At 44.7% G+C, this 72089-nt stretch overlaps 1 long non-coding RNA gene across 1 annotated transcript; it reads right to left on the bottom strand.

Annotated features, from left to right (window-relative positions):
* Window positions 1-24537: 24537 nt before the first annotated feature.
* On the bottom strand, window positions 24538-39375 carry LOC138672238 (uncharacterized). Its single transcript, XR_011319664.1, has 4 exons — window positions 39189-39375; window positions 38917-39087; window positions 25508-25652; window positions 24538-25423 (listed from the first exon to the last, which is right to left on the bottom strand). It is a non-coding gene; the product is annotated as an uncharacterized lncRNA (long non-coding RNA).
* Between the last annotated feature and the right edge of the window lie 32714 nt (window positions 39376-72089).

Here is a 72089-nt window from a genome sequence, read left to right as displayed (position 1 = left end):
AATGTGTAAGTGCAGCGGCCGGAAAGCACAGCGGTGACGTCACCGCTGTGCTCTGCTTTCCGGACGGCGCTCAGTGCAGAGAAGCACAGTGTTTTTTTTACATTTACGCTGGTAACAAGGGTAAACATCGGCTCTCAAGTGACCACACAGCGACGCTGCAGCGATCAGGATCGTTGTCTGGATCGCTGCAGCGTCGCTTAACCCTGCTGTTCTGTTCGGTCTGGGGAGACCTATTTTGAACTTTGGTATTTTTTGGGGTGTTCAAGATGCGGTTCTGAAACTTGTGGTTGATTGACTTAAATGAGGATGGGTCGGTCGGCCACGGGTTTCAGAGCCGCATCTTGAATATTTTAAAGAATATTGAAGTTCAAAGTCGGTCATTTTTGACCAACAGAACAGCAGGGTTAATGTGAAGGTACCTTTAGGATCTCCAAGGTCATTGATGTATGCACTGCTTGGTGTGCTTCGGGTAGAAGTTCCTCAACTCTGCAACATCCTTAATGTCGCCTTTTCTACACATTGGCACCACTTGCATGCTGTATCTCTGCGTAATATGTACACGTTTTTTGTATTTATTGCTGATAGCTCTTCTTCAATGTGCATCTTTGTTAGTATACCTCATCTGACCACAATCACTGCAGGCTATTTTGATGCTCTTTGATGTTTCATTTTTGCCTTACGTAGGCACCCCTTTTATCAAGACCTGCGTTAACGTTGTCCTTGGTTGCGCTCGCGTGGACGACTTATGGCTGCACTTTATGGCAATTCTTGGGCAGTGGTTTCTGCCCCAGACAATTTTAAAGCTCCTCTCTTTATCTGTGCTAATTTTTAATCCATGATGTTGGCATACTATTATTTTATTATTTTTTGTTAGATATATAGCCATACCAGGGGATCGCTCGTACATATTTGCATGGTGCACTTGTTTCTGCTGTGTTTGTGACTTTCATTTAATATAGCATATATATTCTGTTAGGTACATAGTTCTCTGTTTAACTAGGATCCTTGCCCTCTTTGGTCTGTGTAAGGGTTATCGCAGCATGGTTTGCAAATAACACCCATTGAAGTTTTTCTGGGTAGATTTTTCTTAAGTGTACAGGCTATTTAAAATGTCCTTGCGATACCTGACATGCGCATGCGTCATCTGTACCTCCATGGTCTCTACAATGGCGTTTGCACATTGCATGAACATAACACCATCTTGCTTCACTTGTATGGCATGTGCGCATGCGTGGTGTTCAGGTTTCAGCCGCCTTGGCACACCCAAGCAAAGTCTCTTCTCACTCATCATATTTCCGGCGTTTGTAACGCCGGAGCTTGTACTCGCTGCCATGACATGCCGTTTCCCACAGCTGATGTTAGTTCTGCTTAAATGGGTATGTAATTCTCTTTGTTATATAGATATTTAGGGTCAGCCTTGTTAGCTGCATCTGCCCCTGACGAAGCCACTTCTTGTGGCGATACATGTTGGGTTACACATGCCCCTGGACCTCTTGTTTGCTTGAACACATGGTGGTCATGTTCATTAAGTTATGTTATTGTTATTTTGTTTTCTTATGGCTGTTTGTGGCTTTTCATATTGAGCTGGGTTATCCCTTAACGCCGAGGGGGTCTGGCCTAGCTTCTTTAGTCCACACCATCATCTTAGTTGCTTAGGGAGCATTTCGGTAGCGTTTCAGTTACATGCTTATAAGGTAATGTGCATACTCAGAGATTAGTGTAAATGCCTATATACCTTTTTGTTTATTTTGTATCTTCTTTATTTGTTTAATGGTCTTCTATTGGGAGGCATTTGTATTTTGTGTTTAGGCATTTCCTTACTTCTGAGTATAGGTATTAAGTGCACTACTGTATACCAATGCTCTTAGCTGAACCCCATTAATAGAGCTCTTTTGAATCTATATACACCTTTTTTGACTCTTTAAGATCTTGAGCATGCTGAGATACCACTTCTCATGCCACAATTTCTATTATAGTGGGCCATAAGGATTATTAGGAAATTTATGCCGCTGTTCAGATTGTTTGCCAACCTTTCATGCATTATTTAGCACTATATGCACTTTATTGATGTATCTTGGTGCTGCCATGTCCAGGGGGTAGATCAGGGTTGTCAACCTGCATTCCTCGAGGGCCGCAAACCATGCGTGTTTTCAAGATTTCCTTAGCATTGCACAAGGTGCTGTAATCATTATGTGTGTAGGTAATTAAATTATCACCTGTGCAGTACAAGGAAATCCTGAAAACATGACCTGTTTGCAGCCCTTGAAGAATGCAGTTTGACACCCCTGGGGTAGATGACATGTGTTTGGTTTTAATTGTTTTTATGTAACTTTTGCGGTGTAGTGTTTGGTTGACTTTTAGAAATAAAATTTACTTGTTTTATAGATCAGTGGTGGTCCCTGTGTATAGCATGTTTCTTCTTGTTGTTTTTCTCCAGTGTCTCATGTATTCATGCTTCAGGTAGATCCCCTTTGTCTTTACTGATACTGGTTGATAGTGCCCTCCATTTTCTTTTGTTTGTGATTTTTTCCCGATTTCCAGTACATGATATGTTAAATGGTGTTGTTCAAAAGTACATCTCGTCCTGCAAAAAACAAGCCCTCACATGGCCATTTTGACCAAAAAATAAAAAAGTTATGGCTCTAGTAAGAAGGTAAGAAAAAAATGAAAATGCAAAACCAAAAATACCTCTGGTTGTTAAGAGGTTTACTACATTATATGGATCTATCTTCCCAGTTATTCACGTTTCTTTTTTTTGTTTGATAAACAACTTAATCTCATCAGTAGTTAATAATGTCCAGTGTTTTCAAAAGACCGTTTAATAACTTTTCAAAAAAGCAGAGCTATCATTACCAAATTTGATGCATCCTCATGAAAACTTTAGTAATAGAGATGAGCGGTGTTCAAGTTGAACTGTTCGCCACTTTCAAATTCGAGCTGTTTTGGGCGGTGTTCGAGTCGTTCAACGAACCCTAACAATTTGCTTAAAATTCGGCTGTTCGAGTTTCTGTTCGATAAATGTTCATTCACCAAAAGCCTAGCTTGATTTGCACATTAAAACTGTTTATCATTGTTAATAGACTGTTTCAGTGTATAGTGTGTGTGGGGGGGGGGATAGATCTGTGCTGAAATAACACCGATCTCCATTTTTTTTCTTTCCCGCATTTACAGTGGGGCGCTGCAGTCTCTCAGCCTATCAGCAGTGCACACACACAGCAATATGCATATGATGCACACAAGCAAGGGCATGTGTCATTGGCTGTGTATGTCACATGTTCTTGCCCTATAAGAACCAGCCATTTGCCCCATCGCCACCATTTCCTCACTGCTGCAGCTTAGTGTTAGATGGCACCGCTGCTGCTTTGGGCGCTATACAGACTAATAGTGTTTTTTTGGAGTGAAATGTCAGAGAGATGGGTTTAGGGAGTTGGGAGGAGTCGGGACTAGTTGTAATATCAGCCCTTTTCAGCAGTTCATAGCACTGATTGCCAGGCAGGTCTGTGCCAGTGCTGTGCAAGTGTTTGTCACAGCATTTGGTGTAATCTAGCTCATCCAATCCTTTTGGGCTAGTAGCATTGTCATCTGAGTTGCCCGCCTGTGAAGCTAGCTACACCGCCTGTGTATCTCTATTTTCACTGCATCTAATCCAGTTCATAGTTTAGGGCCTAGGAGCAGTGTCTGCACGTCAGCAGAGTAGCCTGCCTGTGAAACAAACTATACTGCCTGTGTATCTCAATTTTCACTGCATCTAATCCAGTTGATAGTTTAGGGCCTAGGATCAGTGTCTGCACTTCAGCAGAGTAGCCTGCCTGTGAAACAAACTATACCGGCTGTGTATCTCAATTTTCACTGCATCTAATCCAGTTGATAGTTTAGGGCCTAGGAACAGTGTCTGCATGTCAGCAGAGTAGCCTGCCTGTGAGGCAAACTATACCGCCTGTGTATCTCAATTTTCACTGCATCTAATCCAGTTGATAGTTTAGGGCCTAGGAGCAGTGTCGCACATCAGCAGAGTAGCCTGCCTGTGAAACAAACTATACCGCCAGAGTATCTCAATTTTCACTGCATGTAATCCAGTTGATAGTTTAGGGCCTAGTACCACAGTTTGGCCAGTCAGTTCTGCTCGGTTTTCATCCATCGGTTGTTGTGCCAACAACTACAGATACAGAGTTGCCAATTAGTTAAGCACTAAAATGAGTAGTAAAAGGCCTGCTGCTGGAGGAAAGGGGAATAGGCGTGTTGGAAAGGTAAAAAAAAGGTTGTGTCCGTGGGTTAGGTGGTCAAGCAACAGTAACATCTGCAGAAGAAAGACCATCTTCCAGCTAAAGTAAAATGTCTACTTCTTTTCGTGGACAATCTGATATGATCCCTTTCTTACGACCATCGCTACAAGCATCGCCAAAAATTCCAGATGAGGCACAAAAACAGCAAGTGCTTGAACGGATATTAAGTGCTCGTTCAAGTGGGCTCTCCTCCATGTCAACTTCAACATCACAACTACTCCAATCCTCAGAGTTGTCACCCCAATCGCACTTGCTTCCTCACAGCTCACAAGTCTCCAGCTGCCCGTCTGAGCATGGGGTAACAGACATGGTTGAGTCTGTAGAGCTGTTTGCGCATACTATAGCCTGGGAATCAGAGGTCTTCTCCAGAGCTTCTGTGAATCCAGACGAGGAAATGATCTGCACTGATGCCCAGAATCTTTGTGAGTTAGATCCAGGCCCAGATGAAGAAGGTTCTGAGCATAATGTAGACCCCCGTTCCCAAACTGTAACTCCTGTTGGTGGAGACAGTGAGGAAGATGATGATGAGATTGAGATACCTGATTGGGCAGCACGGTGGCTCAGTGGTTAGCACCGCAGCCTTGCATCGCTGGAGTCCTGGGTTCAAACCCCAACAAGGACAACATCTGCAAAGAGTTTGTATGTTCTCTCCGTGTTTGCGTTGGTTTCCTCCGGGCACTCCGGTTTCCTCACACATTCCAAAGACATACTGATAAGGAATTTCGATTGTGAGCCCCATCGGGGACAGTGATGATAATGTGTGCAAAATGTAAAGCGCTGCGGAATATGTTAGCGCTATATAAAAATAAAGATTATTATTATTATTGGAACGAAAACTTGCCTTTTCGGTTGGGGCAGGAAGAGGTTGGCTCTGAGGACGACGAGGGGCGTGAGAACACACAGGATGATGATGACGAGTTTGTAGACCCTACTTACTGTCAACCCCCAGTCCGCCAGTCCATGAGGTCAGGAGAGGAGGTGGAGGAGGATGCTAGTGACGAGTCTGATGATGAGGTAACAGTGCGCCTTCCTGGACAGAGACGGAGTACTGGAAGCACGTCAACAACTGCATCCTCAACGCCAACTGTGCCTCAGACCAGAAGTCGTGGTGGCTCTTCAGGTCGTACGGGCTCTAAGCCTTGCATAGCCTGGGCATTTTTTGACATCGCAAAGGATGACCCAACTCATGTTGTCTGTAAGATTTGTCAACAAAATCTCAGTGGAGGCCAAAAAAATCAGTGGGACGCTCACTGGTCAACCACCGTCTGCCCCATCAAGTGCATCCGCATCCTCTTCATCCTCTGTGACTGTGGGGAAAGCAGTCGCACATGGTTTTGGATGCAGACCTTCTACCTATTTACCCGCAACAGCCAGTGTGATTGGCAGGTCATCAGGACATTTGCACATGGAAACACCTGCTGGTGTTGAGCGCTCTCCGGCATCGACACCACATTTTGATCATGGCAACATAACATCTCCGCCTGCACCTTCCTCACAGACCAGCAGTTTGCCGGGGACACCCTACTCAACTCAGTGTAAGCAAGGCAGCCAGCCCTCAGTCCCTCAGATGTAGACAAGTAGAAGACCATTTCCTCCTAGCCATGACAAAGCTAAGAGGTTGACTTTCTCCATCTGCAAGCTGTTGGCTACAGAAATGCTGCCTTTCCGCCTGGTGGACACAGAGGATTTTCGAGACCTTATGTCCGTCGCAGTGCCCCAGTACCAGATGCCCAGTCGCCACTACTTCTCAAAGAAAGCTGTGCCTGTGCTACACCAGCATGTCGCACACAACATCACCGCTTACTTGAGAAACTCTGTGTGTGACAGGGTGCATTTCACCACAGACACTTGGACGAGTAGACATGGGGCATTACTGTTGGTGACTGGGCACTGGGTAACTACGGCGACATCAGGATAAGGGGCTGCTGTCCGAGTCTTGCCGTCCCCATGAGTTGCTCGTCGATCCTCTGTATCTAGAAGTTCCTCCACTGCTTCTGCCTCCTCAACCTCCTCTCAGTCCTCCACCTGCACCCAAAGCCTGTCTGGTAATGCCACCCACGTTGTAACTGGGCAGAAGGAATCCTGCACACCTCCTCACTATGCTGTCACCAGGGCTCAACGGCATCAGACAGTGTTTACATGGAAATGTCTGGGAAATGTGAGTCACACAGCTGAGGAGTTGTGGTCAGCTCTGGAGACAGAGTTCCATCAATGGTTGTCTCCACTCAACCTGCAGCCAGGGAAGGCTGTGTGTGACAATGCTGCAAACCTGGGTGCAGCCCTTCTCCGGGGCAATGTCACACACGTGCCTTGTATGGCTCACATTTTGAACCTGGTTGTCCAGCAATTTTTATCCCACTATCCTGGACTAGATTGGATTCTGCAGAGGGCACGGTCGCTGTGTGCTCACTTCTGCCATTCGCATCCCGCAGCTCGACGACTTGCATCTCTACAGAAGTCGTGGGGCCTGTCAGTTCACCGGCTGAAATGCGATGTGCCCACACGGTGGAATACAACTCTGCACATGTTGCAGTGACTGTGGCAGCACCGACGAGCCCTGATGCAATACATTATGATGTATAGCCTGGGCCAATGAGATCAAGAGGTAGGGAAAATCATGCTGCAGGAGTGGTCTCAGATCAGGGACCTACAGTGGGGCAAAAAAGTATTTAGTCAGTCAGCAATAGTGCAAGTTCCACCACTTAAAAAGATGAGAGGCGTCTGTAATTTACATCATAGGTAGACCTCAACTATGGGAGACAAACTGAGAAAAAAAAATCCCAAAATCACATTGTCTGTTTTTTTTATCATTTTATTTGCATATTATGGTGGAAAATAAGTATTTGGTCAGAAACAAACAATCAAGATTTCTGGCTCTCCCAGACCTGTAACTTCTTCTTTAAGAGTCTCCTCTTTCCTCCACTCATTACCTGTAGTAATGGCACCTGTTTAAACTTGTTATCAGTATAAAAAGACACATGTGCACACCCTCAAACAGTCTGACTCCAAACTCCACTATGGTGAAGACCAAAGAGCTGTCAAAGGACACCAGAAACAAAATTGTAGCCCTGCACCAGGCTGGGAAGACTGAATCTGCAATAGCCAACCAGCTTGGAGTGAAGAAATCAACAGTGGGAGCAATAATTAGAAAATGGAAGACATACAAGACCACTGATAATCTCCCTCGATCTGGGGCTCCACGCAAAATTCCACCCTGTGGGTCAGAATGATCACAAGAACGGTGAGCAAAAATCCCAGAACCACGCGGGGGGACCTAGTGAATGAACTGCAGAGAGCTGGGACCAATGTAACAAGGCCTACCATAAGTAACACACTACGCCACCATGGACTCAGATCCTGCAGTGCCAGACGTGTCCCACTGCTTAAGCCAGTACATGTCCGGGCCCATCTGAAGTTTGCTAGAGAGCATTTGGATGATCCAGAGGAGTTTTGGGAGAATGTCCTATGGTCTGATGAAACCAAACTGGAACTGTTTGGTAGAAACACAACTTGTCGTGTTTGGAGGAAAAAGAATACTGAGTTGCATCCATCAAACACCATACCTACTGTAAAGCATGGTGGTGGAAACATCATGCTTTGGGGCTGTTTATCTGCAAAGGGGCCAGGATGACTGATCCGGGTACATGAAAGAATGAATGGGGCCATGTATCGTGAGATTTTGAGTGCAAACCTCCTTCCATCAGCAAGGGCATTGAACATGAAACGTGGCTGGGTCTTTCAACATGACAATGATCCAAAGCACACCGCCAGGGCAACGAAGGAGTGGCTTCGTAAGAAGCATTTCAAGGTCCTGGAGTGGCCTAGCCAGTCTCCAGATCTCAACCCTATAGAAAACCTTTGGAGGGAGTTGAAAGTCCGTGTTGCCAAGCGAAAAGCCAAAAACATCACTGCTCTAGAGGAGATCTGCATAGAGGAATGGGCCAACATACCAACAACAGTGTGTGGCAACCTTGTGAAGACTTACAGAAAACGTTTGACCTCTGTCATTGCCAACAAAGGTTATATTACAAATTATTGAGATGAAATTTTGTTTCTGACCAAATACTTATTTTCCACCATAATATGCAAATAAAATGTTAAAAAAACAGACAATGTGATTTTCTGGATTTTTTTTCTCAGTTTGTCTCCCATAGTTGAGGTCTACCTATGATGTAAATTACAGACGCCTCTCATCTTTTTAAGTGGTGGAACTTGCACTATTGCTGACTGACTAAATACTTTTTTGCCCCACTGTATGCACCCTTCTGCACAGTTTTGAAATAGCAACGAAGATGTTTAGTGCTGGCGATGCCATTATCAGCATGACCATTCTGGTGATTTACATGCTGGAGCACACCTTACACAGTGTTCAGATTCAGGTGGTGGAACAAGATGTGGAGGAGGAACAGGAGGAGTTGTTTGCGGAAGGGATCATATCTCCAAGGTCAAGAAGGTTGGCAGCACCAAGGCGGCTGGCATTGGAGGTTGGGGGAGAGGGATTACCGAGGGCGCATGGTAACAGCAAAACTTTTGAGGAAGGTGCAGGAGGTGAGGAAGAAGTGGAGGATGAACTGGCGCAGGGCATGGAAGACTCATCAGATGAGGGAGACCTTGATCAAGTTTCTGTTGTGCGAGGTTGGGGGGAGAGGGCAGATGAAGGAAGCATGATTCTCACCTCGCCACCACTAAAACAACAAGGAAGGAAAAAATGCTTTGAAAAAGAACCTAGTGTTCGAAACGCGTAGCATGCTGCTATCTCCTCTCCTGTGAACCATGTTTTTGGACCTTGGATTTTAACTTTAATAAATTGGATATTTTTGGAAGCTGGATTTTCTCTTCTATTTTGTTCTAAAACAACAAGGACTTGGTCCTCCTGGATGCGCAAGACACATGAGTGCCTTCTTGCTGCACTACCTGCAACATGACCCTCGGATTGTCAGAATCCGAAGTAATGCCGATGTAACGGGGTCTACTGTGCTGTAGTACCTCTTTCAGCACCCCCCTGTCTTTCAGGAGGTCCATTCTGCTTTTGCTGGATTCTGAATGAAGGACGCTGGCTAGGATTTCTTGATTACATGGGAGCATATAAAAGCTGACTGCTACTCCAGGTATTTCCAGTCTAAAAGAACACCCTTTATTTACAGCACACAGAATATATAACACAGAGACACAGGGCAGGCCAATAGAAAAAACAGGCCAGACATACATTACAATAGCTGCAGGGGGCCGTAGCCTGCTGGTATTTACTGGGGAAATTACAAAGGTGGGGGAGGACAGAAGGGGGATATCTTGTCCTCTCTGCCCAGGGATGCAGCCTGTGGACTGATGCATTTCACATGGAACCTATTATACATAATATATATATAGCATAACATATTCTTGGTGCTGGGGGTTCTGTAACAGCCGACTACTGGGTTGCCACACTCTTAGATCCCCGGTACAAAAGCAAATTTGGCGAAATAATTCCTGCCATAGAAAGGGATTCACGCATGCAGGAGTATCAGCAGAGACTGTTACAGAATCTAACATCTGCTTTTCACTAAACACCAGTGTTGCACGAAGTGAATCTCTGAGTTCTAACTTCGAGTCATCACTAAAACCGTAACAGTAGCATTGTATCTGGTGGTAGCAGCATTTTTTTCCAATCGTTTCAAGATTTTTTTTAGACCATCCTTTGCAAGGCCATAGGAGACAAGAAGTCTGACGCACAGCCAACGCCTAGAGAGGATCGTACAAGAGTATCTCCAAGTTAACATCGATGCCATGACTGTGGAACTGGACCCTTGCTCATTTTGGGCCTCCAATCTTGAAAAATGGTCTGAGCTCGCCACTCACGCCTTGGAGATCTTGTCATGCCCCGCAGCCAGTGTTCTCTCTGAAGGTGTGTTCAGCGCTGCTGGTGGTGTGCTGACAGATAAGCGCACGCGGCTGTCCAGTGACAATATAGACAGACTAACGTTCATCAAGATGAACAAATCCTGGATCCGCAAGGACTTTTCTATCCCTGTGTCATCTTGGGGAGACTAAAAGCTTGATGATTTTTGAAAATCACCTCACCAACTGTTTTAAAAAACACTGGCGAAATTGATGCCGCTTAAGTGGTGTCTGTGGCCGAATTTTTGGAAAAATGGAGACTCTTTATTTAGTCCCCTTGCTGAGTTTTACATGACGTTGCCATCGTCAATTCCAGGTGGGTGGGGTCGTCTGCAGAGTTGTTTACTCATACTATGTCCTGGGATTCAGAGGTCTGCTCCAAAGCTTCAGTGTCTGCTAGTCAGCAGAGTAGCCCAGCCACCCACCGCCTGTTTACCTAAGCACTATTTTTAATGGCATCTGGCCCAAGAAATCCTTTTGGGCCTAGTAGAATTTAGTGCTACTCAGCAGCGTACCCCACCCATGAAGCAAGCTACACCGCCAGTTTACCTAACTACTATTTTGTAATGGCATCTAGCCCAGGAAATCCTTTTGTGCCTTGTAGAATTTGGTGCTACTCAGCAGCGTACCCCACCCATGAATCAAGCTACACCGCCTGTTTACCTAAGTACTATTTTGTAATGGCATCTAGCCCAGGAAATCCATTTGGGCCTAGTAGAATTTGGTGCAACTCAGCAGCGTACCCCACCCATGAAGCAAGCTACACCGCCTGTTTACCTAACTACTATTTTGTAACGGGATCTAGCCCAGGAAATCCTTTTTGGCCTTGTAGAATTTGGTGCTACTCAGCAGTGTACCCCACCCATGAAGCAAGCTACACTGCCTGTTTACCTAAGTACTATTTTTTAACGGCATCTAGCCCAGGAAATCTTTTGGCCCTAGTAGAATTTGGTGCAACTCAGCAGTGTACCCCACCCATGAAGCAAGCTACACCGCCTGTTTACCTAAGTACTATTTTGTAATGGCATCTAGCCCAGGAAATCCATTTGGGCCTAGTAGAATTTGGTGCAACTCAGCAGCGTACCCCACCCATGAAGCAAGCTACACCGCCTGTTTACCTAACTACTATTTTGTAATGGCATCTAGCCCAGGAAATCCATTTGGGCCTAGTAGAATTTGGTGCAACTCAGCAGCGTACCCCACCCATGAAGCAAGCTACACCGCCTGTTTACCTAACTACTATTTTGTAACGGGATCTAGCCCAGGAAATCCTTTTTGGCCTTGTAGAATTTGGTGCTACTCAGCAGTGTACCCCACCCATGAAGCAAGCTACACTGCCTGTTTACCTAAGTACTATTTTTTAACGGCATCTAGCCCAGGAAATCTTTTGGCCCTAGTAGAATTTGGTGCAACTCAGCAGTGTACCCCACCCATGAAGCAAGCTACACCGCCTGTTTACCTAAGTACTATTTTGTAATGGCATCTAGCCCAGGAAATCCTTTTGGTCTTAGTAGAATTTGGTGCAACTCAGCAGCGTACCCCACCCATGAAGCAAGCTACACCGCCTGTTTACCTAACTACTATTTTGTAATGGAATTTAGCCCAGGAAATCCTTTTGGGCCTAGTAGATTTTAGTGCTACTCAGCAGCGTACCCCACCCATGAAGCAAGCTACACCGCCTCTTTACCTAAATACTATATTGTAACGGCATGTAGCACAGGAAATCCTTTTGGGCCTAGTAGAATTTAGTGCTACTCAGCAGCGTACCCCACCCATGAAGCAAGCTACACCGCCTGTTTACCTATGTACTATTTTTAACGGCATCTGGCGCAGGAAATCCTTTTGGGCCTAGTAGCAATTTCTGCTTCTCAGCAGAGTACCCCACCCATGAAGCAAGCTACACCGCTTTCTTTTTTTCTCAATCTAACCCCTCGGCTCTGGGGTGTCCACTCTCCCTTCAACTCTCTCCTTCTCACAGGTGGACTATCGCGTGTTTTCACACTGTGGTGAATCTTTTGGGCCCAGGCATAAGAAGTCATAGAGGTAATGGATCATATGTGCCGCCTTACCAACGTCCATGACGACACATTCGAGGAAGCAACTAAATGCCTCAAATAGTGAGCAGGATATGGAGCACCCCATGGGCAAACAGCGATCTATGTAGTATGCTCCTTCACAGAAGCAGCCCAATGGGAGGACACTATTCGGAGGCACAGGGAGTAACCGGAACGCCCCCTCAATGTCTGTTTTGGCCATTAGGGTGCCCCTTACCAACTTCTTGACCCGCCTGATTGCCTCGTCAAAGGAGGTACGGTACATAGTACTGTACTTGGTTCCGCGTCGATGTTGTTATTTACTGACCTGCCCCTTGGATATGACAAATGGTGGATTAGTCTGAATGTATTGGGTTCATTTTTTGGCACAACTCCCAACTGGGTACCACTACGTCTTCTAAGGAAAGTGTTCTGAATGGACCCACCGCCATTCTACCTAAAGATATTTATTTTATTTTTTGTCAAGACGTCTGGGTATTGGTATAGTGAGTTTAGATTTTTACTCCAGCCTTTCTTGATTTTAGAAGGGTATGACATGGCTATATCTGTGCCTCCTCCTCCTTTTACTCCTCCAACTCTTTTCTTTTCGCATGACTATATGTAGTTGTGACTTTTCCATGTGTTTGTTGTGTTTTCTGAGCAGTTTGTCAGCTTTTGGACACCTTTTAAGGTGTTTTCTATGTGTTTTCTATGTGTTTGTATGTGTTTGTGTTTGCCTGCCATTGGTTTCAATGGGGTTCGACGGTGTTCGTCGAACGTTGGACGAACAGTTCGTCGAACACGTCCCTGTTCGACGAACTGAACCGAACCCGAACACTAGGGAGGTGGCTCAACACTACTTAGTAAATGATGATATGACATCTTTACTCATTTACAATAAGACCTTGACACTTTATGAGTTGTGTTTTGCAACAGAAGAATAGATATAGCAAGAGCAAAGATAAAAAGTCAACAATATACCTGTATATAATGTCATAACACATGGTTACACCTAGTACCATTGCCACTATGAAATACTTGTGCAGTTTGAAAAATTGTAATATAGTTACAGTGATGCTTGAAACTTCAAATTTTTCCTTATTTCTGCATAAATTTCACCCAAAATTACATCAGATTTTAACACAAGTCCTAGTAGTTATAGGACTACCATTTAATGTAGATAAGTAGATAAAGAGAACAATTAAAAACAAATCAGTAAGAAATATTTGACTTGTCATGCTGTGGAGGGACCTGAAGCAGCAGTTAATGGGGGAATACCCAACATAAACTTTGCAGGGTAATCAATACAGAGGAGGACAATTTTATATTACAGGAGGATTTGTGTAAACTAGAAGCTTGGGCTGATAAATGGCAAATGAGATTTAATGGGGATAAATGTAAGGTCATGCACTTGGGTAGAAGAAATAAGATGTATAATTATGTACTTAGTTGTAAAACACTGGGCAAAGCCGTTAATGAAAAAGACCTGGTTGTATGGGTGGATGACAAACTCAGATATAGTGGCCAATGTCAGGCAGCTGCTACAAAGGCAAATAAAATAATGGGATGCATTGAAAGAAGCATAGATGCTCATGAGGAGGACATAATTTTACCTCTATACAAGTCACTAGTTCGACCACACTTAGAATACTGTGTACAGATCTGGTCTCCGGTGTACAAGAAAGACATAGCTGAAATAGAGTGGGAAAAGAGAAGAGTGACCAAGGTTATTAGAGGACTGGTGGGTCTGCAATTCTGTCAGATAATACTCAGTTTCTTCCTGAAAATGATTGCAAACACAAATTCTTTGTTATTATTATCTTCATTTAATTTGTCTTAAATGAAAAAAACTCAAAAAGAATTGTCCTAAAGCCAAATTGGATATAATTCCACACCAAACATAAAAAAGGGAGTGGACAAAAGTATTGGCACTGTTCGAAAAATCATGTGATGTTTCTCTAATTTGTGTAATTAACAGCACCTGTAACTTACCTGTGGCACCTAACAGATGTTGGCAATAACTAAATCACACTTGCAGCCAGTTGACATGAATTAAAGTTGACTCAACCTCTGTCCCTGTCCTTGTGTGTACCACATAGAGCATGGAGAAAAGAAATAAGACCAAAGAACTGTCTGAGGACTTGAGAAACCAAATTGTGAGGAAGCATGAGGCTACAAGTCCATCTACAAAGACCTGAATGTTCCTGTGTCTACCGTGCGCAGTGTCATCAAGAAGATTAAAGCCCATGGCACTGTGGCTAACCTCCCTAGATGTGGACGCAAAAGAAAAATTGATAAGAGATTTCAACGCAAGATTGTGCGGATGTTGGATAAAGAACCTCGACTAACATCCAAACAAGTTCAAGCTGCCCTGCAGTCCGAGGGTACAACAGTGTCAACCCGTAATATTCTTCAGCGTCCGAATGAAAAGGGACTGTATGGTAGGAGATCCAGGAAGACCCCACTTCTTACCCTGAGACATAAAAAAGCCAGGCTGGAGTTTGCCAAAACTTGTGTGCCCTCATATGCTAATTTGTTCCTGGGGCTGTGGGAGAGGGATACGGTCCTGGACACAGTTGGTAACAGCTTTGTCGTCTCGTGGCTGCGGTACATCGACGATGTATTTTTCATTTGGCAGGGCTCCACGTCGCAACTTGAACAATTTCACGGTCTTCTTAATAACAATCCATTCAATATTAAATTGACCTGGAAATATAGTCAAACTGCAATTGACTTTCTTGATTTAAAAATTTCAAAATCTGATGATGGTGTTGTTTGCACAGACATTTTTAGAAAAACTACTGCAACTAATGCATTACTGCATTATTCATCCTCACATCCACTTAAACTCAAGAGCTTAATTCCCATAGGACAATTCCTGTGGGCCCGCTGCATCTGCTCAATTGATGTATCTTTCCATAGATAAGTCAAGGATTTACAGCGCAGATTTAAAAATAGGGGGCTTCCAACTAAGGACATAGTGAGGGGCTACTCACGTGCTCTACAAGAGGACAGATCTAATCTTCTATCCAAACCTACCCGTAAAAAATCCAAACCTGCAGATACACGACCAAGATTTATTACGAAATTCAACTCAAACTGGGTTGAGATCAATCAAATCTTCAAAAAACATTGGCCGATCTTTCTAACTGATAGGGATTTACAAAAACAAATAACTCCCTATCCCTCTATCACCTGGCGTAAATCCCAGATTCTGGGTGACGCACTGTGTAGGAGCCACTATATACCCCTAAAAATAATCCGTTTTCAAACAACAGCAAATGGCCACTCTGGGGATGTATCCCCTGTGGGAACTGTTCAGCATGTCGGAATATAACTCGGACTAAAGAATTTTCAGGGTATGTGCACATGTTCAGGATTGTGTGCAGAATTTTCCTGAGATTTTCCTGAGAAAAACCTAATACCACTCCCAGGAAATCCGTATGCGCTTTTTTTGCATTTTTTGTGCGTTTTTGATGCGTTTTTTGTGCGTTTTTTGTGTGTTTTTTCAAACACGTAAAGTTGGTTGAAAAAAAGGCTCCCATGAGGTAATTTCCTGGTCCAACCCCTCTTCTCCATTTTGCTTTCTGGTTGGATTCAACATGCCGCACCTTCGTCTTACCCCACAACAGAACCAGCTACTGTTACATACGGCACTGCTTTTGCTGCACCACCACAGCGAGCTGGTAAGATAATGTCATTAGATGTGAACACTTTGCGTATTAAGCTGGGTTCACACTGCGTACAGAAGCCTGTTCAACACATACGTTAACGGGCTGCTGTAACGCAAGTGCCGACTTTGACACATCGCTAGCGCAGATAGAGCATCTGCTAGCTCTACCTGCGCTAGCAGTGATGGACCCAGCAATGCTGCAGCCCGCATCTCAGGGTCCGTCACTCAATGACAGCACATGGCTAGCGATGCTTCCGACATTGGAGTCAATGGCGGCGCTAGCGGACTACGTTACACCGCGTTATGCCGCGGTGTAATGAAGTCTGTCTAAAGGACTGGGGGAACGCAATGTGAACCCAGCCTTAGACTGTGGATATGCAGCGTTTCTGGCCCTGCGGATTGGCAGCAGTTTTCCATGCGTTGTACAGTTCCATGTAATAATAAAGACTATATTCTCCCATAGGAGCAATCTCAGAGAAGAAGGAATAGAAGACGACCAAAAAGGATGTGGGTTCATCCTATTATTTAGGAACGGGAGGAAAAGGGACATTTCCATGTCCTTTACCGGGATTTAAGGAGGTAAGGCCAGTCTCACACGTCCAGATAATTCCAGTATCGGAAAAATTGGTACCGGAATTATCCGTGTCCGTGTGTCCGTGTGCTCACATGGTACATCAGTGTGGCACACGTGCGGCATCCGTGTGCCGCCCGTGTGCCAACTGGGTACCACACGCACCGTGCAGGAGACAGCGCTACAGTTAAAGGGAACCTGTCACCACGAAAATCGCGGGTGAGGTAAGCCCACCGGCATCAGGGGCTTATCTACAGCATTCTGTAATGCTGTAGATAAGCCCCCAATATATCCTGAAAGAGGAGAAAAAGACATTAGATTATACTCACCCAGGGGCGGTCCCGCTGCTGGTCTGGTCGGATGGGTGTCTCTGGTCCGCTGCGGCGCCTCCCATCTTCATTCCAAGACGTCCTCTTCTGATCTTCAGCCACGGGTCCAGCGCAGGCGTACTTTGTCTGCCCTGTTGAGGGCAGAACAAAGTACTGCAGTGCGCAGGCGCCGGAAAGGTCAGAGAGGCCCGGCGCCTGTGCACTGCAGTACTTTGCTCTGCCCTCAACAGGGCAGACAAAGTATGCCTGCGCCGGAGCCGTGGCTGAAGATCAGAAGAGGACGTCTTGGAATGAAGATGGGAGGCACCGCAGCGGACCAGAGACACCCATCCGACCGGAACACCAGTGGGACCGCCCCTGGGTGAGTATAATCTAACGTCTGTTTCTCCTCTTTCAGGTAACATCGGGGGCTTATCTACAGCATTACAAATGCCGGTGGGCTTACCTCACCCGCGATTTTCTGGGTGACAGGTTCCCTGTAAGCGCTGTCCCCTGCATCTGGTGCTGAAGCCACCATTCATTTCTTCTCTCCATCATCGTTCGCTGGAGAGAAGATATGAAAAATCTTTTCTTTTTTTTTGGGGGGGGGGGTTTAAAATAAAGATCCCTGTCTCCAACCCCCTCCCACCTCCTGTGCGCCCCCCCCCCCCCGCTGTTAATAAAATACTTACCCGGCTCCCTCGCTGGCGCTGCTTCCTGTCCTCGCCGCAGCTTCTCCTGTATGAGCGGTCACGTGGTGCCGCCTATTAAAGTGATGAATATGCGGCTCCACCTCCCATAGGGGTGGAGCCGCGTATTCATCACTGTAATGGGCGGCACCACGTGACTGCTCATACAGGAGAAGCTGCGGCGAGGACAGGAAGCAGCGCCAGCGAGGGAGCCGGGTAAGTATTTTATTAACAGTGGGGGGGGGGGGGCACAGGGGGTGGGAGGGGGTTGGGGACAGGGATCATTATTTTAAACACCCCCCCCCCAAAAAAAAAAAAAAGATTTTTCATATCTCCTCTCCAGCGAACGATGCTGGAGAGAAGAAATGAATAGCAGCTTCAGCACCACGCTGGGGGGACAGCGCTTACTGTAGCGCTGTCTCCTGCACAGCACACGGACTGCACACGGACAACATCCGTGTGCGGTACGTGTTTTACATGGACCCATTGACTTTAATGGGTCCGTGTATTACGTGCACTCCCACGAACACTGACATGTCTCCGTGTTTTCCAAACGGACACACGGTCCATGAAAACACACTGACATGTGCAGAGACACATTGATTTTAATGTGTCTACGTGAGTCAGTGTCTCCGGTACGTGAGGAAACTGTCACCTCATGTACCGGAGCCACTGACGTGTGAAACCGGCCTAAGATATAGGGAGAAATGGTATATTGACAGCTGTGTTTTTTTGTTATTTTTTATTGCTGTATACAACATACATTATGTGTGTGTTTAAAATAATTTTTTTTTTTTTTCAGCTTTCCAGATAAATTTACTCAGTTTTGCGGCCTTCCATTGAAGCATTTGATCGTCTTCTGATTATTCTTGGTCCACACCTCAGTTATGAAGATACGGTCATGTGAAGAGCAATCTCTGCAGAGGAAAGGCTGCTCATCACCTTGCGGTAAGGCCATTTTTTGGATACATACTCCCAGACACATTACCCCGATAATTAATGCTGCTATTGCCCCCATAATGCTGCCACAATGCGCCATAATGGTGCCAGTACCCCGATAATGCTGCCACAATGCGCCACAACGGAGAGAGTACAAAGGAGGGCAACAAAATTAATAAAGGGGATGGGAGAACTACAATACCCAGATAGATTAGCGAAATTAGGATTATTTAGTCTAGAAAAAAGACGACTGAGGGGCGATCTAATAACCATGTATAAGTATATAAGGGGACAATACAAATATCTCGCTGAGGATCTGTTTATACCAAGGAAGGTGACGGGCACAAGGGGGCATTCTTTGCGTCTGGAGGAGAGAAGGTTTTTCCACCAACATAGAAGAGGATTCTTTACTGTTAGGGCAGTGAGAATCTGGAATTGCTTGCCTGAGGAGGTGGTGATGGCGAACTCAGTCGAGGGGTTCAAGAGAGGCCTGGATGTCTTCCTGGAGCAGAACAATATTGTATCATACAATTATTAGGTTCTGTAGAAGGACGTAGACCTGGGGATTTATTATGATGGAATATAGGCTGAACTGGATGGACAAATGTCTTTTTTCGGCCTTACTAACTATGTAATGCTGCCAGTGCCCCATAATGCTGCCACAATGCGCCACAATGTTGCCAGTGCCCCCATAATGCTGCCACAATGCGCCAGTGCCCCCATAATGCTGCCACAATGCGCCATAATGCCGCCAGTGCCCCCATAATACTGCCACAATGCTGCCAGTGCCCCCATAATGCTGCCACAATGCGGCATAATGCTGCCAGTGCCCCCATAATGCTGCCAAAGCCCCTATAATGCTGCCACAATGTGCCACAATGCTGACACTGCCCCATAATGCTGGTACAATGCGCCATAATGCTGCCAGTGCCCCCATAATGCTGGCACAATGCTGCCAGTGCCCCCATTATGCTGCCACAATGCGGCATAATGCTGCCAGTGCCCCATAATGCCATAATGCTGCCACAATGCGCCATAATGCTGCCAGTACCCCTATAATGCTGCCACAATGCTGCCAGTGCCCCCATAATGCTGCCACAATGCGCCATAATGATGCCAGTGCCCCCATAATGCTGCCACAATGCTGCCAGTGCCCCCATAATGCTGCCACAATGCGCCATAATGCTGCCAGTACCCCTATAATGCTGCTACAATCCTGCCAGTGCCCCCATAATGCTGCTACAATGCGCCATAATGCTGCCAGTGCCCCCATAATGCTGCCACAATGCTGCCAGTGCCCCCATAATGCTGCCACAATGCGCCATAATGCTGCCAGTGCCCCCATAATGCGCTACAATGCTGCCAATGCCCCATAATGCTGCCAAACTGTGCCACAATGCTGCTAGTGCCCCCATAATGCTAGTGGCCATGATTTGTATGTTTTATCTTGCAATACATACATTTAATGTTCGTAGGTATTCTCATTTTTTTTTCTTTCTTCAGGTTTTTAGCCACAGGAGACAGCTACACATCCCTGCACCTCCAATTTAGGGTTGGCAAATCAACCATCTCGCAAATTGTGAGGTGCACATGTACCGTCATCTGGCAGAAGTTGCAGCCCATCGTGATGCCTTGCCCAACCGAAGAGACTTGGCTGCAGGTTGCAGCAGACTTTAAAACTGTGGCCAATTTCCCCAACTGCGTAGGTGCTGTTGATGGCAAACATGTGAGAGTGCTGAAGTCACCACGATCAGGATTACGCTTCTTTAATTATTAGAAGTATTTTTCAGTGGTCCTGATGGCAGTGGCTGATGCACATTACAAGTTTGTTGCCATCGACGTCCGTGATTATGACAGCTCTGGGGACTCTCGGGTGCTGCAATCATCACAGATTGGACTTCAAATTCTTCGAGATGGCGGAACGCTCCCAGCCCCAAGAACTTTGCCGGGTTCCACACATCCAGTGCCCTTTGTGATGGTATCGGATGAGGCATTTCCCTTAAAGCCCCACCTGCTGCGCCCATACCCACGAAGAGCACTGGATGACTGACGGAAGATTTTTAATTATAGGCTGAGCTGTGCACGAAGATATGTGGAATGTACCTTCGGGATCATGTGTAGTCGGTGGAGGATCTTTCACACTGCCATCCAGTTAGATCCGGAGACCGTGGACACTGTGATAAAGGCATGCTGTGTGCTCCACAACTATGCTCGGGAATACAGCACAGAGGTAGTTGAGGAGCCACAGGTGTCGGAATTAATTGCAGTGGACAACTTTGGTCAAGGAAGGCAATGTAACTCGGGTGTGCGTGTGAGAGAAACCTTCGCAGACTACTTCATGAGTCCTGAAGGAGCCGTGCACTGGCAATACTCTTGTGCCGCTGTTGAGCAGCCTGAACTGCAGAGAAGATCGGATGCCTAAACAGAATCAAGGCCCAAGCCTGGACGTCAGAGATAATAGCAGACGCCTAAACCCTATCTACTAAGGAACCAGCCTGTACGGTAGAGATGATAACACCAGAGAAACACCAGAGAACATGCGACGCCTAATCCCTATCTACTGACGCCTAATCCCTATCTACCAAGGCCCATTTTTTAATCATCAATATCAAATCAAATAATTGTAAATTAATACAAATTTTGATTGTTTAAATTTTCGTTTCCATGGTTTTTATTTTCACTGTCGCTTCATCAGTTCCCATTACCCACTCTTCACATACTTTAATTATGCAAATACTACATGTTTTTAATAATCCAAATTCACAGAGTTGTTGAAAAAAACACTTTTTAATAAAGTAAAATATAATTTTATTACATACAAGAAACTGGTTTGAAGATTATTCCAGGAGGATACAGAAGCAGATATAATACCAAAAATTACAGAGCTGATACTTTGCATCTTTTTATGAAATTAAAATGAACATGCAAGTGCACTGAAATGTTCAGGGTTCGCCAGATTTTTTAATTTCCCACAACACACTTATGCGTAAGGACGGGAGGTTCACAGCGCGACGCTGAGGTTTGTTTCATCTCATCCACTTGACTGTTCCGGAGGAACCCACTCCCTAAATTTTTTTTTTCTTTTTGAAATTTTTTTCTTTAATTATAAAACAATTTTTTCATAAACTGACATATTTTTTAGTTTCAATAAGTTTTATTTTCCGGACAAGGAGTAAATACATTAAAAAACACAAATTTCCCGTACAGGAGGGTAATATACACTTTAAGTCATGGGAAATAAACAAAAGCCGATCAACGACTAGATTACGCGAGATAACTTTCATAAGCAACCAGACATAGACAGAGAGGGAGAGTACATAAGGGGGGGAGGGGGGGCAATAGAATATCTCATACTAGATACAAGAGTGATCGCAGACAGTTTATATAGCCATCACAAGGACAATATTAGGGTCTGTCCCAGATTTACATTAGCGTCCAGTTCCATCCAGGGTTGCCAAGTCTGATAGAAAATGTCCCATGTGTCATTCCTTGTAGCTTGGATTCTTTCGTAGAGCAAAATAGTATTCATCTTGTCCATCACAAGCGGCATTGATAAAGAAGTAGTTTTCCACCTTGATGCAATATGTAACTTTGTGGCCATAAAAAGTTGGCTGACTAGGTTGTGGAGTTTTTTAGACAAGCCAGGTAACTTAGCACCCAAGAGAAACACAGCCGGATCAAGAGGGACCGCTTTACCATACATTTTTACCACTGTGGATTGTACTTTCCGCCAAAGGGCAGATACTATCGGGCATTCCCACCAGATATGTTTTAGGTCACCCTGAGCCCCGCATCCTCTGAAGCATCGGTCTGAAACATTTGGGTAGATGGTGTGTAATTTACTCGGGACCTGGTATGTCCTGTGTAAAAGTTTAATGGACGTCTCAACCATCGAGGACTGGTAGCTACCCTTAGAAAGTGTAGTACAGTTTTTCCTCCAGTCCTCCAGGGATATTGATATATTTAGATCCGCCTCCCACTGTTCCATAAATTTAAGTTTTTTGTCCCCCTGGGTGTTATTTAGGGATGTGTAGATAAGGGAGATAGCTCCCCCTCCCAGGGGGTCATTTAGACTTTTCTGTTCGTAATTTGTAGGGCGTGGAGGGGTTTTGTATTGTAGAATCTGTTTGGCAAAGTGGAAGATTTGGCATATGCGTAATGTTTCCTCTACCGGAGGTTTAAGTTTTTGAATGAAATCCTGTTGGGGGAGAAGAGTATAGAAGGGTGTGCAAAGGTGTCTCAGGTTAGTTATGCCATTAAGGATCCACCAGGAGAAGGGACGGGGGTCCAATCCTGGAATAAAATCAGGGTTGTGAAAGAAGTTGGTCAATAGGGAGGATCTAGATTGTAGATCATACTTAAATCTCTCCTTCCGCCACATGATCAGAGAGTGAAAGGAGAAAGGGGCCGTTATGTGGATTCCCTTTGGGAGCTTTTGCATAGACCAGAGTAGGCCTGGTAGAGAGTAGGGGGACAGGAATGATGACTCCAGGCCAATCCATCTGGGCTGATTGTCTCTGTTAGCGCAAACACTAATTAGTTGAGCTAGTTGGGCCGACTTATAGTATAAATTAAAATTAGGAAAGGACAAGCCTCCCAATCTTCTGTGTATGAATAGGGTTTTGAGTCGTATCCGGGGTCTCTTTCCTTGCCATAGGAACCTCGTGATCAGGGTATGGATTTCACGTAGTGTCCTGGGTGGTAGTGGGATAGGCAGAGATCGGAAGAGGTAGAGAAATTTTGGTAAGGTGACCATCTTAATGGCGTGCAATCTACCGAGCCAGGACAGTTGCATTGAGGACCACCTGGCTAGATCCGATTGTAGGCTCTTTAGTAGTGGTAGGTAATTCCATTTAAATAAGGTCGACCTATGGGAGGTCAGGTTGACTCCAAGATAAGTCAGATAATGTTCTTTTTTAGTGAATTTGAATTGAGAGACTATGTTGGTTTGGGCGTCTTTTGGAGTGTTGATGAATAGGGCCTCGGACTTATCAACATTAATCTTAAGGCCTGATATGAGTTCGAATTCACACAGGACGGTGAGTAGATTTGGGAGTGAGATAATTGGATTGACAATGGTCAGGAGTAAATCATCTGCAAAGAGGCTAGTCTTGTATTGGTCACCCAGATCTCGGGGTCCATGGATGTTAGGGTTGATTCGAATGGCTTCTGCTAGGGGCTCCATAGCCAGGGCAAACAGTGCTGGCGACAACGGGCAGCCTTGTCTTGTGCCCCGTTGAATTTTGATGGGGGTAGGTTGATTAGAGGGAAGTTTTAAATAGGCCGTGGGGCTATCATATAATAGTTTAAGGCTTGTTATAAATCTTGCCGGGATGCCAAATTTTGTTAGGACTTCAAATAGATAGGTCCATGAGACCGAATCGAAAGCTTTTTCTATATCAAGGGCCAACATCAATAAAGGTCGTTTGAGGTGATTTGCTGAGTGTATGAGGTTTAGGTTCTTTCTAATATTATCTGGACCCTGTCTCTTAGGTATGAACCCCACCTGATCTCGATGGACTAATGAGGGCAGGACTGAGTTGAGTCTGGTTGTCAGAATAGATGTGAATATTTTGAGGTCTATATTCAATAAAGAAATGGGCCTATAGTTTTTGGGGTAGAGATGATCTTTTTTAGGTTTAGGGATTATTGTTACGTGTGCAGTATAAAATTCGGGTGGCATTTGGTTTCCGTTAAGGAGGATATTGCAAAACTGTTGAATGTGGGGTGTAAGTATGTCCCCAAATTTTTTATAGTAAAGCGCCGTGAGGCCATCAGGGCCAGGGGCTTTGCCTTTTTTGAGGTTCTTGATTGTTAACGTTATCTCCTCTGTGGTAATGGGCGTTTGGAGGTGATCAGCTGCGGAGGCAGACATCTTAGGGAGATTCAAACTTTGCAAGAAAGATTGAAGGCATTGCGGAGAGGGGGGTTGGGGAGTGGTGTAGAGAGTTTGATAATATTTGTGGAATGTCCTGTAGATAACCTCTGGATTGGCTGTAGTCTGACCTGTTGGGCCTCTAATGGAGGGGATACTGTTTAAAAGCTCTTTATGTCTAAGTTTACGAGCAAGCATAGAACTAGGTTTGTTGGCGTGCTTGTAGAAAGATGACTTGGTCCATGTCAGTGCTTTTTCAGTTTTGTTTGTGAGGAGTGTATCTAATTAAACTGACATATTTTTTAACAAAATTTAAATAACTTTTTCATATTTGGTCTGGAGCTCACACTGTAAAACATTGTCTAAACTCCAAAAAGAGGAAGCGTCTAATCTCAACATTGGTGATATTCAGGGTCATATCCATAACCCGGAAATAAGTCATGTTGGGAGGAGAAACTGGTATTTTGCGTACTTGTACGATGGCCAGTTGCAGTAGGTACAGGTGTATGGCCATAACTGTAGGCGTCAACATTGTCGGGCCTGTATGTTGCCGCCTGTCCAAAATGCTGCGATGAAGCTGCTGCTGGTGGTGGTGGAGGCACAATGGGGTTATTAAAAATGTTAAAAATACCCATCATTATATGTTGTGCAGGGGGTATGGTGGATGTGCCATCAATTGCCGTTAACAGACAATTGGCTGCTCTCATGCATATTTGCTGCTTGTCCCGTGGCAGGGTCCTAAGGTGGTCTGCCAAAAGTGACCCAAATTTGTCATGCTCATCTTGCTTGCACGAATTGTCAAGCAGATTGAGAGTTCTGCTAGTTAAATTTTCGATAACTTGCGATTGTTTTGACTTCTTTGGTGCCGCCCTTCTCAAAGCCACGGGACGGGCAGAAGCAGCCCCCATCCCCATGCGCCTCGACTCACCACCACCAGAGCTGGATGCAGCGTTCGAGGCAGTAGAAGCATTGTTAGAGTCTGACACTTTGCCCGTATTAGCTGGAATGGCCATTTCTCCAAAGGTATCTGCCAAGTCTTGTGACGTTCCAGACGAAGACATGTTCCCGAAGAATCTTGGCTGGCCATCCTGCATTCTTCAACCTCCTCTCCAATATTGTGCTCCGAGGTGTCACCTTCAAGGTCCGGTGGTGTTTGGGCGTAGACGTTGCTTTCTGTTCTGCAGACAGAAGAAAAAACCATGTTACAAAAATACAATTTGAAATCATGACGTCAACCAAACTAATTTTGATATATAATCTACCTCCTCAAACTCCGGCTACCCAATATAAACTGCAGCTGGTCGGCAAATGGCACCCTCTTCCTTGGCGGCGAGCTGCCACTGGGAGTCTTGAGGGATTTGATGAATCGGTCTGTCACAGACCGCCATCTCTTCCTAACATGGTCCACTGAAATGAAAGAATATTAAAAAAAACACATTACAAATCCTTTTTTCTTACATTTTCCAAATAATTTAAATAATCAATACTTATAAATCATTTTTTGCTACCTGTTCGGTAACAGAGTGGTAACAATTTTTGGCCAGGAATCACGCTTCGACCCCTTGTATTGATCACTTGATCGATCCCAGACCTCTGGGTGTTTTTCAATCCAAAATATATCAGATTACAAGGGAAAAATTGTATTAACCCCTTCATGGCCCAGCCTATTTTGACCTTAAAGACCTTGCCGTTTTTTGCAATTCTGACCAGTGTCCCTTTATGAGGTAATAACTCAGGAACGCTTCAACGGATCCTAGCGGTTTTGAGATTATTTTTTGAAACATATTGGGCTTCATGTTAGTGGTAAATTTAGGTCACTAAATTCTGCACATATTTGTGATAAAAACAAAAAATTGGCGAAAATTTTGAAAATTTTGCAATTTTCACATTTTGAATTTTTATTCTGTTAAACCAGAGAGTTATATGACACAAAATAGTTAATAAATAACATTTCCCACATGTATACTTTACATCAGCACAATTTTGGAAACAAAATTTTTTTTTGCTAGGAAGTTATAAGGGTTAAAATTTGACCAGCGATTTCTCATTTTTACAACGAAATTTACAAAACCATTTTTTTTAGGGACCACCTCACATTTGAAGTCAGTTTGAGGGGTCTATATGGCTGAAAATACCCAAAAGTGACACCATTCTAAAAAATGCACCCCTCAAGGTGCTCAAAACCACATTCAAGAAGTTTATTAACCATTTAGGTACTTCACAGCAGCAGAAGCAACATGGAAGGAAAAAATGAACATTTAACTTTTTAGTCACAAAAATTATCTTTTAGCAACAATTTTTTTATTTTCCCAATGGTAAAAGGAGAAACTGAACCACGAAAGTTGTTGTCCAATTTGTCCTGAGTACGCTGATACCTCATATGTGGGGGTAAACCACTGTTTGGGCGCACGGCAGGGCTTGGAAGGGAAGGAGCGCCATTTGACTTTTAGAATGAAAAATTGGCTCCACTCTTTAGCGGACACCATGTCACGTTTGGAGAGCCCCCATCTGCCTAAAAATTGGAGCTCCCCCACAAGTGACCCCATTTTGGAAACTAGATGCCCCAAGGAGCTTATCTAGATGCATAGTGAGCACTTTGAACCCCCAGGTGCTTCACAAATTGATCCGTAAAAATGAAAAAGTACTTTTTTTTCACAAAAAAATTCTTTTAGCCTCAATTTTTTCATTTTCACATGGGCAACAGGATAAAATGGATCCTAAAATTTGTTGGGCAATTTCTCCTGAGTACACCAATACCTCACATGTGGGGGTAAACCACTGTTTGGGCACATGGTAAGGCTCGGAAGGGAAGGAGCGCCATTTGACTTTTTGAATGAAAAATTATCTCCATCGTTAGTGGACACCATGTCGCGTTTGGAGAGCCCTTGTGTGCCTAAACATTGGAGCTCCCCCACAAGTGACCCCATTTTGGAAACTAGACCCCCCAAGGAACTTATCTAGATGCCTAGTGAGCACTTTAAACCCTCAGGTGCTTCACAAATTGATCTGTAAAAATGAAAAAGTACTTTTTTTTCACAAAAAAATTCTTTTGCCTCAATTTTTTCATTTTCACATGGGCAATAGGATAAAATGGATCATAAAATTTGTTGGGCAATTTCTCCCGAGTACGCCGATACCTCATATGTGGGGGTAAACCACTGTTTGGGCACACGGCAGGGCTCGGAAGGGAAGGCGCGCCATTTGACTTTTTGAATGGAAAATTAGCTCCAATTGTTTGGAGAGCCCCTGTGTGCCTAAACATTGGAGCTCCCCCACAAATGACCCCATTTTGGAAACTAGACCCCCCAAGGAATTTATCTAGATGCATATTGAGCACTTTAAACCCCCAGGTGCTTCACAGAAGTTTATAACGCAGAGCCATGAAAATAAAAAATAATTTTTCTTTCCTCAAAAATGATTTATTATCCTAGAATTTCCTATTTTGCCAAGGGTAATAGGAGAAATTGGACCCCAAATGTTGTTGTTCAGTTTGTCCTGAGTATGCTGATACCCCATATGTGGGGGTAAACCGCTGTTTGGGCGCACGGCAGGGCTCGGAAGGGAAAGCACGCCATTTGGCTTTTTAAATGGAAAATTAGCTCCAATCATTAGCGGACACCATGTCACGTTTGGAGAGCCCCTGTGTGCCTAAACTTTGGAGATCCCCCACAAATAACCCCATTTTGGAAACTAGACCCCCAAAGGAACTAATCTAGATGTGTGGTGAGGACTTTGAACCCCCAAGTGCTTCACAGAAGTTTATAACGCAGAGCCATGAAAAAAAATATATATATTTTCTCAAAAATGATCTTTTAGCCTGCAATTTTTTATTTTCCCAAGGGTAACAGGAGAAATTTGACCCCAAAAGTTGTTATCCAGTTTCTCCTGAGTACGCTGATACCCCATATGTGGGGGTAAACCACTGTTTGGGCACATGCCGGGGCTCGGAATTGAAGTAGTGACGTTTTGAAATGCAGACTTTGATGGAATGCTCTGCGGGCGTCACGTTGCGTTTGCAGAGCCCCTGATGTGGCTAAACAGTAGAAACCCCCCACAAGTGACCCCATTTTGGAAACTAGACCCCGAAAGGAACTTATCTAGATGTGTGGTGAGCACTTTGAACCCCCAAGTGCTTCACAGAAGTTCATAATGCAGAGCCGTGAAAATAATAAATACGTTTTCTTTCCTCAAAAATAATTATTTAGCCCAGAATTTTTTATTTTCCTAAGGGTTACAGGAGAAATTCGACCCAAAACGTTGTTGTCCAGTTTCTCCTGAGTACGATGATACCCCATGTGTGGGGGTAAACCACTGTTTGGGCACATGTCGGGGCTCAGAAGGGAAGTAGTGACTTTTGAAATGCAGACTTTGATGGAATGTCTGCGGGCGTCACGTTGCGTTTGCAGAGCCCCTGGTGTGCCTAAACAGTAGAAACCCCCCACAAGTGACCCCATTTTAGAAACTAGACCCCCCAAGGAACTTATCTAGATATGTGGTGAGCACTTTGAACCCCCAAGTGCTTCACAGACGTTTACAACGCAGAGCCGTGAAAATAAAAAATCATTTTTCTTTCCTCAAAAATTATGTTTTAGCAAGCATTTTTTTATTTTCACAAGGGTAACAGGAGAAATTGGACCCCAATAATTGTTGTGCAGTTTGTCCTGAGTATGCTGGTACCCCATAGTGGGGGTAAACCACTGTTTGGGCGCACGTCGGGGCTCGGAAGTGAGGGAGCACCATTTGATTTTTTCAATACAAAATTGGCTGGAATCAATGGTGGCGCCATGTTGCGTTTGGAGACCCCTGATGTGCCTAAACAATGGAAACCCCTCAATTCTACCTCCAACACTAACCCCCCCACACCCCTAACCCTAATCCCAACTGTAGCCATAACCCTAATCACACCCCTAACCACAACCCTAATTCCAACCCTAACCCTAAGGCTATGTGCCCACGTTGCGGATTCGTGTGAGATTTTTCAGCACCATTTTTGAAAAATCCGCGGGTAAAATGCACTGTGTTTTACCTGCGGATTTCCAGTGTTTTTTGTGCGGATTTCACCTGCGGATTCCTGTTGAGGAACAGGTGTAAAACGCTGCGGAATCCGCACAAAGAATTGACATGCTGCGGAAAATACAATGCAGCGTTTCCGCCCGTTATTTTCCGCACCATGGGCACAGCGGATTTGGTTTTCCATAGGTTTACATGGTACTGTAAACCTGATGGAACTCTGCTGCGAATCCGCTCCGGCCAATCCGCTGCGGATCCGTAGCCAAATCTGCACCGTGTGCACATAGCCTAATTCTAAAGGTATGTGCACACGCTGCGGAAAACGCTGCGGATCCGCAGCAGTTTCCCATGAGTTTACAGTTCAATGTAAACCTATGGGAAACAAAAATCACTGTACACATGCTGCAGAAAAACTGCACGGAAACGCAGCGGTTTACATTCCGCAGCATGTCACTTCTTTCTGCGGATTCCGCAGCGGTTTTACAACTGCTCCAATAGAAAATCGCAGTTGTAAAACCGCAGTGAAATGCGCAGAAAAACCGCGGTAAATCCGCAGCAGTTTAGCACTGCGGATTTATCAAATCCACTGCGGAAAAATCCGCAGAGGACCAGAATACGTGTGCACATACCGAAACCCTAACCCTAACCCTAGCCCTAACCCTAGCCCTAGCCCTAACCCTAGCCCTAACCCTAACCCTAGCCCTAACCCTAACCCTAGCCCTAACCCTAGCCCTAACCTTAACCCTATTCTAACCTTAGTGAAAAAAAAAAATTCTTTATTTTTTTATTGTCCCTACCTATGGGGGTGACAAATGGGGGGGGGTCATTTATTATTCTTTTATTTTGATCACTGTGATAGATTATATCTCAGTGATCAAAATGCACTTTGGAACGAATCTGCCGGCCGGCAGATTCGGCGGGCGCACTGCGAATGCGCCCGCCATTTTGGAAGATGGCGGCGCCCAGGGAGAAGACGGAGGGACCCCGGGAGGATCGGTAAGTATGATGGGGGGATCGGAGCATGGGGGGGATCGGAGCGCGGGGGGATCGGAGCACGGGGGGGTGGAACAGAGCACGGGGGGTGGATCGGAGAGCAGGGGGGGTGGATCGGACTGCAGGGGGGGTGGATCGGACTGCAGGAGGGGTGGATCGGAGTGCAGGGGGGGTGATTGGAGCATGGGGGTGGGATTGGAGCACGGGGGGAGTGGACAAGTGCACGGGGGGAGCGGAGCACAGGACGGAGGGGAGCCGGAGCAGTGTACCGGACAGATCGGTGGCTTGGGGGGGCGATCGGTGGGGTGGGGTGGGGGCACATTAGTGTTTCCAGCCATGGCCGATGATATTGCAGCATCGGCCATGGCTGGATTGTAATATTTCACCAGTTTTAATAGGTGAAATATTACAAATCGCTCTGATTGGCAGTTTCACTTTCAACAGCCAATCAGAGCAATCGTAGCCACGGGGGGGTGAAGCCACCTTCCCTGGGCTGTACTACCACTCCCCCTGTCCCTGCAGATCGGGTGAAATGGGAGTTAACCCTTTCACCCGATCTGCAGGGATTCGATCTTTCCATGACACCACATAGGCGTCATGGGTCGGATTGGCACCGACTTTCATGACGCCTACGTGGCGTCATGGGTCGGGAAGGGGTTAAAATTAATTGTGGACTAATAGAAATATATGGTTATCTACACTAGCACAAAGACACAGACTCAAAATGACATACACAGCGCGTTCAACATAATCGAACGTACAAATTGTGAAGAAAATGTCCTAACATTACCGGTGAAATAGAGACACACAAAAGCATCACATAATGGACAGAAGCAGTGAAAAACTACCCATTCAAAGTCATACACTAACCCCACGCCTCCCCTAAGGCCTCTTTCACACTTGCGTCGTTTTGCATTCATTGCAATCCATCCTTTTGGGAAAAAAATGGATCCTGAAAATGGGCTCGCAGGATGCGGTTTTATCCCATAGACTTGTATTAGCAACAGATGGCCACACGTCGCTTACGTCGTGCAACGGATCCTTTGTGTTTTGGCGGACTGTGTGCAAGAAAAAACATTCAAGTGAAGGTTTTTTTGCCTGTCGCGTCCGCCATTTTCCACCGTGCATGCACAGCCGAAACTATTCCCCCTCCTCGCCGGACTTCATAAAGGGCAACGGATGCGTTGAAATACTGCATCCGCTGCCCACATTGTGCACAACTTTGACAACTTGCGTCAGTACGTCGACCCGCAGTATAGCTACGGACCCGTACCAACACAAGTGTTACATTTTCCTAACCCAAGACACAACCATAGACACAACCTTTTGCTAGACCCAAGGAGAACTTTGCATCTCTTCTTCCTGAGGCAGAGAGGTCTTCTAAAATAGTGGTATACTAGAAGGATATTGTGGAAAATATGTTGAAAAAGTTCCCATCAGACAATGCTAGCGGCAGGGGGCAAGATTCCTAGGCCAACCGAGGAGGAGAGGCAAGGAAAACACTGCAGAGGTAGGCATATACTGTCAAAGAAAAAACACAAAAATTGAGCTTGATTTAAGTTGGTACACATGCAGCATATAAACCCTGCTGTAACTAAATAAGTAAATCGCAAGAGTGCATTTAAATAACACAAGGTTCTGTTTTTGATCAAAAATAGTATAAAAGCCTTCCCACAGTCTGCAAGGTAAACCTGGTTGGGATGGTCCTACACTGTCTAATATTAAAAACATTACCATGTGTCAGAGTTGAACTCAGTGTGTGAATAAGGGCAGACAAAAGTACCGGGTTCCGACCGGTGGAAACCAGCCTACGGGAAGCTTTTAAATGTAATTTCCAGCTCAAGGGAGGGAGGCCAGACCCCGGCTTGCACAGAATGCAAAAAGAGAAAACACAAAAATTTAGCTTGGTTAAGTTTTTATATATGCAGCGCATAAACGCATGTTCAATTTGGCCATAAAGCATACAAAACCTACAAGAAGCAAAATAAACAAACCCCACTGTAACTAAATAAGTAAAAAGCAAGAGTGCATTTAAAAAACACAGGGTTCTTAGTAATACTGTTTTTGATCAAACAGTTCATAAAAGCCATCCCACCCGTCAACAAGGTGACTCTGATTGGGACAGTCCTACGCTGTCTAATATTAAAAACCTTACCATGTGTCAGAGTTTACCTCAGTGTGTGAATAATTTTTTTCTTTTGCTTCTTGTAGGTTTTGTATGCTTTATGGCCAAAGTGAACATTCTTCTTAAGAAGAATGCTAAATGCGGAACCAAAGCACAAGAATCTAAGGAGAAGGAATGCGTTAATCAACTTGATAATTTGTTCGATGTCGCTCATGCTGATGCCATGAAACTTATAAAACTTCAGGAAGACCCTGACTTCTTGCTTGCTCAAAGAGAAAACGGTTGCTCTGGAAGCATGGGCCATTAGACAGAAAGCTATCCAAAGTTGAGGAAAAACATATATGACAGAATTACAGGCAGAGAAATGAAGTAAAAATGAAACTGAGTTCAGCAGTCAAGAGCATCACCTGAATGTTGCAGTAGTAACATAGTAACATAGTAACATAGTTAGTAAGGCCGAAAAAAGACATTTGTCCATCCAGTTCAGCCTATATTCCATCATAATAAATCCCCAGATCTACGTCCTTCTACAGAACCTAATTGTATGATACAATATTGTTCTGCTCCAGGAAGACATCCAGGCCTCTCTTGAACCCCTCGACTGAGTTCGCCATCACCACCTCCTCAGGCAAGCAATTCCAGATTCTCACTGCCCTAACAGTAAAGAATCCTCTTCTATGTTGGTGGAAAAACCTTCTCTCCTCCAGACGCAAAGAATGCCCCCTTGTGCCCGTCACCTTCCTTGGTATAAACAGATCCTCAGCGAGATATTTGTATTGTCCCCTTATATACTTATACATGGTTATTAGATCGCCCCTCAGTCGTCTTTTTTCTAGACTAAATAATCCTAATTTCGCTAATCTATCTGGGTATTGTAGTTCTCCCATCCCCTTTATTAATTTTGTTGCCCTCCTTTGTACTCTCTCTAGTTCCATTATATCCTTCCTGAGCACCGGTGCCCAAAACTGGACACAGTACTCCATGTGCGGTCTAACTAGGGATTTGTACAGAGGCAGTATAATGCTCTCATCATGTGTATCCAGACCTCTCTTAATGCACCCCATGATCCTGTTTGCCTTGGCAGCTGCTGCCTGGCACTGGCTGCTCCAGGTAAGTTTATCATTAACTAGGATCCCCAAGTCCTTCTCCCTGTCAGATTTACCCAGTGGTTTCCCATTCAGTGTGTAATGGTGATATTGATTCCTTCTTCCCATGTGTATAACCTTACATTTATCATTGTTAAACCTCATCTGCCACCTTTCAGCCCAAGTTTCCAACTTATCCAGATCCATCTGTAGCAGAATACTATCTTCTCTTGTATTAACTGCTTTACATAGTTTTGTATCATCTGCAAATATCGATATTTTACTGTGTAAACCTTCTACCAGATCATTAATAAATATGTTGAAGAGAACAGGTCCCAATACCGACCCCTGCGGTACCCCACTGGTCACAGCGACCCAGTTAGAGACTATACCATTTATAACCACCCTCTGCTTTCTATCACTAAGCCAGTTACTAACCCATTTACACACATTTTCCCCCAGACCAAGCATTCTCATTTTGTGTACCAACCTCTTGTGCGGCACGGTATCAAACGCTTTGGAAAAATCAAGATATACCACGTCCAATGACTCACCGTGGTCCAGCCTATAGCTTACCTCTTCATAAAAACTGATTAGATTGGTTTGACAGGAGCGATTTCTCATAAACCCATGCTGATATGGAGTTAAACAGTTATTCTCATTGAGATAATCCAGAATAACATCCCTCAGAAACCCTTCAAATATTTTACCAACAATAGAGGTTAGACTTACTGGCCTATAATTTACAGGTTCACTTTTAGAGCCCTTTTTGAATATTGGCACCACATTTGCTATGCGCCAATCCTGCGGAACAGACCCTGTCGCTATAGAGTCCCTAAAAATAAGAAATAATGGTTTATCTATTACATTACTTAGTTCTCTTAGTACTCGTGGGTGTATGCCATCCGGACCCGGAGATTTATCTATTTTAGTAGTAGCAGTTACAGCAACAACGAGACTTCTGACAACTGTAGTGATGAGGGGAGGGGCATTTTAGTCCTAAGAAATGTGAGTGAGTAAGATCTTTCAACATTGTGACTCCGGAGGTTGCTGCAGCTATGGACAGAATTAGTGATAGAGAAGCAACCTACCTGCTTGCTGCTGCTTCTCAGTCTCTTGGCCATGACCCAGACAGCCTCAAATTGCAGCAATTGCTATCAAAGCTTCCTTCAGTAGCAGTGGTCCACTGACTGTACAATGAGATGGGAAAAGGTTTGCAAGCCAGACCCGCAATGAAACTGCTGAGCCACTGGCAGTACTAGTGTTAAGAGGAGGAACTGAGAAGTTGTTGTCAGTCCCAAAGATACCAAACAGCACAGGAGCAACACAAGCTCAAGCTGTTTTCAAGGTTCTTCAGGAGTGGCAGCTCTTGGATAAAGTGAAATTTATGTAATTCAACACGACCAGTAGTAACACTGGTACAAAGGCTGGTGCGTGCATCCTCTTGCACTAGAAACTGCAGAAAGAACTACCGAGTTTGCCAAGTAGGCACCACATTCATGAGATAATTATCACAAGCATGTTTGATAAATTGTGGCCAGCAACAACAGGACCAAATATAAAGTTTTGGCTGGCTGGAATCAACTGAACAAAACCATGTTTTCAGTTGGAATGAAAGATGACAGTTTCGACTGAGCTAGGTCCATTTAATGAATTTGCACCAATAAATTTTGACTGTCACCTTTATATATATATATATATATATATATATACATATATATATATATATATAATTGTCTAAGGGGCACTTCCATCTGTTTGTCTGTCTGTCTGTCTGTCACAGAAATCCCAAGCCGCTAATCAGCGACTGGCACAGTCCGTCCTCGAAATAGCCGCTCCCTACTCGCCTGCAGTCAGTGCCTCCTCCATTCTCCCCCCCAGTCAGTGCGCGCCGCCTACATAGCGTTTTAGCAGTCTGTTAAACCGACTGTGTTACAACGCAGTCTGTTAATGCTGCTATTAACCCCTCTCTGACCTTAGACGTACTATCCCGTCGAGGTGCCCTGGGCCTATCTAACCCTCGATGGGATAGTACGTCATAGCGATAGGCCGCGCTCACGGGGGGAGCGCGGCCGATCGCGGCCGGGTGTCAGCTGCCTATCACAGCTGACATCTGGCACAATGTGCCAGGAGGGGTCAGGGGCCGCCCCCGGCACATTAACCCCTGGCACACCGCGATCAACAAGCTTCCCTGAGCCCCGCGTTGCTGCGAGGGTCTCCCTACCTCCCTCCCTGCTCCAGGCCCAGATCCAAGATGGCCGCGGCATCCGGGTCCTGCAGGGAGGGAGGTGGCTTACCAAGTGCCTGCTCAGAGCATGGCGTCCCATCTCAAATCCTGTCAATTTTGCATTGAAAAGTCAAACGGCGCTCCTTCCCTTCCGAGCTCTCCCATGCGCCCAAACAGTGGTTTACCCCCACATATGGGGTATCAGCATACTCAGGACAAATTGTACAACAACTTTTGTGGTCCAATTTCTTCTCTTACCCTTGGGAAAATAAAAAATTGGGGGCAAAAAGATGATTTTTGTGAAAAAATATGATTTTTTATTTTTACTGTTCTGCATTATAAACTTCTGTGAAGCACTTGGTGGGTCAAAGTGCTCACCACACCTCTAGATAAGTTCCTTAGGGGTTCTACTTTCCAAAATGGTGTCACTTGTGGGGGTTTCCACTCTTTAGGCAGATCAGGGGCTCTCCAAACACAACATGGCGTTACATCTCAATTCCTGTCAATTTTGCATTGAAAACAGTGGTTTACCCCCACATATGGGGTATCGGCATACTCAGGAGAAATTGTACAACAACTTTTGTGGTCCAATTTCTCCTGTTACCCTTGGTAAAATAAAACAAATTGGAAGTAAATTGTTTGTGAAAAAAAGTTAAATGTTCATTTTTATTTAAACATTCCAAAAATTCCTGTGAAACACCTGAAGGGTTAAAAAACTTCTTGAATGTGGTTTTGAGCACCTTGAGGGGTGCAGTTTTTAGAATGGTGTCACACTTGGGTATTTTCTATCATATAGACCCCTCAAAATGACTTCAAATGAGATGTGGTCCCTAAAAGAAATGGTGTTGTAAAAATGAGAAATTGCTGGTCAACTTTTAACCCTTATAACTCCCTAACAAAAAAAAATGTTGGTTCCAAAATTGTGCTGATGTTAAGTAGACATGTGGGATATGTTACTTATTCAGTATTTTGTGTGACATATCTCTGTGATTTAATTGCATAAAAATTAAAAGTTGGAAAATTGCAAAATTTTCCAAATTTTTGCCAAATTTCCGTTTTTTTTCACAAATAAACGCAGGCAATATCAAAGAAATGTTACCACTATCATGAAGTACAATATGTCACGAGAAAACAATGTCAGAATCACCAGGATCCGTTGAAGCGTTCCAGAGTTATAACCTCATAAAGGGACAGTGGTCAGAATTGTAAAAATTGGCCTGGTCATTGACGTGCAAACCACCCTTGGAGGTAAAGGGGTTAACACTGTGTGACGAACTTTTTACTATTGATGCTGCCGATGCAGCATCAATAGTAAAAAGATATAATGTTAAAAATAATACAAATTATATAAAAAATGGTGCTATTCTCACCTTCCGACGTCCACCGATGCGAGCGAGCGGCGAGGCTGCCGCCAGCTTCCGTTCCCAGAGATGCATTGCAAAATTACCCAAATGACTTAGCGGCAATTTCGCAATGCATCACTGGGAACGGAATCTGGTGGCAGCCTCGCCGCTCGCGCGCATCAGTGGACGCCGGAGGGTGAGTATATAACTATTTTTTTATTTTAATTCTTTTTTTTAACAGAGATATGGTGCCCACACTGCTGTATACTACGTGGACTATGTTATATACTGCGTGACTGATATATACTACGTGGGCAGTGTTATATACTGCATGGGCTGTGTAATATACTATGTGGCTGTGTTATATACTATGTGGCTGCTATATACAACGTGGCTGCTATATACCACGTGGCTGTGCTATATACTATATGGCTGCTATATACTACGTGGCTGTGCTATATACTATGTGGCTGTGCTATATACTATGTGGCTGTGTTATATACTATGTGGCTGTCTGTGTTATATAGTATGTGGGCTGTGTTATATACTACGTGGTTGTGCTATATACCACGTGGCTCTGCTATATACTACGTGGCTGTCTGTGTTATATAGTATGTGGACTGTGTTATATACTACGTGGCTGTGCTATATACTATGTGTCTGTGCTATATACTATGTGGCTGTGCTATATATTACGTGACTGCTATATGCTACGTGGCTTTGCTATATACTACATGGCTCTGCTATATACTACATGGCTGCTATATACTATGTGGCTGTGCTATATACTACGTGGCTGTGCTATATACTACGTGGCTGCTATATACTACGTGGCTGTGCTATATACTACGTGGCTGTGCTATATACTACATGGCTCTGCTATATACTACGTGGCTGTCTGTGTTATGTAGTACGTGGGCTGTGTTATATACTACGTGGCTGTGCTATATACTACATACTACGTGGCTGTGCTATATACTACATGGCTGTGTTATATACTATGTGGCTGTACAATATATCCTGCACCCTGAACCCCCGACATCCTGTGACCAATCAGCGACAGACACAGTCCAGCCGAGAATTGGCAGGGGATTTAAATACTGCTTCAGTGATTGGTCGCGCATGGGTGGCCGCAACCAATCAGCGATATTGGCATGGTATTTAAACACCGCTTTGGTCATTGGTCGTGCCCGGCCGGCCGCGACCAATCAGCGATATTGGCGCGGTATTTAAACACCGCTTCAGTCATTGGTCGTGCCCGGCCGGCCACGACCAATCAGCGACAGGCGCAGTCTGGCCGCGAATTGGTGCCAGATTTGAACCACGCTTCGCTGATCAGCCAGCCGGGCGCAACCAATACGCGATATTGGCACGTAATTTAACCCCCAATCACAGCGCAACGTACATACATACATACATATTCTAGAATACCCGATGCATTAGAATCGGGCCACCCATCTAGTATATATATATATACATATATATATTTATTAACAATGAAACTCTGAACAGTATTAGTAAAATACTAAATATCCAGAATTTTTGCTTTAAGTCTTGTTGAAAACTATTTTTTTAGCTTAAAGTTATATTACCCTTACATATTTTTATGCAAATAGGGTATCTAACTGCTGACATTGCATAACATTTCCTTTGAGCTGTAAATTTTAAGCTGTAGATAGCTGATGTGTTCTTTTGTGTACATTGTATTATGCATTTTTCTATGTCTTATGCACTTAAGTTGTGACCTTTGCACATATAATGTTAATGTTTACCTGGTTAAGGGTTTCCCAGCACATAACACCAAGGAGATCTGTCACTTTTGCTTTAGGAATGGAAAATAATTCTAACATGCTTAAAGATCTTTGCCACTATATTCAACAAATCTTACCTTATTAGCTCTTTGACGTAGGATTAGAAGCAAGGATTCTCTGATAGGGGATACATTCATCAGGGGTTCCTCTATACCATGCAGCCAGCGGGTAACACCTGAAAACCCCGCCTCTATGGCTGAAAATTGTTCCCTCCAAATTCAGGTGACAGAGTCCCTTTAAGGTAAAACCTAGAGTAGAACGAGTCACAAAATTGGCCATCGGAATAAAATACCACCTTTTTTATCACACATATAAATAATCACACATCAACATCAGCATATCAACCTACAAATAGCATCATGTCAAACCCCCTGTTGCAACGACAGCTTCATCAACCCAGCCTCCCCCTACACAAGGACAGTGAATGGATTGTGAGCCCAGCCTGAACGTTGAGTATCTGAGCTAAAAGCTTCATTGGTGCCAATGAGATAATTAATTCATATCAGGAGATGCAGTGGAGTCTTCTGATCCGAGAATGGTCTGTGAACAGGGACTGTGTGAAACCGGCCTAACTAGTTGATAGAGTAAATTGATAGCAAGTTCAGTCTGAAATATGATTTGCTGCATTTCACTTACAAGACACAAACTTAAAAGGCCAATAAAGATAAAAGACATTGAAAGCAAAGAAAATATTTTGGAATTATTGAATAGCTCATGGTTATGTTGACCCATTTTCATTACAGTCGTGTTCCGCGGTTTGTTTTTGCTAAAATGATCAAGCAGGAAGAAATACAAAGGAACCTTTTCATATCCTTATGTTTCCAAAGAATGGGGGTGAGGGACAAATGATAGACAAACATATTTGAACCATCAGTTCTTAAGTGAAGAAACATGTGGTTTTCAGCAGGAAGCAATTTAGATGTCCCAGCCATTTAATACCATTTAGGAAAACCATAAATGAGATATCTGTTTTTTATTAATATTCAAATATTGCAGTGCACTAATGTTTTCAGACACACCATGAGATTTGAGCTAAGCACAGTAAATTATTTCTCCCAAGGAAAAAGTCTCATGTACTAATTCCATGCTGCAGAATTACAAGGTGGTCATTTTTATCTGTTCCATTATCCAACAGAAATACATGACATTTCTTCTGTACTTTGCTGCATATAAAAGATATTGACACCAATCTACAAAAACATGCCTATTTTGTAGTGCAAAATATATGGTAGACATATACAACTGCCAGAAGTAAACATCTAAATTATTTTCATTTATGAGGGCATGTGAATGATGAGTTCAGATAAAAAAAAGAACAAAAAGTGACAGCAGATTAATTTATCCCGTTAGTGGCAGAGACAATTTTGACCTTAATAATCAAGTCCAATTTTTGAAATCTGACCAGTGATGAGCGAATATACTCGTTGCTCGGGTTTTCTCGAGCACGCTCAGGTGACCTCCGAGTATTTGTTAGGGTTCGGAGATTAAGTTTGCATCGTGGCAGCTGAATGATTTACAGCTATTAGCCAGCTTGATTACATGTGGGGATTCCCTAGCAACCAGGCAACCCCCACATGTATTCAGCCTGGCAAGTAGCTGTAATCATTCAGCTGAGGCAATGAAAACTTAATCTCCGAACACTAACAAATACTCGGAGACCACCCGAGCATGCTTGGGAAAACCCAAGCAACGAGTATATTTGCTCATCACTACTGACCAGTGATTCAGTATGGTTTTTTATGACACATTGTACTTTATATTAGTGGTATTTTTAGGTTGATATACTTTGTATTACTTATGAAAATATCATAATTTTGGTGAACATTTTGAAAAATTAGCAATTTTTAAACTTTCAAAGTTTATATCCTTAAACCAATTAGTCATGCTGTACAAAATAATTAATAAATAATATTTTCCATATGTCTACTTTAAATTTACATAATTTTTCAAAATAATTTTATTTTGTAAGGATGATGTTAAAAGGGTTAAAAGTTTAGCAACAATTTTATTTTTTTTTTAAAGAAATTTACAAAACCTGTTTCTTTAATGACCTATTCAGATTTAAATATACTTTGAAGGGCCTATAAAGTGAAACTCCCCTAGAGTTATACCATTTTAAAAACTGCACCCGTCAAAAACTTCAAATCCACTGTCAGGATATTTGTCAACCTTTCAGCAATTAATGCAAAAAAATCAAAATATAAATATTTTCTAAAATGTTTTCTTCATTAGCCCCAAATTGTTCCCAAATCGACCCAACAATTTGTTTTGTTTCTTCTGAGCACATTGATACACCACATTTGCTCAGAAACATCTGTTTGAACAGGGAGAAACACTATTTGAATTCTAGAACTTAAACAGGCCTGAATTAGATTGCAGGTGCCATGTTGCATTTGCAGGGCCCCCACAGCTGACCCCATTTTTCAAACCCCTCAAGGATTTTATACAGGACTTTAGTGAGCATTTTGAACCCACAGGTACTACACAGTATTTGATGACATTAGATCATCATATGAAAAATTTTCATTTTTACAAGAGAACAAAAAAGTGTACCCCACAGTTTGTGACGGGAGGAGCAGTATTTGAATTCTGGAACACAAATTTGGTTGGAATACATTGCAGGTACCATGACACATTTTCAGGCCCACTAAGGTGCCTAAACAGCAGAAATTCCCCACAAGTGACCCCATTTTGAAAACTACACCCCAAAAGGATTTTATCCAGGGGTATAGTGAGCTTTTTGAACACACAGGTACGACACAGAATTTTACAACGTTAGGTTGTCATATTCAAACATTTCAGTTTTTTTCACGAAAAATGCTGTAGCCTTAAATTTTTCACTTTTGCAAGAGGTGATGCAAGAAAGTGGACCGCACAATTTGTTGCCCATTTGAGTGCAATGATACCCCACATGTAGTCATAAAGTTCTGTTTGAACAATTGGCAGGGGAAATGCACTCTTTCAATGTTGGAAAAGAAATTTGGCTCTGTTTGAAATAGATTATCATATTTGAAGAGATTGTGTGTTTCAAAAACAAATGAAAACCCCCACAAAGTCTTTTTGTTAATTGTACCCTCTAAAGTATTTATCTAGGGAGGTAGTGAGTATGCATTTTTTGCACTGTCACTTTTATGAATTTTTTTTTTACATTCTAAGAAATACACCTCAAATTTTATTGCACTAGTTTTTCAGTGTTCAGAAATTCATTCAGTATGGCACCAATGTGAATACTGGACGCACACCTGTGCCTATAATAGAAGACACACATCTTTAGGGTAGAATAAATGGAAGTCCAGGACCCATTCAAAGGTTACAAAGACATTGATCTAACAAACAATAAAATCCTTACAGGAATTAATACACACAAAGGGAGGCATGCCCCTAAAAGACATTTGCTGATTATAAAGCTTGATCTTGATAGCAAAGCAGTTGCTCTGCAATTGTATATATTGTAGCAGGAATAAAGGGTAAAATGTACAAAATATGGAGGAAAAAGTACCCAATTATGTGGCAAACCTGGGTTTATTCCAAAATTTGAAAAACACCAGCAGGGCTAGAATTACAGGTTTATCTGTTAGGGCTAGCGGAACGCACCAAATAATAAGACAGATAGAGTATGGTGCGTTCGCAGCCCGGGGTCCACCGTGCAGAGATGGAACCTGCTGCCAAGTAATGACGGACTATATGGCGGTACAAAGTGAATACACACATGGGCTAACCTCACCCTGTGTGAAGGAAGCGAACCCTGTTACGTCACAGGGCCGTGGTACCGCACCAAGAGCGCAAGCAATGAGTCTCAGAACTCAATCCCAAGACACAGGATTCGAGTACATAGACCTCATGCGCTCGACACCGCTACTGAGGTTTCAGAGTGACAGCAATAGAAGCACGAGAGTGCATGCAGTGCCGCACTGGCGAACGCCACTAACCACCCAGGCTTGGGTCAGGAAAGCGCTGTGAAAGCACAAGGCGCCGCACTGGCGGTCACAGCAATAAGACGCTGTATTGTGTGTTTACGTGCTGATGGCTAAGTCGGGCGCTAGATAGCAAACATACACCTTCCGCGAACAGTCATCCAATAGGGAGGGTTATTTAAAGAGCGACTTTCACTCACAACACACACATTTACAAATGTACACTAGCGCATGGCCGTGCGGTCATGCGCAGCTTATATAGTTGCAGCACGTGCAGGACTTAGCCCCAAAAGCATCTGCTCGCCGCTGCCCAACACTGACTTCAATGGCAGAAGCAGGAAAAGCAGCAGTAACTCTTTGTACAGAGTGAGACTGAGCAAGACGCTGGGACCGACGTGTCTGCTGAGCAGACTCCACTGCGGCTGGATAAGAATATGACCGCAGCGGAGATGGCTCGAGATTCCCCTTGTGCAGAAGCGGGAACTCGACACCTAACATTACCCCCCCTCCTAGGACCCCCCCCCTCCTTGGGCCTCGCTACGCTCGAAGGCAGCAATGAGCTGTGGGGCCCGAATGTTTTCAGCAGGCTCCCAGGACCTGTCCTCTGGGCCATAACCCTTCCAATCCACCAGATAGAACTTTTTGCCACGTACCACCTTGCACCCCGAAATAGCGTTCACCTCGTAATCGTCCGTAGACGAACCCGATGTCCCGGCAGATGACTCGGAAAACCGGGACATGTATATGGGTTTCAAGAGGGACACATGAAAGGTGTCGGTGATACCCAAGCGTGGAGGAAGGGCCAGACGGTAGACCACAGGGTTAACCTGTTCAAGGACCTTGAAGGGACCCAAGTAGCGAGGTGCAAACTTAGTGGACTCAACACGCAGCCTGATGTTACGGGCGGAGAGCCACACTAAGTCGCCAGGAGCAAAGGTCGGAGCGGGACACCGATGAGCATCGGCGGAGGACCTAATTCTCTCCTTGGAGGCCCGAATGGCATCCTGAGTGCGGTCCCAAATGTCCCGTGACTCCACAGCCCAGTCTGCCACCCTGGAGTCAGCAGAAAACACAGGCATGGGCACAGGGACACGCGGATGCTGGCCGTAATTTAGGAGGAATGGAGTCTGACCGGTGGAGTCGGCTACGGCGTTGTTAAGCGCAAACTCTGCCCACGGTAGCAAGGATGCCCAGTCATCCTGCCTGGCAGAAACAAAATGTCGTAAATATGTGACCAAGGTCTGGTTGGCCCTCTTTACCAACCCATTCGTCTCGGGATGATATGCCGAAGAGAGATTCAACTCAATACTGAGTAGACGACAAAGCTCTCTCCAGAATCGAGACGCAAACTGGGGACCCCGGTCACTAACAATTTTGTCTGGCATACCGTGTAGGCGAAAGATATGTTTGATGAACAAGACAGCCAACGCCCGTGCAGAAGGTAGCCGTGGAAGAGGCACCAAGTGCACCATTTTGGAAAAATGGTCGGTGATCACCCAGATAATGGTGCAGTTACGAGACTTGGGTAAGCCCACCACAAAGTCCATTCCGACCATCTCCCAGGGCCTGTCCGCCACCGGCAGAGGGTAAAGCAAACCAGCTGGCCATTGCCGAGGGGACTTGTTCTTGGCGCAAGAGACACACGCCCGAACATATTCTGCGACATCATGAGCCATATGCGGCCACCAGTATGTCCTCACCAGTAACTCAGATGTCCTTTTGGAACCAAAATGTCCACCCACCCTGGACGAGTGTGCCCAAGAGAGAACCTCTGGTCGCAAACTGGATGGTACAAAAGTCTTGCCCGGAGGCACAGACTCTAGCGAAACCGGGGCCACAGTTCTCAAGCTCTCGGTGGGGACAATAAGTCGAGGCTCCTCTTCCTCCTCCGCAGATGACACAACGGAGCGAGAGAGAGCGTCGGCCCAAATGTTCTTCTCCCCAGAAAGAAAATGGAGGGTGAAATGAAACCGGGAGAAGAATAAGGACCATCTGGCCTGGCGAGAATTCAACCGCTGGGCTGTCTGCAGGAACACCAAATTTTTATGGTCTGTGAAGACTTGGAAGGGAAAACGTGCTCCCTCCAAGAGATGTCTCCACTCCGAGAAAGCCAACTTCATGGCTAGCAATTCCCTGTCCCCGATGGAATAATTCCTCTCTGCCGGTGAGAAGGTCTTAGAAAAGAAGAAGCAAGGATGCTTCCGACCTTGAGCATCCTTTTGGAAGAGGACTGCTCCAGCACCAACAGAAGAGGCATCCACCTCCATGATAAATGGCTTATCAACATCGGGGCGATGTAGGATGGGAGCGCTAGCGAAGTGTGACTTTATGGAGTTAAAGGCCTTGGAGACCTCCTCAGACCACAATTTGGGATTTGCCCCCTTCTTGGTGAGGGCAACCAAGGGAGCTACCAAAGTTGAGAAGTGCGGAATGAACTGGCGATAATAATTAATGAACCCCATAAAGCGCTGCACTGCTTTAAGAGAATGGGGTTCCTGCCAGTCCATCACAGCCTGTAGTTTGTCAGGATCCATAGCCAATCCCTGAGCAGAGATGATGTAGCCTAGGAAAGGTAAGGACTCCTGCTCGAACATACACTTCTCCAACTTGGCATAGAGAGAGTTTGCCCGTAGCAGGTCGAAGACTTTGCAAACATCTCTCCGGTGGGAGTCAATATCTGGAGAGTAGATGAGAATATCATCCAGATAGACTACGACCGAGGTGGAAAGCATATCCCGGAAGATGTCGTTCACAAAGTCTTGGAAAACGGCTGGGGCATTACAGAGCCCGAAGGGCATCACCAGATATTCATAGTGCCCATCCCTGGTGTTAAAAGCCGTCTTCCATTCGTCCCCCTCATGGATGCGAATCAGGTTGTAAGCACCCCACAGATCTAATTTAGTAAATACCCTTGCTCCCCGAAGCCTATCGAAGAGCTCAGATATCAAGGGCAAAGGATACTTATTCTTAACGGTGATGGCGTTAAGACCCCTGTAGTCAATGCATGGACGCAATTCCCCATTCTTCTTCTGCACAAAGAAGAACCCTGCCCCAGCAGGTGACACTGACTTCCTAATGAATCCTCTTGCCAGATTTTCCTGGATGTACTGTGACATTGCCTCCGTCTCCGGGAGAGATAACGGATAGACTCGACCCCGGGGAGGCTCAGCACCAGGCAAGAGATCAATAGGACAGTCATAGGGGCGATGGGGCGGAAGGATCTCCGCCGCCTTTTTGGAGAACACGTCTGCATAAGACCAATACTGCTTGGGGAGAGAAGATAGATCTGCGGGTACCTCTGTAGTAGCAACCTGAATGCACTCCCTCTGACACCTACCCCCACAAGATTCGCCCCATCCCAGAATTCTGCCTGAGGACCACTCGATATGAGGAGAGTGGTACTGTAGCCAAGGTATTCCCAACAGGACCTCATCAATTCCCTCAGGAATGATGAGCAGAGATATAATCTCCTGATGAGATGGCGACATGGACAGAGTAAAAGGGATGGTCTGGTGTGTTATCTGTGAGGGCAGTGTCGACCCATTCACCACTCGTACCGTTACTGGTTGAGCTAGCATAACCAGGGGTATTGCGTGACGTTGGGCGAAGGCAGAAGACATAAAATTGCCCTCCGCCCCAGAATCCACGCAGAGCTCTACCGAGTGAGAGAATGAGCCTATAATAATTGTCCCCTTAAAGGACAATTTAGAGGCAAACGTCGCCGTGTCTAGTGTACCTCCACCTACTACCACTAGACGCTGACGTTTCCTCGACCGCTGAGGACATCTGGTGGCTAGATGTCCTGACTGCTGGCAAACATGACAGACCTTGAGTGCACAAGCGGTCCGGGACTTAGATCCCGCTTGTGACACTTCCATGGCCTCATGTGACTCAGGAACCAGGACCGGAGATTCCAGAGGTTTGGCGAAGGTAGGAGCCAGCCGAAACCTCTGCCTACACTGGGCTCGCTCTAACCCCCGCTCATTAAAACGGAGGTCAATTCGAGTGGAGACAGTTATTAACTCCTCCAGTGTGGCAGGAATCTCCCTAGTGGCCAGAGCGTCCTTAACGTGATCAGCCAGGCCCCTCCAAAATATGGGGATAAGGGCTTTATCCGACCAGTCCAGCTCAGAAGCTAAAGTGCGGAATTGGACGGCAAAATGACTGACCAAGGACTCACCCTGAGTTAATGCCAGCAGTTGGAGCGCAGTATCATGGGTGACTTGAGGTCCTAAAAAGACCTGTTTCAGAGTGCTCAGGAACAGCGGAGCACTCTGCACCACATGATCGCCACGCTCCCACAGCGGCGTAGCCCATTCCAACGCCCTGTCCGACAAGAGAGACACTATAAATCCCACCTTAGCCCGCTCTGTGGGAAAACGTGCAGCCAGGAGCTCGAGGTGAATAGAGCACTGACTCACGAATCCCCTACAAAATTTGCTATCACCAGAAAATTTTTCTGGCAGCGGGAGGCGAGATAATGTCGGAACAGGGGTGGCAATGGACAAGGTTGCTGCAGCCACGCTAGCAACCTGTACAGCAACTGCGGTAACATCCACAGCTGAGGTTGAGCTCTCGAGAGCCGCCAACCTACCCTCCAGCTGCTGGATATACCGCAAGGATTGCTGTTTGTCCGTCATTACTAGCCAGACTCTGGCGCTAGTGTAATGTTAGGGCTAGCGGAACGCACCAAACAATAAGACAGATAGAGTATGGTGCGTTCGCAGCCCGGGGTCCACCGTGCAGAGATGGAACCTGCTGCCAAGTAATGACGGACTATATGGCGGTACAAAGTGAATACACACATGGGCTAACCTCACCCTGTGTGAAGGAAGCGAACCCTGTTACGTCACAGGGCCGTGGTACCGCACCAAGAGCGCAAGCAACGAGTCTAAGAACTCAATCCCAAGACACAGGATTTGAGTACATAGACCTCATGCGCTCGACACCGCTACTGAGGTGTCAGAGTGACAGCAATAGAAGCACGAGAGTGCATGCAGTGCCGCACTGGCGAACGCCACTAACCACCCAGGCTTGGGTCAGGAAAGCGCTGTGAAAGCACAAGGCGCCGCACTGGCGGTCACAGCAATAAGACGCTGTATTGTGTGTTTACGTGCTGATGGCTAAGTCGGGCGCTAGATAGCAAACATACACCTTCCGCGAATAGTCATCCAATAGGGAGGGTTATTTAAAGAGCGACTTTCACTCACAACAAACTCACATTTACAAATGTACACTAGCGCATGGCCGTGCGGTCATGCGCAGCTTATATAGTTGCAGCACGTTCAGGACCTTCCAATAAAGGACCAATGGGAAGCTGCTACCAAAGTTTTGCCCTTTCAGGACCTTCCTGGAGGACCAATGGGATGTGCTGCAGTACCTGAGCATGTGACCCTCGATCTCCAATGGGAGATCTTGCCCTGGGCATGCTCAGAAAGAGAAAAGCAGGACTTAGCCCCAAAAGCATCTGCTTGCCGCTGCCCAACACTGACTTCAATGGCAGAAGCAGGAAAAGCAGCAGTAACTCTTTGTACAGAGTGAGACTGAGCAAGACGCTGGGACCGACGTCTCTGCTGAGCAGACTCCACTGCGGCTGGATAAGAATGGGAGACCGCAGCGGAGATGGCTCAAGATTCCCCTTGTGCAGAAGCGGGAACTCGACACCTAACATTATCTTTCTAAGCGACTGTTAGTACCACATCTGTTTAGCCCCCATTAACCAATATATATGGCATAAATAAGCCAAGCGACTTGGTACACTATAACAAGCCCCTGCCCGTCATGGTAGGAACCGCTATGTGCACAAAACCACCAATCTCCTATAGAATTCTGAAAGTATTGTCTGGAACAGATGGTTCAGCAAGAGCCATGCAGTAAAGTCCATAGTGTATAAGTATGGAATAGCTTCACTATTAGAGATCTTCCAATAAAATTATAATGCCCATATCACCGATATAAAGAATATATAAGTAATATAAATGCACAGAAACATTTTGTGTAGCCAAACACTGTCATAAAAACAGTCAAACTAAGGCAAATGGTAATTTTTTTTACGTGAGTGATCAAGTCCTGTAATTGTCAGATGAACTGAATTTTCAATAAAATATGTTGGGGTCCACATTCTAGAGTATATGGACATGGGCATGTGGGAGAGAATTTGCCTGAATAATAGCTTGATATGTGATTATCAAGTCCTGGCATGAATTATCAGATGACCTGACTTTTCAAAAACATTGTGGGATCCACATTCTAGAATATACAGACGTGGGCATGTGGATGAGAATTTGTTTGAATAATAGTTTGGTAAGTGATGACCATGTCCTGGAATTAATTATCTGATGACATGAGTTTTCAAGAACACTTGTGGTGGTCCACATTCTGTAGTGTACAGATGTGGATATGTAAACGAGAATTTGTCCTACCTGAGTATAAGTACCGTATATACTCGAGTATAAGCCGACCCGAGTATAAGCCGACCCCCCTAATTTTGCCACAAAATACTGGGAAAACTTATTGACTCGAGTATAAGCCTAGGGTAGGAAATGCAGCAGCTACTCGTAAATTTCAAAAATAAAAATAGATGCTCCATACCGTTCATTATTGCCCCATAGATGCTCCATATACAACTGTGCTATATAGAATGCTCTATACCGTTCATTATGGCCCCATAGATGCTCCATATAAAGCTGTGCCATATAGAATGCTCTGCACCGTTCATTATGGCCCCATAGATGCTCCATACCGTTCATTATGGCCCCATAGATGCTCCATATAAAGCTGTGCCACATATAATGCTCTGCACCATTCATTATGGCCTCATAGATGCTCCTTATAAAGCTGTGCCATATATTTATTGCTTTGCACCGTTGATTATGGCCCCATAGATGCTCCTTATAAAGCTGTGCCCCATATATATTGCTCTGCACCGTTGATTATGGCCCCATAGATGCTGCTTATAAAGCTGTGCCCCATATACGGTATATTGCTCTGCACCGCTCATTATTTCCCCATAGATGCTCCGTATAAAGCTGTGCCATATATAATGCTCTGCACTGTTCTTTATGGCCCCATAGATGCTCCTTATATAATGCTGTGCCATATATATAGTGCTCTGCACCGTTCTTTATGGCCCCATAGATGTGCCATATAAAGCTGTGCCATATATAATGCTCTGCACCGTACTTTTTGGCCCCATAGATGCTCCTTATATAATGCTGTGCCATATATAATGCTCTGCACCGTTCTTTATGGCCCCATAGATGCTCCTTATATAATGCTGTGCCATATATAATGCTGCTGCTGGTGCTGCCATAAAAAAAAAAAATCACATACTCACCTCTCTTGCTCAGGACGCCAGCGCTTTCAATAATTACCTGCTCCTCGTGCGGCTCCGTCTCCAGCACTGACGCTCAGCAGAGGGCGCGCACTGACTACGCCCTCTAACCTGAGCGTCACTGCTAGAGGACGCTGCAGACGGAGCCGCACCGGAGCGAGGAGCAGGTAAATATCGCGCAGCGCTGCGCTCCCCTTACCTGCTCCTGGCGCGGTCCCTGCAGTCCCTGGCTTCCCCGGCGCTGCATCTTCTTCCTGTATTGAGCGGTCACAGTTACCGATCATTTACAGCAATGAATATGCAGCTCCTCCCCTTTGGGAGGTGGAGCCGCCTATTCATTTCTGTAATGAGCGGTGCCATGTGACCAATCAGTACAGGAAGAATCTGCAGCGCCGGGGAAGCCAGGGACTGCAGGGTCCGCGCCGCAGCAGGTAAGTATAATTACACAGCCCCCGCTCCCCCTCCCCTGCCGACCCCCGGGTATATGACTCGAGTATAAGCCGAGAGGGGGACTTTCAGCCCAAAAAAGTGGGCTGAAAATCTCGGCTTATACTCGAGTATATACGGTACCAATTTATAAGGGGCCAAAATGCACCAATTCAAAAATACCTATTAGAAATGTGCAAGGCTCAAAATCAATACAAAATGTATTCTTTATTGGATAACAAAAGTATTGAAAGCATAAAATAGAAATGCAAAAGTCAGACATATAAAATACTAAAAGTATGTATTGATACTAACAAAGCTCCCTTGCGTCAATACTACAGATCAATACATAGTTGAAGACACAAAAGCGCACAGAGAGGTCAAAAAATACTCTGTTGTAAAAAAGTCACAGTAAATAAGCAAGTGCTAGTCAAAAAATGAAAAAATACAGGGTATTTAGTTAATACGTTTTTTTGCAAAAAAAGTATGTTAAGCTGCTCCACCAATCGCCAAGGTATACCAATACAATACATCAATTGTAATACATAGTTACATTTTGGACAATCATAGTATTGAGGACAGATAATTCCACATGTGTTAATTCATAGTTTTGATGCCTTCAGTGTGAATTTACAATTTTCATAGTCATGAAAATACAGAAAAATCTTTAGATGAGAAGGTGTGTCCAAACTTTTGGTCTGTACTGTACATATATAAAGTGCTGCAGCAATGAATTAATAGTCCTGATAATCACTGTATAATCAGATCATGATGGTATATTACTGATCGCCATATTGATTAATGCTCCATTATTATTATTATTTATTTATATAGCACCATTAATTCCATGGTGCTGTACATGAGAAAGGAGTTACATACAGGGTTATAGATATTGTTCACAGTAAACAGGTTTACAGTGATGGACTTGTACAGAGAGGAGAGGACCCTGTCCTTGCGGACTTACACTCTATGGTATAGTGGGGAAGAGACAGAAGGTAGGGGTGAGGCGGCGGCTCTGGAGGTGGTGAGGCGGCAGCTCTGGCGGTGGTGAGGTGGTGGCTCTGGCGGTGGTGAGGCGGCGGCTCGGGTGGTGGTGAGGCGGCGGCTCGGTTATTGTTGGCTGTAGGCTTTCCTGAAGAGATGGGTTTTCAGGTTCCATCTGAAGGATCCGAGGGTGGTGGTAATCGAACGTGTTGAGGCATGGAATTCCAGAGGATGGAGATATTCGGGAGAAATCTTGGAGGCGGTTGTGTGAGGAACAAATAAGTGTGGAGGAGAGTAGGAGGTCTTGGGAGGATCGAAGATTACGTGAGGGAAAATATTGGGAGATTAGTTCAGAGATATAGGGAGGGGACAGGTTGTGGATGGCTTTGTAGATCAGTGTTAGTAGTTTGAACTGGATTCATTGGGGAATTGGAAGCCAGTGGAGGGATTTGCAGAGGTGAGAAGCAGGGGAGTAGTGAGGAGAGAGGTGGATTAGCCGGGCAGCAGAGTTGAGGACAGACTGGAGTGGTGCAAGAGAGTTAGCTGGGAAGCCACAGAGGAGGGTGTTGCAGTAATCGAGGCGGGAGATGATGAGACCATGCACAAGAGTTTTGGTAGATTATGGGCTGAGGAAAGAATGGATTCTGGCAATATTTTTGAGTTGGAGGTGACAGGAGGTGGCAAGAGCTTGGACGTGAGGTTTGAAGGGCAGGACAGAGTCGAGAGTTACCCCAAGGCAGCGGATTTCAGGTTCGGGAGAGAGCGTGATGCCATTTACCATAATAGATAGATTGGGTAGGGGGGATGCGTGAGGTGGGGGAAAGATGATGAGTTCGGTATTGTCTACATTGAGTTTTAGGAAGCGAGAGGTGAAGAAGGAGGATATAGCTGACAGACACTTCAGGGAGGTGACATCAGGGAGGTGACATCTGGGCCAGAGAGATAGATCTGAGTGTCGTCTGCATACAGGTGGTACTGGAAGCCAAGAGACTTTATGAGTTGTCCTAGGCCAAGGATATAGATGGAAAAAAGTAGGGGCCCTAGGACAGAGCCTTGAGGGACTACAACAGAGAGAGGGCGGGATGAGGATGTAGTGTGGGAGTGGGAAATGCTAAATGTGCAGTTGGACAGGTATGAGGCAATCCAGGACAGAGCAAGGTCTTTGATGCTAAGGGAAGAAAGAATCTGTAACAGTTGGCAGTGATCGACTGTGTTGAAGGCAGAGGACAGGTCAAGAAGGAGGAGAATGGAGAACTACTATATATATATATATATATATATATATATATATATATATATATATATATAATATATAATTGCCTAGAATACTACTTCCTGCAATTTGTGCCAACTTCCGTGGCTTTGTCCGGAGCTAATGTCCGGAGCTAATGTCCGGAGCTAATGTCCGGAGATTAATTGCCTAGAATACTACTTCCTGCAATTTCTGCCAACTTCCGTGGCTTTGTCCGGAGCTAATGTCCGGAGCTAATGTCCGGAGCTAATGTGCGGAGATAATGTCCGGAGCTAATGTCCGGAGCTAATGTCCGGAGCTAATGTCCGGAGATAAGTGACGTCAACAGTGTCCAGTGTCTGATTGGTTGCCGCCTGCTGTGAGCGACCAATCAGAAACGTGCCGTACTGTGACACACTCCGCCCGCCATTTTGGTGTGATTTTTGAACTTTTACCTCACAGCAAGTTTCTACTGCGTGGAGGCGGGCCCAGTGACGTTGCTCTTCAAGCTCCTGCTGAATTTCGTCAAAAAAATGATAATACCATTTACCAAAACTATATATATTTAGTTGTGAAGTGGTTCAGTGACATTTTCACACCAATTTTGAACTTTTGTTTGGTGTTTTCTCCATATACTGCCTATTATTTTTGTTCTTTCTTACTATTATTTATTAATTGTATTATTCTTACATTTGAATAAATAAAGTATATATGGATTCTAGACTCCCGATTCTTTAGAATCGGGCTGCCATCTAGTATATATATATATATATATATAAAGTCAATCGTAAAGAAAAAAAGCCGACAGCACCACCGCTCAAAGGAAACAACATGCGCCTGCTCACCTGTGATGGGAGTCTTGACCGCCGGATCTGAGGTGCTCTAGTCACAAAACAAGTCCAAGTCCAATCGAAGAAAGAAAAGAGGAGAGGCGGCACTCATCGATCCATAATGAGAGGTAACTTTTATTTGTTAAAAGCCATCAGCCGGGGGTACAAAACATGTAGTGCGGCAAGCCTGACGACGGCCGTTTCGCGCCCTCCTGGCGCCTCTAGGCAGTAAATATGTTTTTTTTTTTACACATGGATCCCTTGTATAGCCGCATGTCGGTTTGGCAAGCCTGCGAGAAAAACAAGCAGTACGGATGCCATACGGATTACATACGGAGGATGCCATGCGCAAAAAACGCTGACACACCCTGCCTACGGAGGAGCTACGGACCACTATTTTGGGGACTTTTCAGCGTATTACGGCCGTAATATACGGACCGTATTATCTTACGCTGAGTGTGAGGCCGGCCTTATACTCAGCCTCATACATTAGCTGGCAATGGCAGGTGCAAAATTGCGCATGCGCCGGATCTGTCAGCATTCCATGGTCTGGAATGCCTCATACATTAGTTGGCAATCACATTAGATGAGAAGGGGAACTTCCAAGGGGAAATCTAGGACCCCAAAGAAGTATATAAAAAACATATGAGTACCATGGTGATCCTGCACAAAAAAAGAAGAGGGACGCAATGTATAAAAGTAAGGAGCAGTCATCTATTTAACCCCTTAAGGATCACAATTTTTTTTATTTTCTCAAGGGTAATAAGAGAAAATGACCCCAGAATTTTTTTGTACAGTTTCTCCTGAGTGTGTCAATACCAGAGATGGGCAAATTTGATCAGTGAATGTTCGCCAAACATACAGTACAGACCAAAAGTTTGGACACACCTTCTCATTGTCACGGTGCCACTCTGCTCCGCTACTCCTGCTGCCCTGCCTGCCGCTCTGCCCCTCGCTCCCTTCTCCATTCGCTGGCATACTTACCTGCTTCGGTGCGCTCCTCCTGGAGGCGCGCTTTCCTCCTTCTTCTCTTCATGACTCACCGCAGCTTTTGGGATTCCGCCGGCTGCACATGCGCTCCTCGCACTCCAGCACCCTTTGCGGACGCGCACTTCCTCTTTTGTTACACAGGCGCACCGTTTCTCCTCTCTTTGACCCTGGAGGACCCTGACCCAGAGGTCCTTCTGCGTCCCATCTATTTAAGGTAACCCTTCCTCTGCCTCCTTGCCTGATTGTCATTTGTGCTACTAATGACCCAGGTCCTCTCTTGTCTCTGCACGGTCCATCCTGCGTCTCTGCTCAGTCCGGTTCGGCTAGTATCTCAGTCATTTTCAAGTCTTCCTTATTTCTCCATTCTAGTCTGGTCGGTCCTGTTTCTCCTCCATATCCTGTCCACATTCTGCCTCTGTCTCGCCCAGCCATCCCTGTGTCTGCGTCATTTTCAGTTATCTTCTTGTCTCGTTTCTTTCCACTCCACACCAGTCCATCCAACGTCTTTTCTCGCTCGGTCAGACCTCTCTCTTTTGGACCTCCTATTTCCTGTCGCCAGGTGCCAGCTTCTGCGGCAATAGTCTCCCTTGGGCCGGCCCCTAATGCTCCCTGTATTGGGGGTGGTTTACCTGGCTAGCTCACCCTTGGGAGGTTCGTTGTCACGGATCTGCGGGTTCGCGCTAGGAGTTCCAAAATCTTACAGTAACATCACAGTTCAATCAGGCCATGGACTCCGCTGGTGCTCCGACTCATACTCAGAAGGAGTTACTGTTCCTTTGGGAAACTCAAGCAAGGATTATGTCCATTTTGAAGTCCATGGAGTCTCGACTCTCCACCTTGCAGACTTTCGACCCTGGGAGTGCTTCGCACTTGGCAAATCTCAAACAGGAGCTTGCTCAGCAGCGTGACACTCAAGCTCATATTCTTAATTTCATGGCTTCTGTGGATGACCATCTTCTTGCGCTTCAGTCTCCAGCTCCCGTTGCCTCTCAGTCCTCAGTTTCTCTCCCACCACCTCGTCTGGCGAAACCTCCTCGCTATAGTGGGGATCCTAAATTGTGCAGAGGAATTCTTAATCAATGTCAGCTTCATTTTGAGTTACTACCCATGCAGTATCCCACTGACCGTGCTAAATTTGCTTTTGTTATCTCACACTTAGAGTGCGAGGCTTTAGCGTAGGTAAATCCCCTCTGGGAGTGGGATGATCCTCTGCGGGAGTTCGTTACCTTGGTAACTGAAGAGTTGGAACTCCAAATTGGAATCCTGCACCGGGAGAAGATCGTCTTCTATGTGCTGCCCTCCTTTTCCCATACTACTCTGCTTGGTCTTCCTTGATTGAGGACTCATGAGCCTTGTCTTGACTGGCGGTCTGGTGAAATCCTGCGCTGGGGACACTTCTGTCAGAGTAACTGCCTGCTTCCTGTTCAGCCAAGAAAACCTCCTCATCCAATTTCTGTGCCTGCTAACTTACCTTCCTCGTATTTGTCTTTCTTGGATGTCTTTGACAAAAAAGAAGCAGAGATCCTGCCACCACATCGACCATACGACTGCCCAAACGATCTTGTACCAGTTTCCACTCCACTCCAGGATCCTATCTATCCGTTGTCTCCAACCGAGACACAGGCCTTAGGGGAGCACGGATTTTTGCAAAATTGGATCTTCGCGGAACTTACAACCTAATCCGTATTTATTCTGGAGACGAGTGGAAAACCGCCTTTAACACCCGAGACAGCCACTATGAGTATCTAGTCATGCCTTTCGGCCTGTGTAACGCTCCAGCGGTTTTCCAGGAGTTTGTGAATTATGTCTTCCGGGATCTACTCTACTCCTGTGTGGTGGTATATTTAGACGACATTCTTGTGTTTTCCTTGGATCTTGCTTCCCACAGGAGAGATGTCCGCCAAGTTCTATCTCGTCTTAGACAGAATCATCTTTATGCCAAACTCGAGAAGTGTGTCTTTGAACAATCTTCGTTACCGTTCCTTGGCTATATCATCTCTGACTCAGGCTTATGGATAGATCCGGATAAAGTGTCTGCTGTTTTTAACTGGCCACGTCCTCAAGGGGTAAAGGCAATTCAACGCTTTCTCGGGTTCGCAAATTACTACCGGCAGTTTATTCCACATTTCTCTACTCTGGTCTCCTCAATTTCTGCCTTGACTCACAAAGGGTCCAATCCTCACAACTGGACTTCGGAAGCTGAAGAAGTATTTTGGTCTCTTAAGCAAGCCTTTGCTTCTGCTCCTGTACTTCATTGTCCTGAGGTCAACAAACCTTTCATCCTTGAGGTAGATGCTTCTGCCATTGGCGCTGGCCCGGTACTTTCCCAGAGATCATCTTCCAGACAACTGGCTACTTGTGGTTTCTTTTCCAAAAGCTTCTCCGTCTCGTAGAGAAATTACGCCGTTGGTGACAAAGAACTATTGGCCATCAAGTTGGCGCTGGAGGAGTGGCGGTATTTGCTGGAGGGAGCTGTTCACCCTTTCAAGATCTATACTGACCACAAGAATCTGGAATACATCCATTCTGCGCAAAGGCTTAATCCCCGACAGGCCAGATGGTCGTTATTCTTTGCCCGCTTTGACTTCGAATTACATTTCGGTTCTGGCAACAAAAACTTCGAAGCTGATGCCTTGTCCAGATCTTTTCTTGCATCCGATGTTGAAGAAGAACCTTCACATATTATGGATCCCAGCAAGATCATTCTAGTAGTTCCGATCAGCATGTATTCCTTACCTCCAGGTAAGACCATCGTCCAGGCAAATAAGAGGTCTCGAGTTCTACATTGGGGTCATGCCTCCAAATTGGCAGGCCATGTAGGGTACAAGAAGAAACTCGCTCTCATCACATGCTATTATTGGTGGCCGTCTCTCCTACAAGACATCCGAAGTTTTATCGCCTCATGTCCTTCTTGTGCAAAGAACAAGGTTCCTAGACATTTGCATTCCGGTCTCTTGCATCCGCTTCCAGTTCCTTCGGCTGCCTGGCAACACATCGCCATAGATTTTATTACTGATCTTCCTCGCTCTTCTGGACATTCAGTCATTTTTGCAGTCGTGGATCAATTTTCCAAGATGGCTCATTTTGTCCTTTTGCCTGATTTACCTTCCGCTCCACAGTTGGCAAGAATCTTCATAGCTCACATCTTCCTGATACACAGTTTTCCTCTACACATAGTCTCTGATAGAGAAGTCCAGTTCACCTCTCGATTCTGGCACCCTCTATGCAAGCTGATAAGTGTTACTTTGGATTTCTCTACTGCTTACCATCCACAGACCAAAGGACAAGCTGAGCGCATGAACCAAATTCTAATTACCTATCTCCGTCATTTTTCCAACGGTCATCTGGGTAACTGGGTAACTGGGCTGATTTGCTTCCATGGGCCGAGTTCACGTACAATAACCATATCAATGACTCTTCTTCCAAATCTCCCTTCTTCATCGTTTATAGGCAACATCCTGGGGTTACTTTGCCGGTGCATCCTGTCTTGGGTGTGCCAGCGGCCGATCGTCTGTCTGAGGAGCTTTTCAGGGTCTGGCAAGAGACCAAAATCGCTCTTGAACAGGCACAGGTCAGGATTAAGAGACATGCCGATAAGAGACGCCTGGATCCTCCGTTATATTGGCCAGGTGATAAGGTCTGGTTGTTTTCCAGGTTCATTCGTCTTAAGATCCCCTCTTATAAGTTAGGTCCATGGTACAGAGGTCCCTTCGAGGTTTTAGCTTGTATCAAAGATGTTTCCAACAAGTTGAAGTTGCCTGCTTCACTTCGCATACCCAACTCTTTTCATGTTTCCCTTCTTAAACCTGTCGTTTTCAATCAGTTCCATGCTTCCCCTGCTCAAACTCCTTTGCCTGTTTCCGACCCGTATGTTTTTGAGGTTAAAGATATTCTTGCCATGAAAAAGTCTAGAGGTAGAACCCTCTTTTTGGTTGATTGGAAGGGTTTTGGTCCCGAGGAGAGGTCTTGGGAGCCCCATGAGAACATACAGGCTCCTCAGATTTTAGCCAGAATTCTTTCAGGTCTTAGAAAGAGGGGGAGTAAGGGGGGTACTGTCACGGCGCCGCTCTGCGCCGCTGCTCCTGCTGCCCTGCCTGCCGCTCTGCCCCTTGCTCCCTTCTCCATTCGCCGGCATACTTACCTGCTTCGGAGCACTCCTCCTGCAGGCGCGCTTTCCTCCTTCTTCTCTTCATGACTCACCGCAGCTTTTGGGATTCTTCCGGCTGCACATGCGCACCTCGCACTCCAGCACCCTCTGCGGACACGCACTTCCTCTTTTGTTACACGGGCGCACCGCTTCTCCTCTCTTTGACCCTGGAGGACCCTGACCCAGAAGTCCTTCTGCGTCCCATCTATTTAAGGTAACCCTTCCTCTGCCTCCTTGCCTGATTGTCATTTGTGCTACTAATGACCCAGGTCCTCTCTTGTCTCTGCGCGGTCCATCCTGCGTCTCTGCTCAGTCCGGATTGCTTAGTGTCTCAGTCATTTTCAAGTCTTCCTTGTTTCTCCATTCTAGTCTGGTCGGTCCTGTGTCTCCTCTGTGTCCTGTACACGTTCCGCCTCTGTCTTGCCCAGCCATCCCTGTGTCTGCGTCATTTTCGGTTATCTTCTTGTCTCGTTTCTTTCCAGTCCACACCAGTCCATCCAACGTCTTTTCTTGCTTTTCCTCTCTCTTTTGAACCTCCTATTTCCTGTCGCCAGGTGCCAGCTTCTGCGGCAATAATCTCCCTTGGGCCTGCCCCTAACGCTCCCTGTATTGGGGGTGGTCTACCTGGCTAGCTCACCCTTGGGAGGTTTGTTATCACAGATCTGCGGGTTCACTCTAGGAGTTCCAAAGCTTTAAAGTGACATCACACTTATTTCAAGATTTTTCTGTATTTTCATGACTATGAAAATTGTACATTCACACTGAAGGCATCAAAACTACGAATTAACACATGTGGAATTATATACTTAACAAAAAAGTGTGAAACAACTGAAACGATGTCATATATTCTAGGTTCTTCAAAGTAGCCACCTTTTTCTAAATTTGGCATCAGAATTTGTCCCACAATTTCTGCTGAATATAGAAATATATGATATGTGGCTGTGCAGTCATATGGACAGAGATGGAGCGCTATTTGCCTCCTGGAGCACAAATTTTCCCAGAATAGTTTGCAGACTTCATATACAGAGCCCCCTAAGTGCTAGAGAGCAGTGACCCCATTTTGAAAATTATACCCATGGCAATTGTTAACGTTAAAGGTGGTTTATGCACACAGGGACTCAGAAGGGAGGGGGGCATTTGGATTTGGGAGCACAGAATTCACTGAATTTCTTTTTGGGAGCAATGAGCCAGTTTGCTTTTCTAGAGCATTTGTGCTACCAGTAACATGAAAGCCTCCTATATTTCTGATAACAGATGACGGACCTGAGTGGGGACTTCCTTTTTTTGTAGATTGAGTTGAAGCTTTTATTGGGAACATTTTTTCATAACATTTGGGATCACATTTATTCAGCGCTTTACGCTGAGCACATACTTTGGGGTTTCATCTATTGTAAATCTCCGAGCTACATAACAAATGAAAACCCCCGATGGATCCATTTACTATAATGAGGCAGCAGAGTTACTCTCAACTCTGTCTGGCCTCTGTTCAGATTGTCCTTCCTTTCAGAGGTGCACAAAACTATGGTGAACCGCTTTTTTATGCACGTCTAAAAAGACAGACACCACCAGATCACATGTCCTATGGCATTCACAGTGCCTTCATCTACCTCCATCTCTTCCGCTGGTGGTTCTGCCTGAATCACATATTTCAGAGATTTACATGGAAACCCCGGTATAAGTGCTCAGTGCAGAGCACAGGATAAATATGTGGCAAGCCTTACTGAAATCTTTGGGAGGCAGAATGAACAAATGCACAGCAGGTGAAGAATTGGTTTTATTTTTTACGCTGGTCCTCGTGCGGTATAAGTGATTAGGCAACTTTATTCTTCGGGTCAGTGCGATTATAGGGATACCAGATTTATGTCTTTTTTAAGTTTGGATTCTGTCGCACACTAAAAAGCTTTGTTGGAAGAAGTTTTTGCATCGCCATATTTTGAGAGCTATAATTTTTTCATATTTCGGCCCACAGAGTCATATTACGGCTTGTTTTTTGTGGGACAAGCTGACTTTTTTACTGGTACAATTTTCGGGCACATGACATTTTTCGATTGCTTTCTATTCCGATTTTTGTGGAGGCAGAATGAACAAAAACCAGCAACTATGGAATTTTTTTTCTCTGTTCTGCGTGTGGTAAAATTGATAAGTCCGTTTTATTCTTCAGGTCAGTACGATTACAGCGATGCCACATTTATATTTTTTTTAATGTTTTGGTGCTTTTACACAATAAACACTTTTATAGAAAAAATAATTATTTTGCGTCGCTCTGTTCTGTGTATTTATTAGTGGATATTTATGATGATGATTGTTATTATTATTATTATTATTATTAGTTTTTTGTAATTTTTTTATCGATATTTTTAAAATTTGTCTTCCTTTTTTTACCTTTATGGGACTTTCACTTTTTTCACTTTGCTTGAAGGTGTAAAGCATTGCAGGAGGGCAACTAAATTAATAAAGAGGATGGGGGAACTACAATACCCAGAGAGATTAGCAAAATTAGGATTATTTAGTCTACAAAAAATACGACTGAGGGGCGTTCTAATAACCATGTATAACTATATAAGGGGACAATACAAATATCTGTGGATCTGTTTATACCAAGGAATGTTACGGTCACAAGGGGGCATTCTCTACGCTTGATCACAGCATTTAGGGGGTTATCAGCGCTCCTGTATGCTAGTGCAGACACTCAGCCACTGGCAGACATGAGCTGATGCACTGATCGGGCAGGAAGTGCTGATATTTCAGCATCTCCTGCGTGATCATTTTGTGATCAGTCAGTCAAGTTGACTGACCGATCACAGCGATCTGGGAGTGGGGACCAACATCATGGGTCCCTGCACCTCTTCCCGAGCCTCTGAGCTGTCACAGACAGCTGTCGGCACTGAACTGTCACTGCATGTTTAAATGCAGTGATATGCATGATAGTTTAAATGCATGACAGACACAGTCTGTCCTGGTGCGGGAACTGACATCCTGCCATGACGGACTGTGTTTGTCATTGGACGTTAAGGGGTTAATAGAGTTAAAATTATAATCCCACACCAGATAAATAAACATAGGAATAAATCAAAATAAAAAATATATAATCACCACAATAAGTGAATTCCCAGAACTAGGGATATAAAGAGACATGGCCACAAATTCCAGAATTAACAGTCTTCATGACATAGGTTGTTTAGAGAAAACAGGTATATGACAGATGTTCATTGAGTCCTGAGTGGGACAATGATCCCATACTGAAGATCCACTCACATTCCTTTTGAAGTAAGTGTCTATCATAAATGCCTCTTGGATTAGGTTTCACTATCTCCAAGACACAGAAAGCGACTTCTTTGAGGTTACCCTGATGCGCCCCATTCATGTGTCTTGCTAGGGGGGGTGTCCTGCTTGTGTCTGATATCTCCAAAGTGCTCACCCATCCTCCTTCTGACCTCCCTACCAATCTTGCCTATGTAATCCATAGGATATGTACACATTGCCACATAGATAACTCCTGTGCTTTTACAGTTGAAAAAAATCCTGCTGGTAGAATCTTTTGCCAGAGGATGAGCTACAGTTGGACTTACAGGGATTCATCCATCTGCAGTTGACACAATTACCATCCAACTCTCGTGTCTCCCTTTTTCATATAGATTGTAAGCTTGCGAGCAGGGCCCTCACTCCTCTTGGTTTCTATTTTGAACTGTGATTTTTGTTATGCTGTAATGTCTATTGTCTGTACAAATCCCCTTTATAATTTGTAAAGTGCTGCGGAATATGTTGGCGCTATATAAATAAAATTATTATTATTATTATTACCACACTTGAAAAACCCATAGATCTTATGATCCAACCACGTGCCCTCTGAGGTTGGCCTCTTAAAAAACTATGTACCAAGTTGTCCCTAATGGAAGCCCCTTCCTGAACCTAACCATAGGTGAGGGTCAGATCACATCTTTCAGATTGGAGTCCGCAGTTAAGATGTCCCAATGTTTATTTAGGACTCTCCGGACACATTCTGACAATCAAAAGTGCCAATGATGTGAGTATTTTCAGGGACAGTCTGAATGGGTTTTGTGCAGGTTAGAAGCAATTTGCTTATTTCACAAGAAAGAGTATGTAAAAAAGCTGTTTCAACATTGTGCCTTGGGTACCCCTTATCACAAAACTGGTGGACATATCTATGACTTGCTTATGAAAGTCATCCATGTCGAAGCAGGTCCTCATCAGCCTCAAGAACTGTCCTTTAGAGATGCCACTTTTTAGATGTAGTGGATGGTGACTATCCCATCTAAGTAGTGTATTGGTACTGGTAGGTTTGCCGTAGAGTGTCCAAACTGAAATTGCTATTTTGCGAATTATGGCATCGAGGAAAGTTAGGGTATCAATAACTAATTCAGAGGTTAGTCTAAGGCCTATGGTGTTCAATTTGAGATCTTTGATGAACCTAAGGACGTCAGCCTCAGTACCATGCCAGATAACAAAAATGTCATAGATGAACTTGTGACAGACCCTTATATGGGGACGCCACCACCTGGGCTCATTGGTGAAGACAAAGGTTTCCTCTGATCAGCCCAGTAACAGGTTGCTATAAGATGGTGCACAGGGACTCCCCATTGCAGTGCCCCAGAACTGGTGGAAGTACTTTCTGTCAAAAATAAAAAAAAGTTGTGTGTGATTGTGAACTTGAGGAGATCAAGAACAAACATGTTTGGGCCTTTCACATTGAACTGATCTAGACCTAAGAAAGTGTCTTACCCCTTGGATGCCATACTCATGTGGGATGTTACTATACAAGGACTCAACATCAATGGAGGCTAAGAAGGAACTCTGAATGACATGGATGCCCTCAAGCTTAGTGAGGAGGTCAGATGTATCCCTGATGTACGAAGGGAGGGCGAGCACAAATGGGCAAAGGATCTTATCAATATATACACCACAGTATTGGATAAGGAAATCTGTTCCTAATACAATTGGGCATCCCTTTAAATGATTTAGCCCCTTGTGCATCTTAGTATAAAAAGTTGCCAATAATGGATGTTTTGGTAATAAAAAATTATACTCATTCTAGGATATTAGTGCACTCTCCCTTGCTCCATCTAGCATACCCTTGGGTAGATCATTGTACCCTTCTGTGGGATCAGATTTTAAGGTGTCATATGTGTCCTTGTCACACAGTATGGCATAACAAATATTTAGATAATAACAAGGTTTCCGCCCTTGTCAGACAATTTTATGATCAGTTTCTCATTTTTAGACAAATCATGCAACTAAACCTTTCTCTTTTTTTGGGGGGGGGGAAGTGCATTTGAACAGCAAGGTGATTTGCTGTTAAGGGAACTAGAGAAAAAAAAATCTATAAATCTTCAGTATAGCGAGTGTGAGCGAGCTGAGTGTGAGCTGAGCGTAAATGTAAACGGCGGTAAGTGTGACTTGTGATTCAGAGAAGAGGTATTTGGAAAGCCTTTAACAGATACCTGTGTGAATTGGTGTGAGTTGCTGAATTGGGAGTAGCTATATTCATAAGGGGTTAACTTAGGGTGGGGGCTCATAATTAAGGGTTTATAAGGGGCAGCTGTTTGGGGCTCAAGTCCTTTTTGGAAGTGCATTTGAACAGCAAGGTGGATTGCTGTTAAGGGAACTAGAGAAAAAAAAATCTATAAATCTTCAGCATAGCGAGTGTGAATGAGCTGAGTGTGAGCTGAGCGTAAGTGTGAAAGGCGGTAAGCGTGACTTGTGATTCAGTGACTTTGGAGTCAGGGAGTTTCCAGGGGAGGAATTACTGAATTGCTGTCTGTTTTTTATTAATACTTTGTATTTTTTTTATTTTTTTTATTTAACTTTTCTGTCTGGTGCAATCCCCATTAGGAAATGTGCTCCACTATTGTTAATGCCATCCAGTGCACATCTTGCCACATGTATGCAATCCTTGAGCACCCGGTCGAGGGTGCATACTGCTGTGCGAGATGTGAGCACGTTGTGCATTTGGAAACCCAGATTCTGAATCTAAATGTGCAGCTGGCAACACTGAGATCCATAGACAATATGGAGAAGAGTCTTCTGCTCACGGAGCAGACGCTCAATGGGATAGATGAGGGGGGGATGGTAGGATGGAGCTGCAGGACGATGAAGTAGCAAGCTGGGTGACAGTTAGGAAGCGGGGTAGAGGGAAGAGTGCCAGGGAGGCTAGTCCTGATCTGGAACACCACAATCAGTTTGCTAAGTTGGCAGATGAGGGGGGTGCCAGTACAGGGGTAGCACTGCTGCAGCCAGGCATGTCCTCTGAAAGCCGGAGGAGTGACTGCTCCAGTAAGGAGGGAAATAGGAGAGCAGGGCAGGCCAGACAGGTGCTGGTAGTGGGCGACTCAATTATTAGGGGAACAGATAGGGCAATCTGTCACAAAGACAGGGATCGTCGAACGGTGTGCTGCCTACCTGGCGCTCGAGTCCGACACATCGCTGATCGGGTGGACAGATTACTAGGAGGGGCTGGTGAGGACCCAGCGGTCATGGTGCACATTGGCACAAATGACAAAGTTAGAGGTAGGTGGAAGGTCCTTAAAGATGATTCCAGGGAATTAGGCCGCAAGCTGAAAGCAAGGACCTCTAACGTGGTATTTTCCGAAATACTGCCTGTACCACGTGCCATGCCAGAGAGGCAACGGGAGATTAGGGAGGTTAATAAGTGGCTCAAGAATTGGTGTAGGAAGGAGGGGTTTGGGTTCCTGCAGAACTGGCCCGACTTCTCAGTTGGCTACAGGCTCTACGCTGGGGACGGGCTGTATCTCAATGGGGAAGGTGCAGCTGTGCTGAGGGAGAAAATGGCTAGAAGGTTGGAGGAGTGTTTAAACTAGGAATTGGGGGGGAGGGTATTCATTTTATAGGAGGGGAACATAGTGCAGATAGAGACCTGGGCACAAATAAGGAAGTTGGGGGTGGTGGTGGCATGGGGGTGGGGTTAGAACAGTTAATAATTTAAGAAATAGAGGTACAGAGAGGAACATCAAGTGCATGTATACTAATGCCAGAAGCCTCACCAACAAAATGGACGAATTAGAACTAATGTTGTTGGAGCATAATTATGACATGGTGGGGATATCTGAAACATGGCTGGATGAGAGCCATGACTGGGCTGTTAACTTGCAGGGCTATAGCCTGTTCAGAAATGACTGTACAGATAAGCGAGGAGGTGGAGTGTGTCTATATGTAAAATCGTCCTTAAAACCCATCCTGCGTGATAATATAGGTGAATTTAATGAAAATGTAGAATCCCTGTGGGTGGAGATAAGGGGAGGGAAAAAAATAATAAATTACTGATAGGGGTTTGTTATAAATCTCCAAAAATAATGGAAGCAATGTAGAATATCCTCGTAAAGCAAATAGATGAAGCTGCGACTCAAGGAGAAGTCATTATTATGGGGGACTTCAACTACCCTGAAATAGATAGGGGAACAGAAACCTGCAGTTCCAGCAACGGTAATCGGTTTTTGACAACTATGAGAGACAATTACCTTTCACAACTGGTTCAGGACCTAACAAGAAGGGGGGCACTGCTAGACCTAATATTAACCAACAGGCCAGACCGCATAGCAAATATAAGCGTTGGGGGTCACTTGGGAAATAGCGATCACAAAATAATAAGTTTTCATGTATCCTTTAAAAAGATGTGTAATAGAGGGGTTACAAGGACACTAAACTTCAGGAGGGCAAATTTCCAACGGATGAGAGAGGATCTTGGTGCAATTAACTGGGACGATATCCTGAGACACAAAAATACACAAAGAAAATGGGAGACGTTTATTAGCATCCTGGATAGGACCTGTGCACAGTATATACCATATGGGAATAAACATACTAGAAATAGGAGGAAACCAATATGGCTAAATAGAGCTGTAAGGAGTGCAATAAGTGACAAAAAGAAAGCATTTAGAGAATTAAAGGAAGTAGGTAGTGAGGAGGCATTAAATAAATACAGAGAATTTAATAAATTCTGTAAAAAGCAAATCAAGGCAGCTAAGATTGACACAGAGAGACTCATTGCCAGAGAGAGTAAAAATAATCCTAAAATATTCTTTAACTACATAAATAGTAAGAAACTAAAAAATGATAGTGTTGGCCCCCTTAAAAATAGTCTGGGTGAAATGGTGGATGAGGAAAAAGCCAATATGCTAAATTACTTTTTTTCATCAGTATTTACACAAGAAAATCCCATGGCAGACAAAATGACTAGTGATAAAAATTCCCAATTAAATGTCACCTGCTTAACCCAGCAGGAAGTGCGGCGGCGTCTAAAAATCACTAAAATTGACAAATCTCCGGGCCCGGATGGGATCCACCCCCGAGTACTGCAGGATTTAAGTACAGTCATTGATAGACCATTATTTTTAATCTTTAAAGACTCCATAATAACAGGGTCTGTACCACAGGACTGGCGTATAGCAAATGTGGTGCCAATATTCAAAAAGTGGACAAAAACTGAACTCGGAAATTATAGGCCAGTAAGCTTAACCTCTACTGTGGGTAAAATCCTGGAGGGCATTCTAAGGGATGCTATACTGGAGTATCTGAAGAGGAATAACCTCATGACCCTGTATCAGCACGGGTTTACTAGGGGCCGTTCATGTCAGACTAATTTGATCAGTTTCTATGAAGAGGTAAGTTCTGGATTGGACCAAGGGAACCCAGTGGATGTAGTGTATATGGACTTTTCAAAAGCTTTTGATACGGTGCCACACAAAAGGTTGATACAAAAAATGAGAATAATGGGGATAGGGGAAAACATGTATAAGTGGGGTGAGAGCTGGCTCAGAGATAGGAAACAAAGGGTGGTTATTAATGGAGCACACTTGGACTGGGTCGCGGTTAGCAGTGGGATACCACAGGGGTCAGTATTGGGCCCTCTTCTTTTTAACATATTTATTAATGACCTTGTAGGGGGCATTCAGAGTAGAATTTCAATTAGGGTTGAGCGAAACGGGTTGGCCATTTTCAGAAGTCGCCATCTTTTGGCAAAGTCGGGTTTCATGAAACCCGACCCCTGTGTGGGGTCGGCCATGAGGTCGGCGATCTTCTGAATCTGGTATCGGAATTCCAATACCGAGTTCCGATATGTTTGCAATATCGGAAATCGGTATCGGAATCCATATTTAAGTGTGAAATAAAGAATTAAAATAAAAAATATTGCTATACTCACCCTCTGATGCGCCTTGGTACTAACCGGCAGCCTTGCTTCCATAGAATCAGCGCGTGAATGACCTTAGATGACGTCGCGGCTTGTGATTGGTCGCGCGACCGCCCATGTGACCGCTCGCGCGACCAATCACAAGCCGCGATGTCACCGAAGGTCCTTCAAGCGCTGATTCTTAGGAAGGAAGGCTGCCGGAAAGAAGCAGGGCGCGTTCGAGGGTGAGTATATTCCTATTAGGTATATACTCACCCTCGGTCGCGCCCTGCTTCTTTCCGGCAGCCTTCCTTCCTAAGAATCAGCGCTTGAAGGACCTTCGGTGACGTCGCGGCTTGTGATTGGTCGCGCGAGCGGTCACATGGGCGGTCGCGCGACCAATCACAAGCCACGACGTCATCTAAGGTCATTCACGCGCTGATTCTAAGGAAGCAAGGCTGCCGGTTAGTACCAGGGCGCGTCAGAGGGTGAGTATAGCAATATTTTTTATTTTAATTCTTTATTTTACACTTAAATATGGATCCCAGGGCCTGAAGGAGAGTTTCCGCTCCTTCAGACCCTGGGAACCATTGGAAACCCAATGCACTGCATTGGGTTTCTTGTTTCGGCCGACCCCGACCCCGACTTTTTTATAGGATCAGCCGATTTCACTCGACCCGACTTTTGAAAAAGTCGGGTTTCGTGAAACCCGACCCGTTCCTATAAAAGTAAAAGTCGCTCAACCCTAATTTCAATATTTGCAGATGACACTAAACTCTGCAGGGTAATCAATACAGAGGAGGACAATTTTATATTACAGGATGATTTATGTAAACTAGAAGCTTGGGCTGATAAATGGCAAATGAGCTTTAATGGGGATAAATGTAAGGGCATGCACTTGGGTGGAAGTAATAAGATGTATAATTATGTGCTTAATTCTAAAACTCTGGGCAAAACCGTCAATGAAAAAGACCTGGGAGTATGGGTGGATGACAAACTCATATTCAGTGGCTAGTGTCAGGCATCTGCTACAAAGGCAAATAAAATAATGGAATGCATTAAAAGAGGCATAGATGCTCATGAGGAGAACATAATTTTACCTCTATACAAGTCACTAGTTCGACCACACTTAGAATACTGTGCACAGTTCTGGTCTCCGGTGTATGAGAAAGACATAGCTGAACTAGAGCAGGTGCAGAGAAGAGCGACCAAGGTTATTAGAGGACTGGGGGTCTGCAGTACCAAGATAGGTTATTACACTTGGGGCTATTTAGTTTGGAAAAACAAAGACTAAGGGGTGATCTTATTTTAATGTATAAATATATGAGGGGACAGTACAAAGACCTTTCTGATGATCTTTTTAATCATAGACCTGAAACAGGGACAAGGGGGCATCCCCTGCGTTTGGAGGAAAAAAGGTTTAAGCATAATAACAGATGCGGATTCCTTACTGTAAGAGCAGTGAGACTATGGAACTCTCTGCCGTATGATGTTGTAATGAGTAATTCATTACTTAAATTTAAGAGGGGACTGGATACCTTTCTGGAAAAGTATAATGTTACAGGGTATATACACTAGATTCCTTAATAGGGCGTTGATCCAGGGAACTAGTCTGATTGCCGTATGTGGAGTCGGGAAGGAATTTTTTTCCCCAATGTGGAGCTTACTCTTTGCCACATGGTTTTTTTTTGCCTTCCTCTGGATCAACATGTTAGGGCATGTTAGGTTAGGCTATGGGTTGAACTAGATGGACTTATAGTCTTCCTTCAACCTTAATAACTATGTAACTATGTAACTATGTAAACCTAATCTAGCACACTAGAATTTTTTATATAGTTTATTTTTTTTACTTTGAAAAGAAAATTATCATAAAATTAGCTAATGGCAGACAAGCAACCTGGTGTTAGAGAACTAAAAGAGGAAAAATAGCAAACAATAAAAATTAATAAAATATAAAGAAGAATTAAGAAAAGGGAGAGTAAACGCAACTAAATTAGGATGACCCAGGGAGGATGATCAAAGTCCTGATTAGGAGATGAGCAGGGTGGAAGGAAGGATTTATTGAACTAATTTCTCATTTTCACTGATGGGACAGCATTCTGAAGTAGTTTATCTTTCTTCGCTCCTAGAACAAACATAGGGGAAGAAGAGACAGACACAGCCCAAGTGCTCTGCTGTTTTCTGAACATTTTGCATTTTGACCACTGGGATATGATCTATAGTATATCTATGATAAAAGCATTAGGAGCCAATGAACTTGATTTCTGATTTTGCTGTATGCTGGCCGGCAGATCTGAAAGGGGGTGGGCAGGCATCAAAGCATGCACCAGACATTTTGTTTTGGAAAGAAGAAGAGGGGCACCAGGAGATAATGACACCAGTATCAAGGTACCATGGGAGGGCATGGGGACACTATTTCTCTCTCCTTTAACATATTAGATCATGTGAGAGGAGAGAGAAATGGTTTTGAAGCTGGATTTCACTTATTTTTTTTAGATCACTGTTATTCGTGGAATAACAGCGAAAACATGATCAGGGACTATAAAAAACAGTCCCAGTAGTGTATTCCAGATACCTCTGGATACCAGAGTTTTTTCAACTCTGAGGTGTGTTATTTACTAATTTCTTAGCACCATTGAAAAGCGCTAAGGTATAAGGTCCGTTTAACAGCCGTGAAAAAGCACAATGGCCATTAAGGGGTTAAAAGACGTTTCTCAAATACATGCCATTAGCAAATTAGATGAATTGCCTCAGCACTACAAGAACACAGGTTTTACTTTCATTTTACCACAATAAAATCCATGTGTGGGGGCTTATTCTATACAGCATCAGGATGACAGGTCTCACCATACCAATTTATGTGGGAGCCACATGGTCTTGCAGACCTCTAGGTACTGTGGGTCACTCCCACTCTTAATTTTTTTCTTTTTATTCCTCCTCCTGCTCTTCTCTTTCTTTGTTTATATTTGCAGTATACTTACAAGGGCAAATCTATGTGTCAGCTGTGTGTCCCCTTGCAGGTTAAAACTAGTTCAAACTGCCTGTCTGTGCCATCTTTTTCTCAGCTGCTGAATGGCGGATCTGAAAAAATGCGGCATGAAACTTTCTATTTAGAAGCCAGGCTGTTGGGTCACCTGGCAGTCACCGCAAGTTCAAGTAAAGAAGACACCATAGAAGATTTTATGCAACAGCTGTGGAGATGAGATGAATCTGGTGGAGAAGATTGGCTTTGATAATGCCTGAAAGTGCCAGTTAGACTAGCAGCAGAGAACGGCACAATCCTGACCTGCAAGAGAAATTGGCCTGCAAGGAAACTGCAAGAGCTGTGGCAGAAAAATCGAAGAAGACTGGACAATTGAGCTGAACAAACCTGAAGAGAAAGAGGAGGGGATGGGGCATCTACTCAAAGCTGCCTTCCAGCTGCCGTAAGAAGAATAACCCAGCAAAAAAGTCCCTCCCACTGCAAGGTCAAAGGACATGTTATGTGATCACTGATGTCATCGTGAAGCGATGAGCATCAAGTCGAGCAGAAATTGCTCCACAGCCTCATCTAGCCTATGCCATCATAACAGCCCAGTTGAGGCCCAGGGATGGTTGCGCTGCACTGGGTCGTCAGCAGAAAACTCACCTGAAAGAAAGAACGAAGAGGAGCGTCAGCTGCAGCAATTTGGGATAGAAGATCAGTATCCACAGATGAAGATGAGGCACCGGTCATGCCATCCGAAGATTGACTGCGCCAGTGCTCACACCCTAGGGAGGCTTTGAACATTGAAGATTACCTGGAGAGGGCAGTTGCTGCCAATCTTAGGCAGGAGGCTGCTGCTAGGGCTGAAAATATCCATGTTCTCCTGTCTATCCCTTTCAAGAATAGTGCCCTAGAAGAGCTTAACCCCTTCATGACCAGGGGATTTTTCGTTTTTCCGTGTTCGTTTTTCGCTCCCCTCCTTCCCAGAGCCATAACTTTTTTATTTTTCCGTCAATTTGGCCATGTGAGGGCTTATTTTTTGCGGGACGAGTTGTACTTTTGAACGACATCATTGGTTTTAGCATGTCGTGTACTAGAAAACGGGAAAAAAATTCCAAGTGCGGTGAAATTGCAAAAAAAAGTGCAATCCCACATTGGTTTTTTGTTTGGCTTTTTTGCTAGGTTCACTAAATGCTAAAAATGACCTGCCATTATGATTCTCCAGGTCATTACGAGTTCATAGACACCAAACATGACTAGGTTATTTTTTATCTAAGTGGTGAAAAAA

Source organism: Ranitomeya imitator, chromosome 3, assembly GCF_032444005.1.
Source record: "Ranitomeya imitator isolate aRanImi1 chromosome 3, aRanImi1.pri, whole genome shotgun sequence".
Lineage (NCBI taxonomy): Eukaryota > Metazoa > Chordata > Amphibia > Anura > Dendrobatidae > Ranitomeya > Ranitomeya imitator.
Note: the sequence above shows the minus strand (reverse complement) of the source record. Positions and strands in the feature narration are given on the sequence as shown.